Source organism: Cherax quadricarinatus, chromosome 43, assembly GCF_038502225.1.
Source record: "Cherax quadricarinatus isolate ZL_2023a chromosome 43, ASM3850222v1, whole genome shotgun sequence".
Taxonomy (NCBI): domain Eukaryota; kingdom Metazoa; phylum Arthropoda; class Malacostraca; order Decapoda; family Parastacidae; genus Cherax; species Cherax quadricarinatus.
Genome location: NC_091334.1, coordinates 4231264 through 4303352, shown reverse-complemented (window position 1 = coordinate 4303352; position 72089 = coordinate 4231264).

The window sequence follows — 72089 nt, the reverse complement described above, 5'->3', positions numbered from 1 at the left end:
ACCTAAGCTTGTCAATGGACCAGTACAAAACCTATTTTGATTCCAAAAGTCAGAGGAGAAGTTTTAAAGTAGGGGATGAAGTTCTTGTACTTTTGCCTATCAAGTCAAATAAATTATTAGTAGCATGGAAAGGTCCATATAAAGTATTAAAAATTTGTGGGAAAGTTGACTACCTCATAGAAGTCAAGGGGAAACCTAAGCTTTATCATATCAACATCCTTAAGAAATATTACCGAAGAAATTCGGTTAACTGCCTTAATAACTTTGACTTAGTTTTTCCACACGAACTTCATACGACAACTGAAGAATGTAAAGTGTGTGTAATTGACACCTCTAACTTAGACTATGATGAAGAACTACATGACTTGGTGACTCTTGACCACTCGGACGCAACCAACATTAATATTAATGAATCTTTGGATGACCATAAGAGACATGAACTACTTCAATGTGTAACTTTTCAGACGTCTTTACTGATATTCCAGGTGTTACCTCCACGGTAGTCCATAAGATTGACTTAGTGACGGACAATCCTATCAAAAGAAAATTATACCCAGTTCCAGTTCACCTTAGGGATGCATTTGACCGAGAGGTAGACAAATTATTAAAACTAAAGATCATTGAACCTTCAGTATCTTCATATTGTTCACCAGTAGTCATGGTTAAGGAGGAGGATAATTCATATAGACTTGCTGTTGACTTCAGAGGCCTTAATGCTATAAATCGGTGGGATGCTGAGCTTATGCCCTTAATAGATAGCGATCTACACAAATTTTATGACGCTTCCTTCTTTTCAGAGATTGATATTGCACAGGCATATCATCAAGTAATGTTAGATCCTTCTTCTAAGCAGTACACCGCTTTTCCTACCCACCAAGGACTGATGCAATATAGAACTATGCCCTTCGGTTTGGTAACTGCCTGTGCTACCTACGTGAGACTGATGAGAAAGGTCTTGGGTAATATGCCAAATGTTTCAGTTTATTTTTATAACATTTACGTAACGACATCCACGTGGGGCGAACATATCCAAACATTAACATCAGTTTTGCGTAGGTTACGCTCACATGGCCTCACTGCCAAGCTGAAGAAATGCTTCCTTGGGTATAACAAGATTAGATATCTTGGACTGATACTTTCTAATAACTCTCTGCAGCCTCTCCCCAGTAAGATCAAAGCTTTATTAGAATTTAAATTCCCCAAAACCAAGAAGCTCATGCCTAGCTTTCTTGGTTCTGTAAATTTTTATGCACGGTTTATCCCGAACCTTACTGATCTTACAGGCATCTTATCTGACTTCCTTAAAAAGTCTGAAGGAACCTTTAGAACTTTCCGACGTAGCTCGGGAAAAGTTTAATGAGATTAAAGGTATCTTTTCGAAAGACCCTATACTTAAGATTCCAGATATTAATAAAACATTTTGTTTAAGAACTGATGCCTCCAATACTGGCTTAGGTGCGGTGCTACTACAATACCATGATGGTACTCCCTTCCCTGTATGCTTCCTAAGCCAGAAACTCCTTCCCACAGAAATGAGATACTCCACAATAGAAAAGGAATATTTAGCCCTTGTGTGGGGTATCTCCAAACTTAAATTTTATTTGCTGGGAAAAGAATTCATTTTAGAAACGGACCACAAACCTTTGATATACCTAGAAACTTTTAAGGGAACCAACAGTCGCCTCTTGAGATGGACAGTGGCACTCCAGGCTTTTAAATTCCATATTGTGTATATCAATGGTTCATCCAATTATTTCTCTGACTGGTTAAGTCGTGACAGTCAGTAGAAGATTTCTTGCCTTATGCGACTTCCATATGTTAGAACTTTTTCCTCGTTATTCTTCTTATACTCCTTGACTATAAGTCTTGGTATGGGGAAGTGTGAGGGAAAAGTTCAATAGATAGGAGTAGAGAGGGAGTATATAGTAACAATAGTTTCATTGCCTGCTACTTGTTAAGGTAGGGTAAGTCAAGCTCCAGCTATTCCCGCCTTTTTTCCCCTCCCCGAAAGTGATAGTTTCACCGCCGGCTGCTTGTTAAGGTAGGGTCAGTCTAGCTCCCGCTATCCCTTCCCCTCCTTCTTCCCCCCCCCTTGAAAGGTGACGTGTGGGGCTCCGGTCCAAACAGTAATCACTAGACTCACAGCTCCCAGCACTACTGTAAGTACATGTCTGCCTTGTATTCTAGTGGATTTATTGGTTGAAAGCTTCACTTTTGACCAATAATAAACTTAGTCCTTTCAGTCTTGCTCTAAGTTGACTGTTGTAATAATCACATCTTTTAGGTATTGTACTTATCATGGAGAGTGATTTCTTAAGCAGTGGGTAACCTGTCTATCTTTCCAGCTTGGATGACAGAGAGGGCCACCTGCCAATCAACGAGCAGAACTGATGGAGATGGACTAACGTCCTGAGACTTCACCTTTTTGGATTTAATTACCTGTGCACCTGTATGAAGTAGCAGGATATAACCCCTCATCATTGCTGTGGAAAAAACCTGCTTTCCTATCATCTAGACTGAGTATTCACGGATAGACTCTGTGAAGAACGAGCCGGTAGGTTGTCATCAACACCTGCGACCCTCCCCCCCCCCATCATCGGCAACGGCTACGATTTCAACACTCAGTGTCACCAACACCAGACACCCCTATATATATTAGCGTTGAATTCAGTTATCATTTATATTTTTCATTTTTCATTTTCTTTAATGTATGATTAATATTTCATATTTAAGTGTTTTATATTTTATATTTTCTATAAAATAAAGTGTTTATGTTTGTCTGTTATTATTTCTTTTTCTATTCATTAATTTTCCTGAGGAGGAGCCAGCCTTGGTAATGCTGTCTGAAGTTGTTACAGGGCTGAGTAAGCCTTCACACACACATTGGCTTCAACGTGCCGGTTCTCTGAACCATTCATCTACAATCCTGTCAGACACTGCAACTTCTTGGGATCTTAATACTTGGGAATTCTTCGCTTGCCTAACCCTTGGGCACGACCTACTTCCACATTGGACAAATGTGACACCACCTACGACTGCTGTACCTCTCCTGCCATACGGTTTATAACCTGCTTCTCCGCTCATATGCCGTATTCTATTCAAGATTGATGGACTGACCACATCGACTCGAGGTTGAGGGACTGATTACCCCATTCTCCTCCTGTTCTTTAAGTTTCTCCTTTGTATGGACTGATGAAGCCACTGTGTTGCCAAACGTTTCCTCAATAAAGATACCCAAGTGTTGCACATGTGTCTAATTTATCAACGTGTCGGTTCTCTGAACCATTCATCTACAAGGAAAAAGATCTTGGGGTGAGTATAATACCGAGCACATCTTCTGAGGCGCACATCGACCAGATAACTGCTGCAGTATATGGGCGCCTGACAAACCTGAAAACAGCGTTCCGATACCTCAGTATGAAATTCCTCAAGACTCTGTACACCGTGTACGTCAGGCCCATACTGGACTATGCAGCACCAGTTTGGAACCCACACCTGGTCAAACACGTCAAAAAATTAGAGAAAGTGCAAAGGTTTGCAACAAGACTAATTCCAGAGCTAAGGAGAATGTCCTACGAAGAAAGGTTAAGGGAAATTGGCTTGACGACACTGGAGGCCAGGGGTTAGGGGAGACATGATAGCAACATACAAAATACTTCGAGGAACTGACAAGGTGGACAGGCACAGGATGTTCCAGAGATGGGACACAGCAACAAGGGGGTCACAAATGGAAGCTGAAGACTCAGATGAGTCAAGGGGATGTTAGGAAGTATTTCTTCAGTCATAGAGTTGTCAGGAAGTGGAACAGTCTGGCAAGTGACGTAGTGGAGGCAGGAACCATACATAGTTTTAAGACGAGGTATGATAAAGCTCAAGGAGCAGAGAGAGAGAACCTAGTGGCGATAAGTGAAGAGACAGGGCCAGGAGCTATGAATCAACCCATGCAACAACACACACCAGTTTGGAACCCACACCTAGCCAAGCACTTAAAGAAACTAGAGAAAGTGCAAAAGTTTGCAACAAGATTAGTCCCAGGGATAAGGGGTATGTCCTACGAGGAGAGGTTAAGGGAAATTGACCTGACGACACTGGAGGACAGGAGAGATAGGGAGGACATGATAACGACATACAAAATACTGAGAGGAATTGACAAGGTGGACAAAGACAGGATGTTCCAGAGACTGGACACAGCAACAAGGGGACATAGTTGGAAGTTGAAGACACAGATGAATCACAGGGATGTTAGGAAGTATTTCTTCAGCCACAGAGTAGTCAGGAAGTTGAATAGTTTGGGAAGCGATGTAGTGGAAGCAGGATCCATACATAGCTTTAAGCAGAGCTATGATAAAGCTCACGGTTCAGGGAGAGTAACCTAGTAGCGACCAGTGAAGAGGCGGGGGCCAGGAGCTCGGACTCGACCCCTGCAACCTCAACTAGGTGAGTACACACATACACACGCGCGCGCGCGTATGAATCCCTCAAGGTAGACAGACATTTTAATGCCTGTTAAACCACTATCAAGCCAAGACGGTCCAGAACCAGCACGGCTTAGAACCAGCATGGTCCAGAACCAGCAAGGATGGACTAGAACCAGCGCGATCCAGCACCAGCCACTACGGTGCAGAACTAGCACGAACCCGAACCAGAGAGAAGCGACCAATCATAGGCAACCAAAGTGTTGGTTACCTGTGATTGGTCGATTACAAACGACCCCCGGCGCTAAAGGGCTGGCTGTTGTGTTGAACAGGTGCTTGTGTTGATAGTCCGGGGGAACGACGTTAGGTCCAATTAGGCAGCTTTACTGGCGGTGTTTAATAGCCGGAGGGAGGGGCAGGAAAATGATGATTGGTAGTTGGTGTAGCCTGTGAGTGCACTCAGGGTGCACACGGAAAGCGAGAGAGTGCACTCAGCAGTGCTCGACGTGCACAGCCCTTCCTCCCCTTTCATCCCCCGATCCCAGACTTTTCCGCAGTTTCGCTTAATGTTTAGAATTAGCAGAACAGGAGAAATATTCACAAGCACTATTCTCAGGTCCATTGAGACTCGAACCTACGAACCATGGAACAAGGTACTCAGTGCTCTACCACCGTACCACACTGGACCAATACCTTGGCATCCAGCTAATGCTAGACATTTTGGTCAGAGGTATGCATGCAGGGGATGAGACGAAAAGCTGAATGCAATCTGCCTGAAGGCTGGCTACCTTGGACCAAAACGTCTAGCGTTAGCTGGGCGCCAAGGTATTGGGCTAGTGTGGTACGGTGGTAGAGCACTGCGTACCTTGATCCAAGGTTCGTAGGTTCGAGTCTCCTTCGACCTCAGATAAGTGTTTCTGAATATATATACAATATATATATATATATATATATATATATATATATATATATATATATATATATATATATATATATATATATCGTGCCGAATAGGCAGAACTTGCGATCTTGGCTTAAATAGCAACGCTCATCTTGCCATATAGGACAAGCGAAAAATTGTGTATGCAATAATTTCTCCAAAATCATTCTGAACCTAAAGAAAAAAAATATATTTCACTGTGTTTGTTTATTATTAAATTATTGTAAACAAATCTAAAATATTTTTAGTTGGGTTAGGCTAAAATAAATTGCGCTTGTTATAATAAGGTTAGGTAAGTTTTCTAAGTTCCTTTTGGTGCAAAATTATAAATTTTTACATTAACATTAATGAAAAAAATATATCTTTAAACGTATAAGAGAAAATCTTAGAAAGGACTTAATTTTAAATGAGTTCTTGCTAAATGATCAGTTTTACATATTCGGCACGACATTATATATATATATATATATATATATATATATATATATATATATATATATATATATATATATATATATATATATATATATATATATATATATATATATATATATATATATATATATATATATATATATATATATATATATAATTGTACCGAATAGTTAAAACTGGTCAATTAGCAAGAACTTTTTTAAAATTAAGTCCTTTCTAAGATTTTCTCTTATAGGTTTAAAGATATATTTTTTTTCATTTATGATTTTGTACCAAAAGTACCCTAGGAAACTTATCTAACCTATTATAACAAGCACAATATAATTTAGCCTAATCCAATTAAATATATTTTAGATAAGTTTACAATAATTTAATAATAAAAAACTCAATGAAATATATTTTTTTTCGTTAGGTTCAGAATGATTTTTGCGAAATTATTGCATACACAAATTATCGCTTGCCTTATTCGGCAACAAGAGCTTTGCGTCTTAAGCCAAAATCGTAAGTTTTATATATATATATATATATATATATATATATATATATATATATATATATATATATATATATATATATATATATATATATATATATATATTATATATTATATATTATATATATATATATTATATATATATTATATATATTATATATTTAAAATTAAGTCCTTTCTAAAATTTTCTCTTATAGGTTTAAAGGTATATTTTTTTCATTAATGTTAATGTAAAAAAATTTAATTTTGCAACAAAAGAATCTTAGAAAACCTACCTAACCTTATTATAACAAGAGCAATTTATTTTAGCCTAATCCTACTAAATATGTTTTAAATACGTTTACAATAATTTAATACTAAACAAACACAATGAAATATATTTTTTTCGTTATGTTTAGAATGATTTTTGAGAAATTATTGCATACACAAATTTTCGCTTGTCCTATATGGCAAGATGAGCGTTGCTATTTAAGCCAAGATCGCAAGTTCTGCCTATTCGGCACGACATTATATATATATATATATATATATATATATATATATATATATATATATATATATATATATATATATATATATATATATATATATATATATATATATTATATATACACACACCACACATTGCCCTCAGACATGACATCACTTCCTACAGCCTTCTCCTCACTGCAACATTGATCACCCATGCTTCACACCCATACAAGAGTGTTGGTATAACTATATTCTCATACATTCCCCTCTTTGCTTCCACAGACAAAGTTCTTTGTCTCCACAGACTCCTAAGTACTTCACTCACCCTTTTTTCCTCATCATTTCTGTGATTCACCTCATCTTTCATAGTCCCATTTGCTGGCACGTCCACTCCTAAATATCTGAATACATTCACCTCCTCCATATTCTCTCCCTCCAATCTTATATCCAGTCTTTCGTCACCTAATATTTTTGTTATCATCACCTTACTCTTTCTTATAATCAATTTTAATTTTCTTCTTTTACATACCCTACCAAATTTATCCACCAACCTCTGCAACCTCTCTTCAGAATCTCCCAAAAACACAGTGTCATCAGCAAATATACAACAAGGGAAGGTGGCAGTAGGCCTACTGAAGCAGTGACGTCACAACAGTTGTATGCCATTATACATATAAAGTGTAACACCGAATGTGAAGTGTATTCTGTAATAAGTGAAAAGTGAAATCACTTGAGGAACGCGGGATGCATGAGCATATATGGTTATAAACATCACGGGTGAAGGATTTACAAAAAGTGATAGAAGGCCTATGTACGACGACTACGTCATCAGCATCTGGGAATTTGTCATCACACCGCTGCCAGCGCAAGTATTGCTCACCTGTTGAGGTTGCATGTTGCAAGGTTGAGTCTGGTCCTGCATCACTGTTAGATACTGGTCACTCACTCCTGCAAGCCATTACCAGAATTCGAGTAGAAATAGCATAGAGGAGAGTGCAAGGAGTAAAGCGGTAGTGAGGGATAACGTCACACAATTAAGCTGAGACAAGCTAAAGTTTACAACCTAGCTACTTTCTGAATTTTATAAGTAGAATCGATAAGTGTTACAAGTATTGGTAAGCTTAGAATTACTAGTATCTACCGGTATTTATTAGCAGTATGAATACTTAGAAGTGAGGGCACACACACACACACACACACACACACACACACACACACACACACACACACACACACGAGACGAGGATCAGGCAGGACTATAAAGAGATCTGGACAGGCTACAAGCCTGGTCCAGCAACTGGCTCCTTGAATTTAACCCTGCCAAATGCAAAGTCATGAAGATTGGGGAAGGGCAAAGAAGACCGCAGACACAATATAGTTTAGATGGCCAAAGACTGCAAACCTCACTCAAGGAAAAAGATCTGGGGGTGAGTATAACACCGAGCATATATCCTGAGGCGCACATCAATCAGATAACTGCTGCAGCATACGGGCGCCTGGCAAACCTACGGATAGCGTTCCGATACCTCAGTAAGGATTCGTTTAAGACTCTGTACACCATCTACGTCAGGCCCATACTGGAGTATGCAGCACCAGTTTGGAATCCACACCTAGTCAAGCATGTCAAGAAATTAGAGAAAGTGCAAAGGTTTGCAACAAGACTAGTCCCAGAGCTACGGGGATTGTCCTATGAAGAAAGGTTGAGGGAAATCGGCCTGACGACACTGGAGGCCAGGAGGGTCAGGGGAGACATGATACCGACATATAAAATACTGCGCGGAATAGACGAAGTGGACAAAGACAGGATGTTCCAGAGATGGGACACAGACACAAGAGGTCACAATTGGAAGTTGAAGACTCAGATGAATCAAAGGGATGTTAGGAAGTATTTCTTCAGTCATAGAGTAGTCAGGCCATGGAATAGTCTAGAAAGTGATGTGGTGGAGGCAGGAACCATACATAGTTTTAAGGCGAGGTATGATAGAGCTCATGGGGCAGGGAGAGAGAGGACCTAGTAGCAATCAGCGAAGAGGCGGGGCCAGGAGCTGTGACTCGACCCCTGCAACCACAAATAGGTGAGTACAAATAGGTGAGTACACACACACACCCACACACACACACACACACACACACACACACACACATACACACATACACACATACACACATATATACACACACATACACACACACACACACATATACACACACACACACATACACACATACACGCACACACACACACACATATACACACACACACACACACGACACACACACACACACATACACAGGATTTCACACCGTCCTGTGAACTGGCCATCTGAACCTCGCTCCTCTCTCTCTCCCTCTCTTCCTATCCTAATCTCTCTCTCTAGCTATCTCACTCTCTACCTATATATCTCTCTCTACCTATCTCTCTCTCTTCCCTCTCTACCCTCTAACATCTCTTCCCTTTAACACCTCCCCCCCTCTAACATCTCTCCCCCTCTAACATCTCTCCCCACAGATTATCTCTCCCCTCTCCCTATTCCCATCTCTCTCCCCTCCTCCCCTCTCTCTCCCCCTAGCCTCTCTTTCCCCTCTCGCTCTTCCATCTCCCACCTCATTCCCCCTTCTCCCCCTCTGTCTCCCCCTCTCTTTGCCTTCTCTCTCTCTCTTTCTCTCTCTCTCTCTCTCTCTCTCTCTTCCATCTCTTCCCCATTTTTCCCTTCTCACTCTCCCCCCTTCTCCCCTTCCCTTCTCTCTCTTTCCCCCTCTCACACTCTCCCCCTTTCCCTTCTCACTCTTCCCCTCTCTCTCTCCTTCTACCTTTCCCTTCTCTCTTCTCTCACAAAAAAAAATGGTGGGGACTCGCAGGAACCAAGGATTAGATGAGAGTGGTTCTGGTAGGGAGGAGTGGATGGAGGAGCAGTGGAAAAGGATGGAACAAGAGTGGGAGAGAAAATTAGGAGAGCTTTCTGAAAAAATGGAGAAAGAGCTCTCTGTGAAATTGGAAAAGAGGTTGGAGAAGGAGACAAAGAATTGGGAGGCACAAGTCGAAACTGCAGTAGCCAAGATAAGGGTTCTAGAAGTTGAGATAAATAGGCTGAAGCGAGTTACAGGTGCAGTGACCAGAGAAGACACAGCATATGAAGCTGCGAGGCCGAACAGGAAGGAATAATGAATTATGCTAAGGTCATATCAACCTTCCAAAAAGAGCCAAGGAGTGAAAGGGAAGAACAGCTGGTTGCAGACGGAGAGGGTGATAGGTCGAATGCTGAGGCACAATCATGCTATCAAGAGCCACTGGAAAAATCAAGGGAGAAACTGACCACATACAGGCAGGATCCAGAGTCACAGAGGGTGAGGCAATGGGAGGAGGAAAGGGCAAAATCAGTGTTTATCCATGGGCTTCAGGAGAGAGAGGAAAGGACACACACTGAAAGGCAGCAGAAAGAAAGTAAGGAGATTGAGAAAATCATCACGGAAATAGGTGAAGAGATGGACGAGATTGTAAATTTTCAGAGAATAGGGGGGTACTCGAAGGGGAGAAACCGACCAATCAAGCTGATTCTCAGGACGGAAACAGTGCGGAACAGGATCCTCCAAGAGAAACCACGATTGAAATACTCGGAAGAGTACAAGAGGGTGTTCCTAGACAGAGACAGAACACAATCAGAACGACAGCAGCTGAGGGAGAGGACAAAAAAGCGAAAGGAGCTAGGAAAAGAGACAAGGATGGAACCAGCAGAGGTCAGTCAGAGCAGAACAGAACAGCAAGGGCAAGCACACACACAACTATTCTCAGAACCATACAACCTATCACACCATCCCTACACACACTACAATACATACCCACAGCCTCCACCCAACACCGAGCTATAGAATCCCACAGTATGCCACCAGGTCTCCCACCCTCACAGGCCCCACAAACCACAGTGTTGGAAAGGAAAGTGAAGGTATGGTACACAAACGCTGATGGTATAACAAATAAGTGGGAGGAGTGGCATGAAAGAGTCAAAGAGGCATCACCGGACATCATAGCTCTCACAGAAACCAAGCTTACAGGTATGATAACAGATGCCATCTTTCTAATGGGATACCAAATCCTGAGGAAAGACAGAGGAAACAGGGGGGGTGGAGGAGTGGCATTGCTGATCAAAAATCGCTGGAATTTTGATGAGCTGGAGAGAGAAGACAGCGGAGAAGAAAGTGATTACATAGCGGGAACGCTTCACTCAGGAGGTCCCAAGGTGGTAATAGCAGTGATGTATAACCCACCACAGAACAGCGATGGTTGACACACTGGCTAGAGTGGCCAGAAGAGCTCATGCATGCAGGGCAAAGCTCCTTATCATGGGTGACTTTAACCACAAGGAGATCGATTGGGAGAACTTGGACCCGCATGGGGGCCAAGATACATGGAGGGCTAAGATGATGGAGGTGGTACTGGAAAACTTCATGTACCAACACGTAAGGGACACTACAAGAGAGAGAGAGGAGAGGATGAACCAGCAAGGCTAGACTTAGTATTCACCTTGAGTAGTGCAGATATCGAGGACATCACATATGAAAGACCCCTTGGGGCCACTGACCATGTGGTTTTAAGCTTCGAATGCACAGTAGAGCTACAAGTGGAGGGAGAAGCAGGAAGGCCAGGACGAATGAAGCCAAACTACAAGAAAGGGGACTACACAGGAATGAGGAACTTCCTGAACGGGGTTCAGTGGGACAGAGAACTGGCAGGGAAGCCAGTTAATGAGATGATGGAATATGTAGCAACAAAATGCAAGGAGGCTGAGGAGAGGTTTGTACCCAAGGGTAACAGGAATAATGAAAAAGCGAGGATGAGCCCATGGTTTACCCAAAGGTGCAGGGAGGCAAAAACCAAGTGTGCTAGGGAATGGAAGAAATATAGAAGGCAAAGGACCCAGGAGAATAAGGAGAGCAGTCGTAGAGCCAGAAACGAATATGCACAGATAAGAAGGGAGACCCAAAGACAATATGAAAATGACATAGCAGCGAAAGCCAAATCTGACCCGAAACTGTTGTACAGCCACATCAGGAGGAAAACAACAGTCAAGGACCAGGTAATCAGGCTAAGGAAGGAAGGAGGAGAGACAACAAGAAATGACCGTGAAGTATGTGAGGAACTCAACAAGAGATTCAAAGAAGTGTTCACAGAGGAGACTGAAGGGGCTCCAGAAAGACGGAGAGGTGGGGCACACCACCAAGTGCTGGACACAGTGCACACAACCGAGGAAGAAGTGAAGAGGCTTCTGAGTGAGCTAGATACCTCAAAGGCAATGGGGCAAGATAACATCTCCCCATGGGTATTGAGAGAGGGAGCAGAGGCGCTATGTGTACCCCTAACAACAATATTCAATACATCTATCGAAACAGGGAGATTGCCTGAGGCATGGAAGACAGCAAATGTAGTCCCAATCTTTAAAAAAGGAGACAGACATGAAGCATTAAACTACAGACCAGTGTCACTGACATGTATAGTATGCAAAATCATGAAGATAATCAGGAGAAGAGTGGTGGAACACCTAGAAAGGAATGATCTCATCAACAGCAGCCAACATGGTTTCAGGGACGGGAAATCCTGTGTCACAAACCTACTGGAGTTCTATGACATGGTGACAGCAGTAAGACAAGAGAGGGAGAGGTGGGTGGATTGCATATTCTTGGACTGCAAGAAGGCGTTTGACACAGTTCCACACAAGAGATTGGTGCAAAAACTGGAGGACCAAGCAGGGATAACAGGGAAGGCACTACAATGGATCAGGGAATACTTGTCAGGAAGACAGCAGCGAGTCATGGTACGTGGCGAGGTGTCAGAGTGGGCACCTGTGACCAGCGGGGTCCCACAGGGGTCAGTCCTAGGACCAGTGCTGTTTCTGGTATTTGTTAACGACATGACGGAAGGAATAGACTCTGAGGTGTCCCTGTTTGCAGATGACGTGAAGTTGATGAGAAGAATTCACTCGATCGAAGACCAGGCAGAACTACAAAGGGATCTGGACAGGCTGCAGACCTGGTCCAGCAACTGGCTCCTGGAGTTCAATCCCACCAAGTGCAAAGTCATGAAGATTGGGGAAGGGCAAAGAAGACCGCAGACGGAGTACAGTCTAGGGGACCAGAGACTACAAACCTCACTCATGGAAAAAGATCTAGGGGTGAGTATAACACCAGGCACATCTCCTGAAGCGCACATCAATCAAATAACTGCTGCAGCATATGGGCGCCTAGCAAACCTCAGAACAGCATTCCGACATCTTAATAAGGAATCGTTCAGGACCCTGTACACCGTGTACGTTAGGCCCATATTGGAGTATGCGGCAGCAGTTTGGAACCCAAGCACGTAAAGAAACTAGAGAAAGTGCAAAGGTTTGCAACAAGACTAGTCCCAGAGCTAAGAGGTATGTCCTACGAGGAGAGGTTAAGGGAAATCAACCTGACGACACTGGAGGACAGGAGAGATAGGGGGGACATGATAACGACATACAAAATACTGAGAGGAATTGACAAGGTGGACAAAGACAGGATGTTCCAGAGATTGGACACAGTAACAAGGGGACACAGTTGGAAGTTGAAGACACAGATGAATCACAGGGATGTTAGGAAGTATTTCTTCAGCCACAGAGTAGTCAGTAAGTGGAATAGTTTGGGAAGCGATGTAGTGGAGGCAGGATCCATACATAGCTTTAAGCAGAGGTATGATAAAGCTCACGGTTCAGGGTCACCTAGTAGCGATCAGTGAAGAGGCGGGGCCAGGAGCTCGGACTCGAGCCCCGCAACCTCAACTAGGTGAGTACAACTAGGTGAGTACACACACACATACACACACACACACACACACACACACACACACACACACAGTGGGAGGAGGAAAGGGCGAGGTCAGTTTTTGTGTACGGGCTCCAAGAAGCCAAGGGGGACAACTTTGAAGAAATAAAACAGGAGAAGAAAAAAATGATTGAAGGCATCATGAAAACAATAGGTGAGGGCGATATGACCCAGGTGACAAATTTTCAGAGAACTGGGTGGTTTGCGAGTGGAAGGATACGGCCTGTCAGAGTAACTTTCAAGGAAGAATCAGTTCGAACCAGGATTCTGCAAGAGAAAGCAAGACTGAGGGACAAACAGGGGTACCAGAGAGTATACCTCGACCGCGACAGAACACAAGAAGAAAGGACTACACTGAAAGAGAGGGTACAGAGACGCAAGGAGGAACGAGAGGCAATGACGAAAATGAGCAGGACCCAGACACAGGAGGAAGGGAGAACACACCCCACAGAACCTCCCACCAAAAGACTCCAACCGCGACATTCCCAACGCAACTGAGCAACCTATACTACAACCCACTCACTGTTCCCTCTGCCACCAACCCCCATATCAAAAACCTCACCCCAACAGCTGTCCCTTATGAGCATTCTGACCCCACCCCCATCATCACAAACCCCACCAACACCACAGCCCCATATAGGCCCCCACCAAGGCTCTCGCTCCCCCAACCCCAATATTCTTGCATGACCACAATGATAGAAAAGAAACTGAAAGTTTGGTACACAAACGTGGATGGAATAATGAATAAACATGAGGACTGGAACGAAAGAATCAGCGAAAAATCCCCAGACATCATAGCAGTCACAGAAACAAAACTCGCTGAGACAATAACAGACACAATCTTCCCAACGGGATATCAGATCCTGAGGAAAGATAGAAGGAGTAGAGGGGGAGGAGGGGTTGCACTGCTCATAAAACACCGATGGCGATTTGAGGAAATGGAAGGCATGGACATGATTGGAGAAAGAGACTACATTGTAGGTACAATTCAGTCCGGAGAACATAAAGTAGTCATTGGAGTGATGTATAACCCCACCACAGAACTGCAGGAGGCCAAGAGAGAAGTACGAAGAAAACAACAGGGTGATGGTGGACACACTGGCCGAGGTGGCAAGAAGAGCTCACTCGAGCAGAGCAAAGTTACTGGTAATGGGCGATTTCAACCACAGGGAGATCGACTGGGAAAACCTGGAGCCACATGTGGGTCCCGAAACATGGAGAGCCAAGATGATGGATGTGGTACTTGAAAACCTCATGCATCAACATGTCAGGGACACAACCAGAGAGAGAGGGGAGGATGAGCCAGCAAGACTGGATCTTGTGTTCACCCTGAGCAGTTCAGACATTGAAGACATCACTTACGAGAGGCCCCTTGGAGCTAGCGATCACGTGGTTCTGAGTTTTGATTATATAGTAGAGTTACAAGTGGAGAAGGTAACAGGAACTGAAGGGGACAGGCCAAACTATAAAAGGGGGGACTACACAGGTATGAGAAACTTCCTGCAGGAGGTTCAGTGGGACAGAGAAATGGTAGGAAAATCAGTAAACGACATGATGGAATATGTGGCAACAAAGTGCAAGGAGGCCGAGGAAAGTTTTGTTCCCAAGGGAAACAGAAATAATAGGAAGACCAAAACGAGTCCTTGGTTTACCCGAAAGTGTAGGGAGGCAAAAACTAAGTGCAACAGAGAATGGAAAAGGTACAGGAGGCATAGGACCCAGGAAAACAAGGAGATTAGTAGAAGAGCCAGAAACGAGTATGCACAGATAAGGAGGGAGGCCCAGCGACAGTATGAAAACGACATAGCATCGAAAGTCAAATCTGACCCGAAACTGCTGTATAGCCACATTAGGAGGAAGACAACAGTCAAGGACCAGTTGATAAGGCTGAGGAAAGAAGGTGGAGAACTCACAAGAAATGATCAAGAGGTATGTGAGGAGCTCAACACGAGATTTAAGGAAGTATTTACAGTAGAGACAGGAAGGACTCTGGGGGGACAGACCAGATGGGGACACCAGCAAGGAATACACCAACAAGTGTTGGACGACATACATACAGATGAGGAGGTGGTGAAGAAACTGCTAAGGGACATCAATACCTCAAAGGCAATGGGACCGGACATCTCCCCGTGGGTCCTTAGAGAGGGAGCAGATATGTTGTGCGTGCCACTTACCACAATCTTCAACACGTCCCTGGAAACTGGGCAACTACCTGAGGTATGGAAGACGGCAAATGTAGTTCCCATTTTTAAAAAAGGAGACAGAAAAGAGGCACTAAACTATAGACCTGTGTCATTGACGTGTATAGTATGCAAAATTATGGAGAAGATTATCAGGAGGAGAGTGGTCGAACACCTGGAACTGAACAAGAGTATAAATGCCAACCAGCACGGATTCACGGAAGGTAAATCCTGTGTCACAAACCTTCTGGAGTTTTATGATAAAATAACAGAAGACACGAGAGAGAGGGGTGGGTTGATTGCATCTTCTTGGACTGCAAGAAGGCCTTTGACACAGTTCCTCACAAGAGATTAGTGCAGAAGCTAGAGCATCAGGCGCATATAACAGGAAGGGCACTGCAATGGATCAGAGAATACCTGACAGGGAGGCAACAACGAGTCATGGTACGTAATGATGTATCACAGTGGGCACCTGTGACGAGCGGGGTCCCACAGGGGTCGGTCCTAGGACCAGTGCTATTTTTGGTATATGTGAACGACATGATGGAAGGGTTAGACTCAGAAGTGTCCCTGTTTGCAGATGATGTGAAGTTAATGAGGAGAATTAAATCTGATGAGGACCAGGCAGGACTTCAAAGAGACCTGGACAGACTGGACACCTGGTCCAGCAAATGGCTTCTCGAATTTAATCTTGCCAAATGCAAAGTCATGAAGATAGGGGAAGGGCACAGAAGACCACAGACAGAGTATAGGCTAGGTGGCCAAAGACTGCAAACCTCACTCAAGGAGAAAGATCTTGGGGTGAGTATAACACCGAGCATGTCTCCGGAAGCACACATCAATCAGATAACTGCTGCAGCATATGGGCGCCTGGCAAACCTGAGAACAGCATTCCGACACCTTAGTAAGGAATCGTTCAAGACACTGTACACCGTGTATGTCAGGCCCATACTGGAGTATGCAGCACCTGTTTGGAACCCGCACTTGATAAAGCACGTCAAGAAACTAGAGAAAGTACAAAGGTTTTCCACAAGGTTAGTTCCAGAGCTAAGGGGAATGTCCTATGAAGAAAGATTAAGGGAAATCGGCCTGACGACACTGGAGGACAGGAGGGTCAGGGGAGACATGATAACGACATATAAAATACTGCGTGGAATAGACAAGGTGGACAAAGACAGGATGTTCCAGGGAGGGGACACAGAAACAAGAGGCCACAATTGGAAGTTGAAGACACAAATGAGTCAGAGATATTAGGAAGTATTTCTTCAGTCATAGAGTTGTAAGGCAGTGGAATAGCCTAGAAAATGACGTAGTGGAGGCAGGAACCATACACAGTTTTAAGACGAGGTTTGATAAAGCTCATGGAGCGGGGAGAGAGAGGGCCCAGTAGCAACCGGTGAAGAGGCAGGGCCAGGAGCTAAGACTCGACCCCTGCAACCACAAATAGGTGAGTACACATACAGACGTGGGTGCACAAGGCTCCGAGAACCTTAGTGTTTTTAAGGCGTGCAGTCACCGCTAGCAGTAATCAGTGGTAGTGAGAACGTCGGTGAACAATCCTACGAGTGATAACTAAAGTTTAGTTAAAAAATGTCGAGAGGATGCCTGAAATCATTAATATTTCAAAGTGCTAAATCGTTGGGGGTCTACTAGGCACTGTTGCCACACAGATTCAAACATACAAAGATCAAAGTGAGTGTGGAAGCGGGTGTTCAAGAATTACCAGCGTTTGGTTAACAAGTGAAATGTGGGGCACCATACAGTGAGAGTGAAAAAGTTAATAAGCAAAAGGAGAAAGGAAAAATAAAATATACAACAAGGGAAGGTGGCAGTAGTAGGCCTGCTGAAGCAGTGACGTCACAACAGTTGTATGCCATTATACATATAAAGTGCAACACCGAATGTGAAGTGTATTCTGTCGTAAGTGAAAAGTGAAATCACTTGAGGAACGCGGGATGCATGAGCATATATGGTTATAAACATCATGGGTGAAGGATTTACAAAATAGTGATAGAAAGCCTATGTACAACGACTATGTCATCAGCATCTGGGAATTTTTCATCACACCGCTGCCAGCGCAAGTATTGCTCACCTGTTGAGGTTGCATGTTGCAGGGCTCTAAGTTCTGGTCTTGCATCACTGTTAGATACTGGTCACTCACTCCTGCAAGCTATTACCAGAATTAGAGTAGAAATAGCATAGACAAGAGTGCAAAGAGTAAAGCTGTAGCGAGGGATAACGTCAGACACTTAAGCCGAGACAAGCTAAATTTTACAACCTAGCTACTTTCTGTATTTTATAAGTAGAATCGATAAGTGTTAGAAGTATTGGTAAGCTTAGAATTACTGGTATTTACCGGTATTTATTAGCAGTATGAATACTTAGAAGTGGGGGCACACATACACACACACACACACATATACACACACACACAAGCACTTGTAAGCTGTAGTACACATGCAAACACACACACACACACACACACACACACACACACACACACACACACACACACACACACACAGGATTTCACACCTTCCTGTGAATTGACCATCTAAACCTCACTCCTCTCTCTCTCTCCCTCTCTCACTACCTGTCTCCCTCTCTACCTATCTCTCTACCTATCTCTCTCTACCTATCTCACTCTTTACTTTTATCTCTCTCTCTCCACCTATCACTCTCTTCCTATCTCTCTCTCTCTCCCCTCTCCCATCTCCCCCATCTCTCCCCTCTAACATCTCTAACCCCCCCCTCTAACATCTCTCCCCTCTCATTATCTCTCCCCTCTCTTCCCATCTCTCTCCCCTCCTCAACTCTCTCTCTCCCTATCCTCTCTCTCTTCCATCTCCCCCCTCTTTCCCCCTTCTCCCCCTCTCTCTCCCTCTCTCTCTCTTTGCCCTCTCTCTCTCTTCCCCCCCTTTTCCCTTCTCACTCTCCCCCTCTCTCCTTCGACCTGTCCCTTCTCTCCCTTTCTCTCTCTCTCTCTTCCCCATTTTCCCTTCTCACTCTCCCCCTCTCCTACCCTTCCCTTCTCTCTCTTTCCCCTTCTCTCTCTCTCTCCCCCCTTTCACTTCTTACTCTCCCACTCTCTTCTTCTACCTTTCCCTTCTCTCTCTCTCTCACTAAAAAAAACAAAAAAACAAATAAAAAAAAAAATGGTGGGGACTCGCAGGAACCAGGGATCAGATGAGAATGGTTCTGGTAGGGAGGAGTGGATGGAGGAGCAGTGGAAAAGGATGGAACAAGAGTGGGAGATAAAATTAGGAGAGCTTTCTGATAAAATGGAGAAAGACCTCTCTGTGAAATTGGAAAAGAGGTTGGAGAAGGAGACAAAGAATTGGGAGGCACAAGTCGAAAATGCAGTAGCCAGGATAAGGGTTCTAGAAGTTGAGATAAATAGGCTGAAGCGAGTTACAGGGGCAGTGACCAGAGAAGACACAGCATATGAAGCTGAGAGGCCGAACGGGAAGGAAGGAGATATGAATTATGCTAAGGTCATATCAGCCTGCCAAGAAGGTCCAAGGAGTGAAAGGGAAGAACAGCTGGGTGCAGATGGAGAGGGTGATAGGTCGAATGCTGAGGCACAACCATGCTATCAAGAGCCACTGGAAAAATCAAGGGGGAGAAACCGAACGATTAAGCTGATTCTCAGGATGGAAACAGTGCAGAACAGGATCCTCCAAGAGAAACCACTGTTGAAATACTTGGAAGAGTACAAGAGGGTGTTCCTAGACAGAGAAAGAACAAAAGCAGAACGACAGCAGCTGAGGGAGAGGCAAAAAAGCGAAAGGAGCTAGGAAAAGAGACAAGGATGGAACCAGCAGAGGTCAGTCAGAGCAGAACAGAGCAGCAAGGGCAAGCACACTCACAACTATCCTCAGAACCCCACAACCTATCACACCATCCCAACACACACTACAATCCATACCCATAGCTTCCACCAAACACCGAGCTATAGAATCCCAGAGTATGCTACCAGGTCTCCCACCCTCAGAGGCCCCCCAAACCACAGTGTTGGAAAGGAAACTGAAGGTATGGTACATAAACGTTGATGGAATAACAAATAAGTGGGAGGAGTGGCACGAAAGAGTCAAAGAGGCATCACCGGACATCATAGCTCTCACAGAAACCAAGCTTACAGGTATGATAACAGATGCCATCTTTCCAATGGGATACCAGATCCTGAGGAAAGACAGAGGGAACAGGGGGGTGGAGGAGTGGCATTGCTGATCAAAAACCGATGGAATTTTGATGAGCTGGAGAGAGGAGACAGCGGAGAAGAAAGTGATTACATAGCAGGAACATTTCACTCTGGAGGTCCCAAGGTGGTAATAGCAGTGAGGTATAACCCACCACAGAACAGCAGGAGGCCAAGGCAAGAGTACGACGAGAGCAATAGAGCGATGGTTGACACACTTGCTGCAGTGGCCAGAAGAGCTCATGCATGCAGGGCAAAGCTCCTGATCATGGGTGACTTTAACCACAAGGAGATCGATTGGGAGAACTTGGAGCCACATGGGGGCCAAGATACATGGAGGGCTTAGATGATGGAGGTGGCACTGGAAAACTTCATGTACCAACACGTAAGGGACACTACAAGAGAGAGGAGAGGATGAACCAGCAAGACTGAACTTAGTATTCACCTTGAGTAGTGCAGATATCGAGGACATCACATATGAAAGGCCCCTTGGGTCCAGCGATCATGTGGTTTTAAGTTTCGAATACACAGAGTTACAAGTGGAAGGAGAAGCAGGAAGGCCAGGACGAATGAAGCCAAACTACAAGAAAGGGGACTATACACAGCAATGAGGAACTTCCTGAACGGGGTTCAGTGGGACAGAGAACTGGCAGGGAAGCCAGTTATTGAGATGATGGAATATGTAGCAACAATATGCAAGGAGGCTGAGGAGAGGTTTGTACCCAAGGGTAACAGGAATAATGAAAAAGCCAGGATGAGCCCTTGGTTCACCCAAAGGTGCAAGGAGGCAAAAACCAAGTGTGCTAGGGAATGGAAGAAATATAGAAGGCAAAGGACCCAGGAGAATAAGGAGAGCAGTCGTAGAGCCAGAAACGAATATGCACAGATAAGAAGGGAGGCCCAAAGACAATATGAAAACGACATAGCAGCGAAAGCCAAATCTGACCCAAAACTGTTATACAGCCACATCAGGAGGAAGACAACAGTCAAGGACCAGGTAATCAGGCTAAGGAAGGAAGGAGGAGAGAACAAAAAATGACCGTGAAGTATGTGAGGAACTCAACAAGAGATTCAAAGTGTTCACAGAGGAGACAGAAGGGGCTCCAGAAAGACGGAGAGGTGGGGCACACCACCAAGTGCTGGACACAGTACACACAACCGAGGAAGAAGTGAAGAGGCTTCTGAGTGAGCTAGATACCTCAAAGGCAATGGGGCCAGATAACATCTCTCCATGGATCCTGAGAGAGGGAGCAGAGGCGCTATGTGTACCCCTAACAACCATATTCAATACATCTATCGAAACAGGGAGATTGCCTGAGGCATGGAAGACAGCAAATGTACTCCCAATCTTAAAAACAGTAGACAGACATGAAGCACTAAACTACAGACCAGTGTCACTGACATGTACAGTATGCAAAATCATGGAGAAGATTATCAGGAGAAGAGTGGTGGAACACCTAGAAAGGAATGATCTCATCAACAGCAGCCAACATGGCTTCAGGGACGGGAAATCCTGTCACAAACCTACTGGAGTTCTATGACATTGTGACAGCAGTAAGACAAGAGGGGTGGGTGCATTGCATATTCTTGGACTGCAAGAAGGCGTTTGACACAGTTCCACACAAGAGATTGGTGCAAAAACTGGAGGACCAAGCAGGGATAACAGGGAAGGCACTACAATGGATCAGGGAATACTTGTCAAGAAGACAGCAGCGAGTCATGGTACGTGGCGAGGTGTCAGAGTGGGCACCTGTGACCAGCGGGGTCCCACAGGGGTCAGTCCTAGGACCAGTGCTGTTTCTGGTACTTGTGAACGACATGACGGAAGGAATAGACTCTGAGGTGTCCCTGTTTGCAGATGACGTGAAGCTGATGAGAAGAATTCACTCGATCGAAGACCAGGCAGAACTACAAAGGGATCTGGACAGGCTGCAGACCTGGTTCAGCAATTGGCTCCTGGAGTTCAATCCCACCAAGTGCAAAGTCATGAAGATTGGGGAAGGGCAAAGAAGACCGCAGACGGAGTACAGTCTAGGGGACCAGAGACACAAACCTCACTCAAGGAAAAAGATCTTGGGGTGAGTATGACACCAGGCACATCTCCTGAAGCACACATCAGTCAAATAACTGCTGCTGCATATGGGCGCCTAGCAAACCTCAGAACAGCATTCCAACATCTTAATAAGGAATCGTTCAGGACCCTGTACACCGTGTACGTTAGGCCCATATTGGAGTATGCAGCACCAGTTTGGAACCCACACCTAGCCAAGCACGTAAAGAAACTAGAGAAAGTGCAAAGGTTTGCAACAAGACTATTCTCAGAGCTAAGAGGTATGCTCTACGAGGAGAGGTTAAGGGAAATCAACCTGACGACACTGGAGGACAGGAGAGATAGGGGGGACATGATAACGACATACAAAATACTGAGAGGAATTGACAAGGTGGACAAAGACAGGATGTTCCAGAGACTGGACACAGCAACACGGGGACACAGTTGGAAGTTGAAGACACAGATGAATCACAGGGATGTTAGGAAGTATTTCTTCAGCCACAGGGTAGTCAGGAAGTGGAATAGTTTGGGAAGCGATGTAGTGGAAGCAGGATCCATACATAGCTTTAAGCAGAGGTATGATAAAGCTCACGGTTCAGGGAGAGTGACCTAGTAGCGATCAGTGAAGAGGCGGGGTCAGGAGCTCGGACTCGACACCTGCAACCTCAAATAGGTGAGTACAACTAGGTGAGTACACACGCACACACACACGCACGCACACACACACACACACACACACACACACACACACGACCTCTATGTTTGTAATACAAATATTATAAATCACAATCGGACGTTAGCACTCGCATGCATGTTAATAAGTGAGGTTAATTACCTCGTTTGGAAAGAAGGTAATTAACGTCCAAAATATAATTTATTGAATATATATATATATATATATATATATATATATATATATATATATATATATATATATATATATATATATATATATATATATATATATATATATATTATACAGTGGTCCCTCGTTGTTCGTAATTAATCCGTTCATGGAGCCGTTACTATAAACGAAATTTACGATTTACGAATCAGTTTTCCCCATAAGAAATAATGTAAATACAATTAATCCGTTCCTGACACCCAGAAGTATTAAAACAAAAAATTTTTTTACATGAAATATAGATGTAGTACATAAACAATACAATGGGAAATGATGAATGAAACATTAACAGCATAACACTTACCTTTATTGGAGATTCTTCTTAGTGTATGGGAGACTGGAGGAGGAGAGAGATTGGATTGTTTACAGTTTGGAAGGGGAATCCCCTTCCATCAACACCTCAGGTACCATTTGCTTTTCTGGGGTTGCTTCTCTTCTCTGTTTCTTAATGCCACTAGGACCACCTTGAGAGTCACTGGAGTCCTGTCTCAAAATAACTGTGGAGAGAGCTCTGTTTCTGGCGTCTCTTTAACACTTCCCTAAAATGGCCCAAGACTTTGTCACTGTACATGTTGCCAACCTGGCTTGCAACAACCTTGTTAGGGTGATGTTTCTCCATAAAGCTTTCCATCTTACCCCACATAGTAAAAATCTCTTTAATTTCTGAAGAAGGCACCTTCTTCCATCTCTCTTCCTCCTCCTCTGCAGCAAGATTCTGAGCTGCGATGTGTTGCTCTTCCTGCTGAAGCTCTTGCAGCTCCTCAGTGGTGAGCTCTTCATTGTGGTCTTCCACCAATTCTTCCACATCCTCCAAACTCACATCCAACCCCATGGAACTCCCCAGTGCCACAATTGATTTTACAACAGACATAGGCTCATTAGGGCCACTCCCAACTTCTTCAAAATCCCTCTTGTCGACACAATCTGGCCACAATTTTCTCCAGGCAGAGTTCAAAGTCCTGGTAGTCACTCCCTCCCAAGCCATACCTATAAGGGTTATGCAGTGGAGGATACTGAAGTGTTCTCTCCAAAATTCCCTTAGGGTCAAGTGAGTGTCTGTGGTCACAGTCAAGCACCTGTGAAACATTGCTTTTGTGTAGAGTTTTTTAAAGTTTGCAATAACCTGCTGGTCCATGGGTTGGAGGAGAGGAGTGGTATTCGGGGGCAAGAACTTTACTGTGATGAACCCAAACTCCTCGAAAATTAGGTCATCCAAGTTTGGAGGATGAGCAGGTGCATTGTCCATTACTAGCAGGCACTTGAGATCCAATTTCTTTTCCAGGAGATACTCCTTCACACTAGGGCCAAACACTTCATTGAACCACTCGACGAAAATTTCCCTCGTGACCCATGCCTTACTATTAGATTTCCAAAACACACACAATTTACTCTTCATAACATTGTTTTTCCTGAACACTCTGGGATTTTCAGAATGGTACACTAGTAATGGCTTCACTTTGAAATCCCCACTAGCATTAGCACAGAACATTAGCGTCAGCCTGTCTTTCATAGGCTGGTGTCCTGGCATTGCCTTTTCTTCTTGTGTAATGAAGGTCCTCTTTGGCATTTTCTTCCAAAAGAGGCCTGTTTCGTCACAATTGAACACTTGTTCAGGTTTCAGTTCTTCAGTCTCTATGTACTCCTGGAATTCATGCACATATTTTTCAGCCGCCTTGTGGTCCGAACTGGCAGCCTCACCATGCCTTACCACACTATGTATGCCAGTACGGTTCTTAAATCTCTCAAACCAGCCTTTGCTGGCCTTAAATTCACTCACTTCACCACTATTTGCAGGCAATTTCTTTACCAAATCTTCATGCAACTGCCTAGCCTTTTCACAAATAAACGAAGTCATAAGAGTATCTCCTGCTAATTGTTTCTCATTTATCCATACCAATAATAACTTCTCAACCTCTTCCAGTACTGGTGATCTCATTTTTGTCAGCATAGTTACTCCCTTTGCAACAGCAGCATCCTTTATTTCATTTTTCTTGGCCACTATGGAACATAAGGTTGTGTAGGGTTTCTTATACATCCTGGACAGTTTGGCCACACTTGTACCACTTTCATATTGTTCAATGATGGTTTTCTTAAATTCAATCGTATTTCTCACCTTCTTTACCACAGGCTTGGCACTAGGAGCTTTCTTTGGAGCCATGGTAGCTTATTTAGTACTTGCAAGCACTAAAATAAATGGAATATTATGAAATATTTCGCTGGAGCACGTGAGGGGACCTTCGCTCACTGGTAAACAATGCCAGACTGGCTGCCGCCCCGGCTCACACCGTGGGTACGCGTCCCGGACGAACTACGACTCGCGAGTCAACCTATGAAAAGCGAGTCCATGTTTATACGAAAATACCTCTATGATTGGCGAATTTTACGATTGCCGGGAACTACGAAAAGCTGGGGACCACTGTATGTATATATATAATTATATATATATATATATATATATATACGTATATATATATATTTTTTTTTATCACACTGGACGATTCCCACCAAGGCAGGGTGGCCACCAAGGCAGGATGGCCACCAAGGCAGGATGGCCACCAAGGCAGGATGGCCACCAAAGCAGGATGGCCACCAAAGCAGGATGGCCACCAAGGCAGGGTAGCCACCAAGGCAGGGTGGCCACCAAGGCAGGGTGGCCACCAAAGCAGGGTGGCCCGAAAAAGAAAAATTTTCACCATCATTCACTCCATCACTGTCTTGCCAGAAGGGTGCTTTACACTACAGTTTTTAAACTGCAACATTAACACCCCTCCTTCAGAGTGCAGGCACTGTACTTCCCAACTCCAGGACTCAAGTCCGGCCTACCGGTTTCCCTGAATCCCTTCATAAATGTTACTTTGCTCACACTCCAACAGCACGTCAAGTATTAAAAACCATTTGTCTCCATTCACTCCTATCAAACACGCTCACGCATGCCTGCTGGAAGTCCAAGCCCCTCGCACACAAAACCTCCTTTACTCCCTCCCTCCAACCTTTCCTAGGCCGACCCCTACCCCACCTTCCTTCCACTACAGACTGATGCACTCTTGAAGTCACTCAGTTTCGCTCCATTCTCTCTACATGTCCGAACCACCTTAACCCTTCCTCAGCCCTCTGGACAACAGTTTTGGTAATCCCGCACCTCCTCCTAACTTCCAAACTACGAATTCTCTGCATTATATTCACACCACACATTGCCCTCAGACTTGACATCTCCACTGCCTCCAGCCTCCTCCTCGCTGCAACATTCATCACCCATGCTTCACACCCATATAAGAGTGTTGGTAAAACTGTACTCTCATACATTCCCCTCTTTGCCTCCAAGGGCAAAGTTCTTTGTCTCCACAGACTCCTAAGTGCACCACTCACCCTTTTCCCCTCATCAATTCTATGATTCACCTCATCTTTCATAGACCCATCTGCTGACACGTCCACTCCCAAATATCTGAATGCATTCACCTCCTCCACTCTCTCTCCCTCCAATCTGATATCCAATCTTTCATCACCTAATCTTTTTGTTATCCTCATAACCTTACTCTTTCCTGTATTCACTTTTAATTTTCTTCTTTTGCACACCCTACCAAATTCATCCACCAACCTCTGCAACTTCTCTTCAGAATCACCCAAGAGCACAGTGTCATCAGCAAAGAGCAACTGTGACAACTCCCACTTTATGTGTGATTTTTTATCTTTTAACTCCACGCCTCTTGCCAAGACCCTCGCATTTACTTCTCTTACAACCCCATCTATAAATATATATATATATATATATATATATATATATATATATATCTATATATATATATATATATATATATATATATATATATTATATATATAAGCGCTAGTCTCCTTGCTTCTTCTTCAGAATCTCCACGACTACGGTGCTCTTCGCACCAACTCCAAGGTTGAGGGACTGATTACCTCATCTTCTGTACATTGTTCTACTGTCTTCAAGTTATGTCCTGGAATTTGAATTGATAAAGCCACTGGATGGCGAAACGTCTACAATAAAGATACCTAGATGTTGCACATGTGTCTTAAGTTCATCTTGTCGGTATTGTATACCATTCTTGTACAAGACGCTATTTGTTGGGACAATGACTGATGCTCCTGGTAGTTTGGATCTCACTGCGTCAATCACTTACTGATTGACTGAGATGATTTCACATTTGGATGGATTCAGGATGAGACCCATTTCCTGCCCCCGTGTCATCACCTGTGTAAGATCATCTAGAATATATATATATATATAGTTCTTGACCTGTTTTCCAAATCTCTCTCTCTCCCTCCCATTTTTTCCTTCCGTCTCTCCTAATTCTTTATATTTATCCCATCCTCAAAAAATCGAAGTGTGTGTGTGTGTGTGTGTGTGTGTGTGTGTGTGTGTGTGTGTGTGTGTGTGTGACCTCGTTACATTACGTAACTACCATTAACGATCACCTCATCAACCAAGAAAATTAACCTTTTTCTTACATAGGAAAGAAAAAGTCTATCCATCTCTCCTCCTTATCTCAGATTGAAGGAAGTGTTGAAAATTCGAATGCAGAGTTTTTTCCTTCCCAACCCCCCCCCTCCATTGAAGGTTTCAGAAACCACCTCTGGAGGGTTACAATAGCCAATCAGGAATCGGTGAAATTGTTGACATTGTCTCTAGCGAATACGAGAGCCTCGTCGTCATTTTCAGTGACCAATCAGAGAACTCTAACTTCTTACTGAAGGAGTGTAGTTCTGGACCTGGTAGATGTGAAACAGTGTAGTTCTGGATCTGGTAGATGTGAAACAGTGTAGTTCTGGATCTGGTAGGTGTGAAACAGTGTAGTTCTGGACCTGGTAGATGTGAAACAGTGTAGTTCTGGACCTGGTAGATGTGAAACAGTGTAGTTCTGGATCTGGTAGGTGTGAAACAGTGTAGTTCTGGATCTGGTAGGTGTGAAACAGTGTAGTTCTGGATCTGGTAGATGTGAAGCAGTGTAGTTCTGGATCTGGTAGATGTGAAACAGTTTAGTTCTGGATCTGGTAGATGTGAAACAGTTTAGTTCTGGATCTGGTAGATGTGAAACAGTTTAGTTCTGGATCTGGTAGATGTGAAACAGTTTAGTTCTGGATCTGGTAGATGTGAAGGAGTGTAGTTCTGGATCTGGTAGATGTGAAACAGTGTAGTTCTGTACCTGGTAGATGGGAAGGACTGGATCAGAGAATACCTGACGGGAAGACATCAGCGAGTCATAATACGTGACGAGGTGTCAGAGATGGTGCCTGTGACGAGCGGGGTTCCACAGGAGTTAGTCCAAGGACCGGTGATGTTTCTTATATATGTGCATAACATGATGAAAGGAATAGACTCAGAAGTGTTCCTGTTAACAGAAGATGTGAAGTTAATGAGAATTCAGTCGGAGGAGGAACAGGCAGGACTACAAAGGGATCTGGACAGGCTTCAGGCCTGGTTCAGAAACTGGATCCTGGAGTTCAATCCCACCAAGTGCAAAGTCATGAAGATTGGGGAAGGGTATAGAAGACCGCAGATAGAGTACAGTCTAGGGGGCCAAAAACTACAAACCTCACTCAAGGAAAAAGATCTTGGGGTAGAATATCAAGCACATCTGTGGCGCACATCAACCAAATAACTACTGCAGCATATGGGCGCCTAGCAAATCTGAGAACAGCATTCCGACATCTCAGTAAGGAATCGTTCAGGACCTTGTACACCGTGTAGGTCAGACCCATACTGAAGTATGCAGCACCAGTTTGGAACCTACACCTGGCCAAGCAATTCAAGAAACTAGATAAAGTGCAATAGTTTGCAACAAGACTAGTCCCGGAGCTATAGGGCATGTCCTACGAGGAGAGGTTAAGGGAAATCGACCTGACGACATTAGAGGACAGGCTATAGAGGGGGGGATATGATAACGAAATATGAAATACTGAGAGGAAACCATACCCACGGCCGGGATTGAACCCGCGGTCATAGAGTCTCAAAACTCCAGCCCGTCGCGTTAGCCACTAGACCAGCTAGCCACAATAAGATTCATCCAACTAGGTATATTTCTACACTTGCATTTGTGATCACAGTGGTGCCTGTGCTAACCTTCCTATGGTGTAGAAATATACCTAGTTGGATGAATCTTATTGTGGCTAGCTGGTCTAGTGGCTAACGCGACGGGCTGGAGTTTTGAGACTATGACCGCGGGTTCAATCCCGGCCGGGGGTATGGTTTGTTTGCAATCGTGTCATTACGATTTCTTGAGTACTGAGACGAATCGACAAGGTGGATAGAGACAGGATGTTCCAGAGATGGGACACAGCAACAAGGTGTCACAGTTGGATGTTGAATACTCAGATAAGTCACAGGGATGTTAGGAAGTATTTCTTCAGTCACAGTTGTCACGAAGTTGAATAATCTGGAAAGTGATGTAGTGGAGGCAGGATCCATACATAGCTTCAAGAAGAGGTATGATAAAGCTCATGGAACAGGTATGGAGTGATTCATTATCGGCCAGATAAGAGGCGGGTCCAGGAGCTATGAATCGACCCCTGCAACCACAATTAGGTGAGCACACACACAAACAGCACAGCAGCAGTAACAACAACAGTAGCAGTAACAACAACAGTAGCAGTAACAACAGCAGTAGCAGTAACAACAACAGTAGCAGTAACAACAGCAGTAGCAGTAACAACAGCAGTAGCAGTAACAACAGCAGTAGCAGTAACAACAGCAGTAGCAGTAACAACAACAGTAGCAGTAACAACAGCAGTAGCAGTAACAACAACAGTAGCAGTAACAACAACAGTAGCAGTAACAACAACAGTAGCAGTAACAACAACAGTAGCAGTAACAACAGTAGCAGTAACAACAGCAGCAGTAACAACAACAGCAGCAGTAACAACAACAGCAGCAGTAACAACAACAGTAGCAGTAACAACAACAGCAGCAGTAACAACAACAGTAGCAGTAACAACAGTAGCAGCAGTAACAACAACAGTAGCAGTAACAACAGCAGCAGTAACAACAACAGCAGCAGTAACAACAACAGTAGCAGTAACAACAACAGTAGCAGTAACAACAGCAGCAGTAACAACAGTAACAGTAGCAGTAACAACAGTAGCAGTAACAACAGTAGCAGTAACAACAGTAGCAGTAACAACAGCAGCAGTAACAACAGTAACAGTAGCAGTAACAACAGTAGCAGTAACAACAGCAGCAGTAACAACAGTAACAACAGTAGCAGTAACAACAGTAGCAGTAACAACAACAGCAGCAGTAACAGTAACAGTAGCAGTAACAACAGTAGCAGTAACAACAACAGTAGCAGTAACAACAACAGCAGCAGTAACAACAACAGTAGCAGTAACAACAACAGCAGCAGTAACAACAACAGTAGCAGTAACAACAACAGCAGCAGTAACAACAGCAGCAGTAACAACAGCAGCAGCAGTAACAACAGTAGCAGTAACAACAACAGCAGCAGTAACAACAGTAACAGTAGCAGTAACAACAGTAGCAGTAACAACAACAGTAGCAGTAACAACAACAGCAGCAGTAACAACAACAGCAGCAGTAACAACAGCAGTAACAACAGTAGCAGTAACAACAGTAGCAGTAACAACAGCAGCAGTAACAACAGTAACAACAGTAGCAGTAACAACAGTAGCAGTAACAACAGTAGCAGTAACAACAGCAGCAGTAACAACAGTAACAACAGTAGCAGTAACAACAGTAGCAGTAACAGTAGCAGTAACAACAGCAGCAGTAACAGCAGCAGTAACAACAGCAGCAGTAACAAAAGTAGCAGTAACAACAACAGCAGCAGTAACAACAGCAGCAGTAACAGCAGCAGTAACAACAGCAGCAACAGTAACAGTAGCAGTAACAACAACAGTAGCAGTAACAACAGTACCAACAGCAGCAGTAACAACAACATTAGCAGTAACAACAACAGTAGCAGTAACAACAACAGTAACAACAGCAGCAGTAACAACAGCAGCAGCAGTAACAACAGCAGTAACAACAGTAACAACAACAGTAGCAGTAACAACAGTAGCAGTAACAACAGCAGCAGTAACAACAGCAGTAACAACAGTAACAACAGTAGCAGTAACAACAGTAGCAGTAACAACAGCAGCAGTAACAGCAGCAGTAACAACAGCAGCAACAGTAACAGTAGCAGTAACAACAACAGTAGCAGTAACAACAGTACCAACAGCAGCAGTAACAACAACATTAGCAGTAACAACAACAGTAGCAGTAACAACAACAGTAACAACAGCAGCAGTAACAACAGCAGCAGCAGTAACAACAGCAGCAGTAACAGCAGCAGCAGTAACAGCAGCAGCAGTAACAACAGTAGCAGCAACAACAACAGTAGCAGTAACAACAGCAGTAACAACAGCAGCAGTAACAACAGTAGCAGTAACAGTAGCAGTAACAACAGTAATAACAGCAGCAGTAACAACATCACCAGTAACAACAGTAGCAGTAACAACAACAGTAGCAGTAACAACAACAGTAGCAGTAACAACAGTAGCAGTAACAACAACAGCAGCAGTAACATCACCAGTAACAACAGTAGCAGTAACAACAACAGTAGCAGTAACAGTAACAACAGCAGCAGCAGTAACAGCAGCAGCAGTAACAGCAGCATCAGCAGTAACAGCAGCAGCAGTAACAGCAGCAGCAGTAACAGCAGCATCAGCAGTAACAGCAGCAGCAGTAACAGCAGCAGCAGCAGCAGTAACAACAGCAGCAGCAGTAACAGTAGCAGCAGCAGTAACAACATCACCAGTAACAACAGCAGCAGCAGTAACAGCAGCAGCAGTAACAGCAGCATCAGCAGCAGTAACATCACCAGTAACAACAGCAGCAGCAGTAACCGCAGCAGCAGCAGTAACAACAGCAGCAGCAGTAACAGCAGCAGCAGTAACAGCAGCAGCAGTAACAACATCACCAGTAACAACAGCAGCAGCAGTAACAGCAGCAGCAGTAACAACAGCAGCAGCAGTAACAGCAGCAGCAGTAACAGCAGCAGCAGTAACCGCAGCAGCAGCAGTAACAACAGCAGCAGCAGTAACAGCAGCAGCAGTAACAGCAGCAGCAGTAACAACATCACCAGTAACAACAGCAGCAGCAGTAACAACAGCAGCAGCAGTAACAGCAGCAGCAGTAACAGCAGCAGCAGTAACAACAGCAGCAGCAGTAACAGCAGCAGCAGTAACAACATCACCAGTAACAACAGCAGCAGCAGTAACAACAGCAGCAGCAGTAACAACAGCAGCAGCAGTAACAACAGCAGCAGCAGTAACAACAGCAGCAGCAGTAACAACAGCAGCAGCAGTAACAGCAGCAGCAGTAACAGCAGCAGCAGTAACAACATCACCAGTAACAACAGCAGCAGCAGTAACAGCAGCAGCAGTAACAGCAGCAGCAGTAACAACATCACCAGTAACAACAGCAGCAGCAGTAACAACAGCAGCAGCAGTAACAACAGCAGCAGCAGTAACAACAGCAGCAGCAGTAACAACAGCAGCAGCAGTAACAACAGCAGCAGCAGTAACAACAGCAGCAGCAGTAACAACAGCAGCAGCAGTAACAACAGCAGCAGCAGTAACAACAGCAGCAGCAGTAACAGCAGCAGCAGTAACAGCAGCAGCAGTAACAACATCACCAGTAACAACAGCAGCAGCAGTAACAGCAGCAGCAGTAACAGCAGCAGCAGTAACAACATCACCAGTAACAACAGCAGCAGCAGTAACAGCAGCAGCAGTAACAGCAGCAGCAGTAACAACATCACCAGTAACAACAGCAGCAGCAGTAACAACAGCAGCAGCAGTAACAGCAGCAGCAGTAACAGCAGCAGCAGTAACAACATCACCAGTAACAACAGCAGCAGCAGTAACAACATCACCAGTAACAACAGCAGCAGCAGTAACAACATCACCAGTAACAACAGCAGCAGCAGTAACAGTAGCAGCAGCAGTAACAACAACAGCAGCAGCAGTAACAACAACAGTAGCAGTAACAACAGCAGTAACAACAACAGTAGCAGTAACAACAGCAGTAACAACAACAGTAGCAGTAACAACAGCAGTAACAACAACAGTAGCAGTAACAACAGCAGTAACAACAGCAGCAGAGGGAGACGACACGAGACAAATAATAACAGTATCAAAGGAACACAACAAACAACAGTAACAACAACAGAAGCGACAACAATAACAGCACCAACAGCAAGAAGAGAATTTTTTTTGAAAATCTCTCTCTCTCTCTCTCTCTCTCTCTCTCTCTCAAGATATTAAGAGAGAGAGAGAGAGAGAAAGTTACAAGGAAACAGGAGATAAAGAAACTTTCTTTTATTCTGTCTTTAAACTTCAAGTTTTAATTGAAAGCAGAATTAAAACTTCCTTCACTTGTTTATCTCTAAAGATTCTGTGGGAATTTTTGGTGTCAGGTTTCAAAACGCCGTTTAATTCTTTTTTTTTTTTTTTTTACTTCGAGTTACGTTGGGAAAGTTAATGTTTCTCTTTGATATCTGATTTTTAACTTTTAATTTGAGAAAAAAGATAGTGGGAAATTTTTAATTGGGATTCTTGTTTGAATGTGGGATTTGTTACTGTTGCTGATTGTGGTGGTGTCAGGCTGTTGGTGCTAGCAGCAAGCAGCACCATAGCTTGGCTGATCAGCACGTGACTTGAGGACACTATCAAATTCCCTCTTGAAGAAATGTATTGGGGGGTAGGGAAGTGAAGAGTCTTGGTCCCCTTACACTTATTGACTTATCATTGGAGGTAAATTGCACCGACAGCCAAGCCTCTGGCTTTCCTGTATAGTGATTTCAGTGTGCAGGATGGTGGCCAGTCCCTCTAGCAGTGTCCAGGTGTAAATTATGATGTATCTTTCTCGCCTACGATCCAGGGAGTACAGATCTGGGGACCTCAATTGCTCGCAGTAATTAAGGTACTTGGCTGAATGACTATGAATAGTGAAGGTTCTCTGAACACTGTCCACACTTTAGCCTGCCTTGAAGGAGGTTGTTAGTGTACAGCAATATTCCAGTCCAGAGGAAACAAGTGACTTAAAGACGATCATGACTGGCTGGGCAGCCTTGCTCTTAATGGTCCAGTTATCCGACCAGCCATCTTCCTAACTGCTCTCATAACAATAGTGTTGTGATCTTTGAAGGTGAGATCTGACAAGATCACTCTAAACTCCCCCTCTCTCTCTCTCTCTCTCTCACTCTCTCTCACTCTCTCTCACTCTCTCTCTCTCTCTCTCTTTCTCCTTCACATTCTCCTTCCCATCTCTCCCTCCTCTTCCATCACAAACTCCAACCTCCATTACTAACTCCTCCATATCTATCCCTCCCCTTGTTCCATCATTACCTTCATCCCTCCCCCCTCCCCCTCCCCTCCCCCCCCCCTCCCTCCCTTGCTCCCTCACGGTAATTAAACATTACTCATCAGTCACCACATCCATTTAGCAATGATCACCTTACTCAAGTTGTATATCCATCTATCAGCAAATAATAATAATATTAATAATAATAATTATTATAATAATAAAAATAATAACAATAATAATAATGATTATTATATTTCATTATTACTATTGTAATTATTGATTAAATAATAATAGAAATATTAGTAAAAATAATAATAATAATAATAATAATAATAATCGACAACAATGAAGATAATCAACTACAATGTAATTATTACTAAGAAAAATTGCTTAATTATATTAATAGACATTAGCAATAAATCTGCTGAGATCAGATGAACAGTGAACCTCCATCCCAGGGTACAGTGAACCTCCATCCCAGGGTACAGTGAACCTCCATCCCAGGGTACAGTGAACCTCCATCCCAGGGTACAGTGAACCTCCATCCCAGGGTACAGTGAACCTCCATCCCAGGGTACAGTGAACCTCCATCCCAGGGTACAGTGAACCTTCATCCCAGGGTACAGTGAACCTCCATCCCAGGGTACAGTGAACCTCCATCCCAGGGTACAGTGAACCTCCATCCCAGGGTACAGTGAACCTCCATCCCAGGGTACAGTGAACCCTCATCCCAGGGTACAGTGAACCTCCATCCCAGGGTACTGTGAACCTCCATCCCAGGGTACTGTGAACCTTCATCCCAGGGTACAGTGAACCTCCATCCCAGGGTACAGTGAACCTCCATCCCAGGGTACAGTGAACCTCCATCCCAGGGTACAGTGAACCTCCATCCCAGGGTACAGTGAACCTCCATCCCAGGGTACAGTGAACCTCCATCCCAGGGTACAGTGAACCACCATCCCAGGGTACAGTGAACCTCCATCCCAGGGTACAGTGAACCTCCATCCCACGGTACAGTGAACCACCGTCCCAGGGTACAGTGAACCTCCATCCCAGGGTACAGTGAACCTCCATCCCAGGGTACAGTGAACCTCCATCCCAGGGTACAGTGAACCTCCATCCCAGGGTACAGTGAACCTCCATCCCAGGGTACAGTGAACCTCCATCCCAGGGTACAGTGAACCTCCATCCCAGGGTACAGTGAACCTCCATCCCAGGGTACAGTGAACCTCCATCCCAGGGTACAGTGAACCTCCATCCCAGGGTACAGTGAACCTCCATCCCAGGGTACAGTGAACCTCCATCCCAGGGTACAGTGAACCTCCATCCCAGGGTACAGTGAACCTACATCCCAGGGTACAGTGAACCTCCATCCCAGGGTACAGTGAACCTCCATCCCAGGGTACAGTGAACCTCCATCCCAGGGTACAGTGAACCTCCATCCCAGGGTACAGTGAACCTCCATCCCACGGTACAGTGAACCTCCATCCCACGGTACAGTGAACCTCCATCCCAGGGTACAGTGAACCTCCATCCCAGGGTACAGTGAACCTCCATCCAAGGGTACAGTGAACCTCCATCCAAGGGTACAGTGAACCTCCATCCCAGGGTACAGTGAACCTCCATCCCAGGGTACAGTGAACCTCCATCCAAGGGTACAGTGAACCTCCATCCAAGGGTACAGTGAACCTCCATCCAAGGGTACAGTGAACCTCCACCCCAGGGTACAGTGAACCTCCATCCCAGGTACAGTGAACCTCCATCCCAGGGTACAGTGAACCTCCATCCCAGGGTACAGTGAACCTCCATCCCAGGGTACTGCGAACCTCCATCCCAGGGTACAGTGAACCTCCGTCCCAGGGTACAGTGAACCTCCGTCCCAGGGTAGAGTGAACATCCATCCCAAAGTACAGTGAACCTCCATCCCAGGGTACAGTGAACCTCCATCCCAGGGTACAGTGAACCTCCATCCCAGGGTACAGTGAACCTCCATCCCAGGGTACAGTGAACCTCCATCCCAGGGTACAGTGAACCTCCATCCCAGGGTACAGTGAACCTCCATCCCAGGGTACAGTGAACCTCCATCCCAGGGTACAGTGAACCTCCATCCCAGGGTACAGTGAACCTCCATCCCAGGGTACAGTGAACCTCCATCCCAGGGTACAGTGAACCTCCATCCCAGGGTACAGTGAACCTCCATCCCAGGGTAGAGTGAACCTCCATCCCAGGGTACTGTGAACCTCCATCCCAGGGTACTGTGAACCTCCATCCCAGGGTACAGTGAACCTCCATCCCAGGGTACAGTGAACCTCCATCCCAGGGTACAGTGAACCTCCATCCCAGGGTACAGTGAACCTCCATCCCAGGGTACAGTGAACCTCCATCCCAGGGTACAGTGAAACTCCATCCAAGGGTACAGTGAACCTCCATCCAAGGGTACAGTGAACCTCCATCCAAGGGTACAGTGAACCTCCATCCAAGGGTACAGTGAACCTCCATCCAAGGGTACAGTGAACCTCCATCCAAGGGTACAGTGAACCTCCATCCAAGGGTACAGTGAACCTCCATCCCAGGGTACAGTGAACCTCCATCCCAGGGTACAGTGAACCTCCATCCCAGGGTACAGTGAACCTCCATCCCAGGGTACAGTGAACCTCCATCCCAGGGTACTGCGAACCTCCATCCCAGGGTACTGCGAACCTCCATCCCAGGGTACAGTGAACCTCCGTCCCAGGGTACAGTGAACCTCCGTCCCAGGGTAGAGTGAACATCCATCCCAAAGTACAGTGAACCTCCATCCCAGGGTACAGTGAACCTCCATCCCAGTGTACAGTGAACCTCCATCCCAGGGTACTGCGAACCTCCATCCCAGAGTACAGTGAACCTCCATCCCAGGGTACAGTGAACCTCCATCCCAGGGCACAGTGAACCTCCATCCCAGGGTACAGTGAACCTCCATCCCAGGGTACAGTGAACCTCCATCCCAGGGTACAGTGAACTTCCATCCCAGGGTACAGTGAACCTCCATCCCAGGGTACTGTGAACCTCCATCCCAGGGTACTGTGAACCTCCATCCCAGGGTACTGTGAACCTCCATCCCAGGGTACTGTGAACCCACATCCCAGGGAACTGTGAACCTTCATCCAAGAGTACTGTGACCCTATATACCAGGGTACTGTGAACCTTCATCCCAGGGTACAGTGAACCTCCATCCCAGGGTACAGTGAACCTCCATCCCAGGGTACAGTGAACCTCCATCCCAGGGTACAGTGAACCTCCATCCCAGGGTACAGTGAACCTTCATCCCAGGGTACAGTGAACCTCCATCCCAGGGTACTGTGAACCTCCATCCCAGGGTACTGTGAACCTTCATCCCAGGGTACAGTGAACCTCCATCCCTGGGTACAGTGAACCTCCATCCCAGGGTACAGTGAACCTCCATCCCAGGGTACAGTGAACCTCCATCCCTGGGTACAGTGAACCTCCATCCCTGGGTACAGTGAACCTCCATCCCAGGGTACAGTGAACCTCCATCCCAGGGTACAGTGAACCTCCATCCCAGGGTACAGTGAACCTCCATCCCTGGGTACAGTGAACCTCCATCCCTGGGTACAGTGAACCTCCATCCCAGGGTACTGTGAACCTCCATCCCTGGGTACTGTGAACCTCCATCCCTGGGTACAGTGAACCTTAATCCCTGGGTACAGTGAACCTCCATCCCTGGGTACAGTGAACCTCCATCCCAGGGTAGAGTGAACCTCCATCCCAGGGTACAGTGAACCTCCATCCCTGGGTACAGTGAACCTCCATCCCAGGGTACAGTGAACCTCCATCCCAGGGTACAGTGAACCTCCATCCCTGGGTACAGTGAACCTCCATCCCAGGGTACAGTGAACCTACATCCCTGGGTACAGTGAACCTCCATCCCTGGGTACAGTGAACCTCCATGCCTGGGTACAGTGAACCTCCATCCCAGGGTACAGTGAACCTCCATCCCAGGGTACAGTGAACCTCCATCCCAGGGTACAGTGAACCTCCATCCCAGGGTACAGTGAACCTCCATCCCAGGGTACAGTGAACCTCCATCCAAGGGTACAGTGAACCTCCATCCCAGGGTACAGTGAACCTCCATCCCAGGGTACAGTGAACCTCCATCCAAGGGTACAGTGAACCTCCATCCAAGGGTACAGTGAACCTCCATCCAAGGGTACAGTGAACCTCCATCCAAGGGTACAGTGAACCTCCATCCCAGGGTACAGTGAACCTCCATCCCAGGGTACAGTGAACCTCCACCCCAGGGTACAGTGAACCTCCATCCCAGGTACAGTGAACCTCCATCCCAGGGTACAGTGAACCTCCATCCCAGGGTACAGTGAACCTCCATCCCAGGGTACTGCGAACCTCCATCCCAGGGTACAGTGAACCTCCGTCCCAGGGTACAGTGAACCTCCGTCCCAGGGTAGAGTGAACATCCATCCCAAAGTACAGTGAACCTCCATCCCAGGGTACAGTGAACCTCCATCCCAGGGTACAGTGAACCTCCATCCCAGGGTACAGTGAACCTCCATCCCAGAGTACAGTGAACCTCCATCCCAGGGTACAGTGAACCTCCATCCCAGGGTACAGTGAACCTCCATCCCAGGGTACAGTGAACCTCCATCCCAGGGTACAGTGAACCTCCATCCCTGGGTACAGTGAACCTCCATCCCAGGGTACAGTGAACCTCCATCCCAGGGTACAGTGAACCTCCATCCCTGGGTACAGTGAACCTCCATCCCTGGGTACAGTGAACCTCCATCCCAGGGTACAGTGAACCTCCATCCCAGGGTACAGTGAACCTCCATCCCAGGGTACAGTGAACCTCCATCCCTGGGTACAGTGAACCTCCATCCCTGGGTACAGTGAACCTCCATCCCAGGGTACTGTGAACCTCCATCCCTGGGTACTGTGAACCTCCATCCCTGGGTACAGTGAACCTTAATCCCTGGGTACAGTGAACCTCCATCCCTGGGTACAGTGAACCTCCATCCCAGGGTACAGTGAACCTCCATCCCAGGGTACAGTGAACCTCCATCCCTGGGTACAGTGAACCTCCATCCCAGGGTACAGTGAACCTCCATCCCAGGGTACAGTGAACCTCCATCCCTGGGTACAGTGAACCTCCATCCCAGGGTACAGTGAACCTACATCCCTGGGTACAGTGAACCTCCATGCCTGGGTACAGTGAACCTCCATCCCAGGGTACAGTGAACCTCCATCCCAGGGTACAGTGAACCTCCATCCCAGGGTACAGTGAACCTCCATCCCAGGGTACAGTGAACCTCCATCCCAGGGTACAGTGAACCTCCATCCAAGGGTACAGTGAACCTCCATCCAAGGGAACAGTGAACCTCCATCCAAGGGTACAGTGAACCTCCATCCAAGGATACAGTGAACGTCCATCCAAGGGTACAGTGAACCTCCATCCAAGGGTACAGTGAACCTCCATCCAAGGGTACAGTGAACCTCCATCCCAGTGTACAGTGAACCTCCATCCCAGGGTACAGTGAACCTCCACCCCAGGGTACAGTGAACCTCCATCCCAGGTACAGTGAACCTCCATCCCAGGGTACAGTGAACCTCCATCCCAGGGTACAGTGAACCTCCATCCCAGGGTACTGCGAACCTCCATCCCAGGGTACAGTGAACCTCCGTCCCAGGGTACAGTGAACCTCCGTCCCAGGGTAGAGTGAACATCCATCCCAAAGTACAGTGAACCTCCATCCCAGGGTACAGTGAACCTCCATCCCAGGGTACAGTGAACCTCCATCCCAGGGTACTGCGAACCTCCATCCCAGAGTACAGTGAACCTCCATCCCAGGGTACAGTGAACCTCCATCCCAGGGTACAGTGAACCTCCATCCCAGGGTACAGTGAACCTCCATCCCAGGGTACAGTGAACCTCCATCCCAGGGTACAGTGAACCTCCATCCCAGGGTACAGTGAACCTCCATCCCAGGGTACAGTGAACCTCCATCCCAGGGTAGAGTGAACCTCCATCCCAGGGTAGAGTGAACCTCCATCCCAGGGTACTGTGAACCTCCATCCCAGGGTACTGTGAACCTCCATCCCAGGGTACTGTGAACCTCCATCCCAGGGTACTGTGAACCTCCATCCCAGGGTACAGTGAACCTCCATCCCAGGGTACAGTGAACCTCCATCCCAGGGTACAGTGAACCTCCATCCCACGGTACAGTGAACCTCCATCCCAGGGTACAGTGAACCTCCATCCCAGGGTACAGTGAAACTCCATCCAAGGGTACAGTGAACCTCCATCCAAGGGTACAGTGAACCTCCATCCAAGGGTACAGTGAACCTCCATCCAAGGGTACAGTGAACCTCCATCCAAGGGTACAGTGAACCTCCATCCAAGGGTACAGTGAACCTCCATCCAAGGGTACAGTGAACCTCCATCCAAGGGTACAGTGAACCTCCATCCCAGGTACAGTGAACCTCCATCCCAGGGTACAGTGAACCTCCATCCCAGGGTACAGTGAACCTCCATCCCAGGGTACTGCGAACCTCCATCCCAGGGTACTGCGAACCTCCATCCCAGGGTACAGTGAACCTCCGTCCCAGGGTACAGTTAACCTCCGTCCCAGGGTAGAGTGAACCTCCATCCCAAAGTACAGTGAACTTCCATCCCAGGGTACAGTGAACCTCCATCCTAAGGTACAGTGATCCTCCATCCCTGGGTACTGCGAACCTCCATCCCAGAGTACTGTGAACCTTCATCTCAGGGTACTGTGAACCTCCATCCCAGGGAACAGTGAACTTCCATCCAAGGGTACTGTGAACCTCCATCCCAGGGTACAGTGAACCTCCATCCCAGAGTACTGTGAACCTCCATCCCAGGGTACAGTGAACCTCCATCCCAGGGTAGAGTGAACCTCCATCCCAGGGTAGAGTGAACCTCCATCCCAGGGTACTGTGAACCTCCATCCCAGGGTACTGTGAACCTCCATCCCAGGGTACTGTGAACCTCCATCCCAGGGTACTGTGAACCTCCATCCCAGGGTACAGTGAACCTCCATCCCAGGGTACAGTGAACCTCCATCCCAGGGTACAGTGAACCTCCATCCCAGGGTACAGTGAACCTCCGTCCCGGGGTACAGTGAACCTCCGTCCCAGGGTACAGTGAACCTCCATCCTAAGGTACAGTGAACCTCCATCCTAAGGTACAGTGAACCTCCATCCTAAGGTACAGTGAACCTCCATCCCAGGGTACAGTGAACCTCCATCCCAGGGTACAGTGAACCTCCATCCCAGGGTACAGTGAACCTCCATCCCAGGGTACAGTGAACCTCCATCCCAGGGTACAGTGAACCTCCATCCCAGGGTACAGTGAACCTCCATCCCAGGGTACAGAGAACCTCCATCCCAGGGTACAGTGAACCTCCATCCCAGGGTACAGTGAACCTCCATCCCAGGGTACAGTGAACCTCCATCCCAGGGTACAGTGAACCTCCATCCCAGGGTACAGTGAACCTCCATCCCAGGGTACAGTGAACCTCCATTACAGGGTACAGTGAACCTCCATTACAGGGTACAGTGAACCTCCATTACAGGGTACAGTGAACCTCCATCCCAGAGTACAGTGAACCTCCATCCCAGGGTACAGTGAACCTCCATCCCAGGGAACAGTGAACTTCCATCCCAGGGTACAGTGAACTTCCATCCCAGGGTACAGTGAACCTCCATCCCACGGTACAGTGAACCTCCATCCCAGGGTACAGTGAACCTCCATCTCAGGGTACAGTGAACCTCCATCCCAGGGTACAGTGAACCTATATCACAGGGTACAGTGAACCTCCATCCCAGGGTACAGTGAACCTCCATCCCAGGGTACAGTGAACCTCCATCCCAGGGTACAGTGAACCTCCATCCCAGGGTACAGTGAACCTCCATCCCAGGGTACAGTGAACCTCCATCCAAGGGTACAGTGAACTTCCATCCCAGGGTACAGTGAACTTCCATCCCAGGGTACTGTGAACCTCCATCCCAGGGTACTGTGAACCTCCATCCCAGGGTACAGTGAACCTCCATCCCAGGGTACAGTGAACTTCCATCCCAGTTTACTGTGAACTTCCATCCCAGGGTACTGTGAACCTCCATCCCAGGGTACAGTGAACCTCCATCCCAGGGTACTGTGAACCTCCATCCCAGGGTACTGTGAACCTCCATCCCAGGGTACAGTGAACCTCCATCCCAGGGTACAGTGAACCTCCATCCAAGGGTACAGTGAACCTCCATCCAAGGGTACTGTGAACCTCCATCCCAAGGTACAATGAACCTCCATCCCACGGTACAATGAACCTCCATCCCAGGGTACAGTGAACCTCCATCCCAGGGTACAGTGAACCTCCATCCCAAGGTACAGTGAACCTCCATCCCAGGGTACAGTGAACCTCCATCCCAGGGTACAGTGAACCTCCATCCCAGGGTACAGTGAACCTCCATCCCAGGGTACAGTGAACCTCCATCCCAGGGTACAGTGAACCTCCATCCCAGGGTACAGTGAACCTCCATCCCAGGGTAGAGTGAACCTCCATCCCAGGGTAGAGTGAACCTCCATCCCAGGGTAGAGTGAACCTCCATCCCAGGGTACTTTGAACCTCCATCCCAGGGTACTGTGAACCTCCATCCCAGGGTACAGTGAACCTCCATCCCAGGGTACAGTGAACCTCCATCCCAGGGTACAGTGAACCTCCATCCCAGGGTACAGTGAACCTCCATCCCAGGGTACAGTGAACCTCCATCCCAGGGTACAGTGAACCTCCATCCCAGGGTACAGTGAACCTATATCCCAGGGTACAGTGAACCTCCATCCCAGGGTACAGTGAACCTCCATCCCAGGGTACAGTGAACCTCCATCCCAGGGTACAGTGAACCTCCATCCCAGGGTACAGTGAACCTCCATCCCAGGGTACAGTGAACCTCCATCCCAGGGTACAGTGAACCTCCATCCCAGGGTACAGTGAACCTCCATCCCAGGGTACAGTGAACCTCCATCCCAGGGTACAGTGAACCTCCATCCCAGGGTACAGTGAACCTTCATCCCAGGGTACAGTGAACCTCCATCCCAGGGTACAGTGAACCTCCATCCCAGGGTACAGTGAACCTCCATCCCAGTGTACAGTGAACCTCCATCCCAGGGTACAGTGAACCTCCATCCCAGGGTACAGTGAACCTCCATCCCAGGGTACAGTGAACCTCCATTACAGGGTACAGTGAACCTCCATTACAGGGTACAGTGAACCTCCATTACAGGGTACAGTGAACCTCCATTACAGGGTACAGTGAACCTCCATCCCAGGGTACAGTGAACCTCCATCCCAGGGAACAGTGAACTTCCATCCCAGGGTACAGTGAACTTCCATCCCAGGGTACAGTGAACCTCCATGCCAGGGTACAGTGAACCTCCATGCCAGGGTACAGTGAACCTCCATCTCAGGGTACAGTGAACCTATATCACAGGGTACAGTGAACCTCCATCCCAGGGTACAGTGAACCTCCATCCCAGGGTACAGTGAACTTCCATCCCAGGGTACAGTGAACCTCCATCCCAAGGTACAGTGAACCTCCATCCCAGGGTACAGTGAACCTCCATCCAAGGGTACAGTGAACTTCCATCCCAGGGTACAGTGAACTTCCATCCCAGGGTACTGTGAACCTCCATCCCAGGGTACTGTGAACCTCCATCCCAGGGTACAGTGAACCTCCATCCCAGGGTACAGTGAACTTCCATCCCAGGGTACTGTGAACATCCATCCCAGGGTACTGTGAACCTCCATCCCAGGGTACAGTGTACCTCCATCCCAGGGTACAGTGAACCTCAATCCCAGGGTACAGTGAACCTCCATCCCAGGGTACAGTGAACCTCCATCCAAGGGTACAGTGAACCTCCATCCAAGGGTACAGTGAACCTCCATCCAACGGTACTGTGAACCTCCATCCCAAGGTACAATGAACCTCCATCCCAGGGTACAATGAACCTCCATCCCAGGGTACAGTGAACCTCCATCCCAGGGTACAGTGAACCTCCATCCCAGGGTACAGTGAACCTCCATCCCTGGGTACAGTGAACCTCAATCCCAGGGTACAGTGAACCTCAATCCAAGGGTACAGTGAACCTCAATCCAAGGGTACAGTGAACTTCCATCCCAGGGTACAATGAACCTCCATCCCAGGGTACAGTGAACCTCCATCCCAGGGTACAGCGAACCTCCATCCCAGGGTACAGTGAACCTCCGTCCCAGGGTACAATGAACCTCCATCACAGGGTACATTGAACCTCCATCCCAGGGTACATTGAACCTCCATCCCAGGGTACAGTGAACCTCCATCCCAGGGTACAGTGAACCTCCATCCCAGGGTACAGTGAACCTCCATCCCAGGGTACAGTGAACCTCCATCCCAGGGTACAGTGAACCTCCATCCCAGGGTGCAGTGAACCTCCATGCCAGGGTACTGTGAACCTCCATCCCAGGGTACAGTGAACCTCCATCCCAGGGTACAGTGAACCTCCATCCCAGGGTGCAGTGAACCTCCATCCCAGGGTACTGTGAACCTCCATACCAGGGTACAGTGAACCTCCTTCCCAGGGTACAGTGAACCTCCATCCCAGGGTACAGTGAACCTCCATCCCAGGGTACAGTGAACCTTCATCCCAGGGTACTGTGAACCTCCATCCCTGGGAACTGTGAACCTCCATCTCAGGGTACAGTGAACTTCCATCCCAGGGTACTGTGAACCTCCATCCCAGGGTACAATGAACTTCCATCCCAGGGTACAATGAACTTCCATCCCAGGGTACAGTGTACCTCCATCCCAGGGTACTGTGAACCTCCATCCCAGGGTACTGTGAACCTCCATCCCAGGGTACTGTGAACCTCCATCCCAGGGTACTGTGAACCTCCATCCCAGGGTACTGTGAACCTCCATCCCAGGGTACAGTGAACCTCCATCCCAGGGTGCAGTGAACCTCCATCCCAGGGTACTGTGAACTTCGATCCCAGGGTACAGTGAACCTCCATCCCAGGGTACAGTGAACCTCCACCCCAGGGTACAGAGAACTTCCATCCCAGGGTACAGTGAACCTCCATCCCAGGGTACTGTGAACCGCCATCCCAGGGTACAGTGAACCTCCATCCCAGGGTACAGTGAAGCTCCATCCCAGGGTACTGTGAACCTCCATCCCAGGGTACAGTGAACCTCCATCCTAGGGTACAGTGAACCTCTATCCCACGGAACAGTGAACCTCCATCCCAGGGTACAGTGAACCTCCATCCCAGGGTACAGTGAACCTCCATCCCAGGGTACAGTGAACCTCCATCCCACGGTACAGTGAACCTCCATACCAGGGTACTGTGAACCTCCATCCCAGGGTACTGTGAACCTCCATCCCAGGGTACTGTGAACCTCCATCCCAGGGTACTGTGAACTTCGATCCAAGGGTACAGTGAACCTCCATCCCAGGGTACTGTAAATTTCCATCCCAGGGTACAGTGAACCTCCATCCCAGGGTACAGTGAACCTCCATCCTAAGGTACAGTGAACCACCATCCTAAGGTACAGTGAACCTCTATCGCAGGGTACAGTGAACCTCCATCCTAAGGAACAGTGAACCTCCATCCTAAGGTACAGTGAACCTCCATCCTAAGGTACAGTGAACCTCCATCCTAAGGTACACTGAACCTCCATCCTAAGGTACAGTGAACCTCCATCCTAAGGTACAGTGAACCTCCATCCTAAGGTAAAGTGAACCTCCATCCTAAGGTACAGTGAACCTCCATCCCAGGGTACAGTGAACCTCCATCCCAGGGTACTGTGAACCTCCATCCCAGGGAACAGTGAAATTCCATCCCAGGGTACTGTGAACCTCCATCCCAGGGTTCAGCAAACTTCCATCCCAGGGTACTGTGAGCCTCCATCCCAGGGTACAGTGAACCTCCATCCTAAGGTACAGAGAACATCCATCCTAAGGTACAGTGAACCTCCATCCTAAGGTACAGTGAACCTCCATCCTAAGGTACAGTGAACCTCCATCCTAAGGTACAGTGAACCTCCATCCTAAGATACAGTGAACCTCCATCCTAAGGTACAGTGAACCTCCATCCTAAGGTACAGTGAACCTCCATCCCAGAGTACAGTGAACTTCCATACAAGCGTACTGTTAACCTCCATCCCAGGGTACTGTGAACCTCCATCCCAGGGTAGAGTGAACCTCCATCCCAGGGTACTGTGAACCTCCGTCCCAGGGTACAGTGAACTTCCATCCCAGGGTACTGTGAACCTCCATCCCAGGGTACTGTGAACCTCCATCCCAGGGTACTGAGAACTTCCATCCCAGGGTACTGTGAACCTCCATCCCACGGTACAGTGAACCTCCATCCCAGAGTACTGTGAACCTCCATCCCAGGGTACTGAGAACTTCCATCCCATGGTACTGTGAACCTCCATCCCAGGGTACTGTGAACCTCCATCCCAGGGTACTGTGAACCTCCATCCCAGAGTACTGTGAACTTCCATCCCAGTGTACAGTGAACCTCCATCCCAGGGTTCTGTGAACCATCCAAGGGTACAGTGAACTTCCATCCCAGGGTACAGTGAACCTCCATCCCAGGGTACAGTGAACCTCCATCCCAGGGTACAGTGAACTTCCATCCCAGGGTACAGTGAACCTCCATCCCAGGGAACAGTGAACTTCCATCCAAGGGTACTGTGAACCTCCATCCCAGGGTACAGTGAACCTCCCTCCCAGAGTACTGTGAACCTCCACCCCAGGGTACAGTGAACTTCCATCCCAGAGTACTGTGAACTTCCATCCCAGGATACTGTGAACCTCCATCGCAGGGTACAGTGAACTTCCATCCCAGGGTACTGTGAACTTCCATCCCAGGGTACTGTGAACCTCCATCCCAGGGTACTGTGAACCTCCATCCCAGGGTACTGTGAACCTCCATCCCAGGGTACAGTGAACCTCCATCCCAGGGTACAGTGAACCTCCATCCAAGGGTACAGTGAACCTCCATCCAAGGGTACTGTGAACCTCCATCCCAAGGTACAATGAACCTCCATCCCACGGTACAATGAACCTCCATCCCAGGGTACAGTGAACCTCCATCCCAGGGTACAGTGAACCTCCATCCCAAGGTACAGTGAACCTCCATCCCAGGGTACAGTGAACCTCCATCCCAGGGTACAGTGAACCTCCATCCCAGGGTACAGTGAACCTCCATCCCAGGGTACAGTGAACCTCCATCCCAGGGTACAGTGAACCTCCATCCCAGGGTACAGTGAACCTCCATCCCAGGGTAGAGTGAACCTCCATCCCAGGGTAGAGTGAACCTCCATCCCAGGGTACTGTGAACCTCCATCCCAGGGTACTTTGAACCTCCATACCAGGGTACTGTGAACCTCCATCCCAGGGTACAGTGAACCTCCATCCCAGGGTACAGTGAACCTCCATCCCAGGGTACAGTGAACCTCCATCCCAGGGTACAGTGAACCTCCATCCCAGGGTACAGTGAACCTTCATCCCAGGGTACAGTGAACCTCCATCCCAGGGTACAGTGAACCTCCATCCCAGGGTACAGTGAACCTATATCCCAGGGTACAGTGAACCTCCATCCCAGGGTACAGTGAACCTCCATCCCAGGGTACAGTGAACCTCCATCCCAGGGTACAGTGAACCTCCATCCCAGGGTACAGTGAACCTCCATCCCAGGGTACAGTGAACCTCCATCCCAGGGTACAGTGAACCTCCATCCCAGGGTACAGTGAACCTCCATCCCAGGGTACAGTGAACCTCCATCCCAGGGTACAGTGAACCTCCATCCCAGGGTACAGTGAACCTCCATCCCAGGGTACAGTGAACCTCCATCCCAGGGTACAGTGAACCTTCATCCCAGGGTACAGTGAACCTCCATCCCAGGGTACAGTGAACCTCCATCCCAGGGTACAGTGAACCTCCATCCAAGGGTACAGTGAACCTCCATCCCAGGGCACAGTGAACCTCCATCCCAGGGTACAGTGAACCTCCATCCCAGGGTACAGTGAACCTCCATCCCAGGGTACAGTGAACCTCCATTACAGGGTACAGTGAACCTCCATTACAGGGTACAGTGAACCTCCATTACAGGGTACAGTGAACCTCCATTACAGGGTACAGTGAACCTCCATCCCAGGGTACAGTGAACCTCCATCCCAGGGAACAGTGAACTTCCATCCCAGGGTACAGTGAACTTCCATCCCAGGGTACAGTGAACCTCCATCCCACGGTACAGTGAACCTCCATGCCAGGGTACAGTGAACCTCCATCTCAGGGTACAGTGAACCTCCATCCCAGGGTACAGTGAACCTATATCCCAGGGTACAGTGAACCTCCATCCCAGGGTACAGTGAACCTCCATCCCAGGGTACAGTGAACTTCCATCCCAGGGTACAGTGAACCTCCATCCCAGGGTACAGTGAACCTCCATCCCAGGGTACAGTGAACCTCCATCCAAGGGTACAGTGAACTTCCATCCCAGGGTACAGTGAACTTCCATACAAGCGTACTGTGAACCTCCATCCCAGGGTACTGTGAACCTCCATCCCAGGGTACTGCGAACCTCCATTCTAGGGTACAGTGAACTTCCATCCCAGGGTACTGTGAACCTCCATCCCAGGGTACTGTGAACCTCCATCCCAGGGTACAGTGTACCTCCATCCCAGGGTACTGTGAACCTCAATCCCAGGGTACAGTGAACCTCCATCCCAGGGTACAGTGAACCTCCATCCAAGGGTACAGTGAACCTCCATCCAAGGGTACAGTGAACCTCCATCCAAGGGTACTGTGAACCTCCATCCCAAGGTACAATGAACCTCCATCCCAGGGTACAATGAACCTCCATCCCAGGGTACAGTGAACCTCCATCCCAGGGTACAGTGAACCTCCATCCCAGGGTACAGTGAACCTCCATCCCTGGGTACAGTGAACCTCAATCCCAGGGTACAGTGAACCTCAATCCAAGGGTACAGTGAACCTCAATCCAAGGGTACAGTGAACTTCCATCCCAGGGTACAATGAACCTCCATCCCAGGGTACAGTGAACCTCCATCCCAGGGTACAGCGAACCTCCATCCCAGGGTACAGTGAACCTCCGTCCCAGGGTACAATGAACCTCCATCCCAGGGTACATTGAACCTCCATCCCAGGGTACATTGAACCTCCATCCCAGGGTACAGTGAACCTCCATCCCAGGGTACAGTGAACCTCCATCCCAGGGTACAGTGAACCTCCATCCCAGGGTACAGTGAACCTCCATCCCAGGGTACAGTGAACCTCCATCCCAGGGTGCAGTGAACCTCCATGCCAGGGTACTGTGAACCTCCATCCCAGGGTACAGTGAACCTCCATCCCAGGGTACAGTGAACCTCCATCCCAGGGTGCAGTGAACCTCCATCCCAGGGTACTGTGAACCTCCATACCAGGGTACAGTGAACCTCCATCCCAGGGTACTGTGAACCTCCATCCCAGTGTACAGTGAACCTCCATCCCAGGGTACAGTGAACCTCCATCCCAGGGTACAGTGAACCTTCATCCCAGGGTACTGTGAACCTCCATCCCAGGGAACTGTGAACCTCCATCTCAGGGTACAGTGAACTTCCATCCCAGGGTACTGTGAACCTCCATCCCAGGGTACAATGAACTTCCATCCCAGGGTACAATGAACTTCCATCCCAGGGTACAGTGTACCTCCATCCCAGGGTACTGTGAACCTCCATCCCAGGGTACTGTGAACCTCCATCCCAGGGTACTGTGAACCTCCATCCCAGGGTACTGTGAACCTCCATCCCAGGGTACTGTGAACCTCCATCCCAGGGTACAGTGAACCTCCATCCCAGGGTGCAGTGAACCTCCATCCCAGGGTACTGTGAACTTCGATCCCAGGGTACAGTGAACCTCCATCCCAGGGTACAGTGAACCTCCACCCCAGGGTACAGAGAACTTCCATCCCAGGGTACAGTGAACCTCCATCCCAGGGTACTGTGAACCGCCATCCCAGGGTACAGTGAACCTCCATCCCAGGGTACAGTGAAGCTCCATCCCAGGGTACTGTGAACCTCCATCCCAGGGTACAGTGAACCTCCATCCCAGGGTACTGTGAACCTCCATCCCAGGGTACAGTGAACCTCAATCCCAGGGAACAGTGAACCTCCATCCCAGGGTACAGTGAACCTCCATCCCAGGGTACAGTGAACCTCCATCCCAGGGTACAGTGAACCTCCATCCCAGGGTACAGTGAACCTCCATCCCAGGGTACTGTGAACCTCCATCCCAGGGTACTGTGAACCTCCATCCCAGGGTACTGTGAACCTCCATCCCAGGGTACTGTGAACTTCGATCCAAGGGTACAGTGAACCTCCATCCCAGGGTACTGTAAATTTCCATCCCAGGGTACAGTGAACCTCCATCCCAGGGTACAGTGAACCTCCATCCTAAGGTACAGTGAACCACCATCCTAAGGTACAGTGAACCTCTATCGCAGGGTACAGTGAACCTCCATCCTAAGGAACAGTGAACCTCCATCCTAAGGTACAGTGAACCTCCATCCTAAGGTACAGTGAACCTCCATCCTAAGGTACAGTGAACCTCCATCCTAAGGTACAGTGAACCTCCATCCTAAGGTACAGTGAACCTCCATCCTAAGGTACAGTGAACCTCCATCCTAAGGTACAGTGAACCTCCATCCCAGGGTACAGTGAACCTCCATCCCTGGGTACTGTGAACCTCCATCCCAGGGTACTGTGAACCTCCATCCCAGGGAACAGTGAAATTCCATCCCAGGGTACTGTGAACCTCCATCCCAGGGTTCAGCAAACTTCCATCCCAGGGTACTGTGAGCCTCCATCCCAGGGTACAGTGAACCTCCATCCTAAGGTACAGAGAACATCCATCCTAAGGTACAGTGAACCTCCATCCTAAGGTACAGTGAACCTCCATCCTAAGGTACAGTGAACCTCCAGCCTAAGGTACAGTGAACCTCCATCCTTAGGTACAGTGAACTTCCATCCTAAGGTACAGTGAACCTCCATCCTAAGGTACAGTGAACCTCCATCCCAGAGTACAGTGAACTTCAATCCAAGGGTACTGTGAACTTCCATCCCAGGGTACTGTTAACCTCCATCCCAGGGTACAGTGAACCTCCATCCCAGGGTAGAGTGAACCTCCATCCCAGGGTACTGTGAACCTCCGTCCCAGGGTACAGTGAACCTCCATCCCAGGGTACTGTGAACCTCCATCCCAGGGTACTGTGAACCTCCATCCCAGGGTACTGCGAACTTCCATCCCTGGGTACAGTGAACCTCCATCCCAGGGTACAGTGAACCTCCATCCCAGGGTACAGTGAACCTCCATCCCAGGGTACTGAGAACTTCCATCCCATGGTACTGTGAACCTCCATCCCAGGGTACTGTGAACCTCCATCCCAGGGTACTGTGAACCTCCTTCCCAGAGTACTGTGAACTTCCATCCCAGGGTACAGTGAACCTCCATCCCAGGGTTCTGTGAACCATCCAAGGGTACAGTGAACTTCCATCCCAGGGTACAGTGAACCTCCATCCCAGGGTACAGTGAACCTCCATCCCAGGGTACAGTGAACTTCCATCCCAGGGTACAGTGAACCTCCATCCCAGGGAACAGTGAACTTCCATCCAAGGGTACTGTGAACCTCCATCCCAGGGTACAGTGAACCTCCCTCCCAGAGTACTGTGAACCTCCACCCCAGGGTACAGTGAACTTCCATCCCAGAGTACTGTGAACTTCCATCCCAGGATACTGTGAACCTCCATCGCAGGGTACAGTGAACCTCCATCTCAGGGTACTGTGAACCTCCATCCCAGGGTACAGTGAACTTCCATCACAGGGTACAGTGAACCTCCATCCCAGGGTACAGAAAACCTTCATCCCATGGCACTGTGATCCTCCATCCCAGGGTACAGTGAACTTCCATCCCAGGGCACTGCAAACTTCCATCCCAGGGTACTGTGAACCTCCATCCCAGGGAACAGTGAACCTCCATCCCAGGGTACTGCGAACCTCCATCCTAGGGTACAGTCAACTTCTATCACAGGGTACAGTGAACCATCCCAGGGTACAGTGAACCTCCATCCCAGGGTACAGTGAACTTCCATCCCAGGGTACTGTGAACCTCCATCCCAGGTTACAGTGAACTTCCATCCCAGGGTACAGTGAACTTCCATCCCAGGGTACAGTGAACCTCCATCCCAGGGTACAGTGAACTTCAATCCCAGGGTGCAGCGAACCTCCATCCATGTCATGTGGGTTTTCGATACGTGGATGGGTAAAAATACTCACGTAGGCTGATAGTACGTATGATATATATCGGGAAATATGGGAAGCGCCAACAGCCGACCTGCCTCTCACTGCTGCCTATCTTCGACTGACTCTCAAAGTGCCTACGGGTGACGGGTGTTTGAAATCCTGCTATGGTCAGCAGCAATATGAATACAGTCAATGATTCACACAGATGGTTGGTAGTGAGTCATCTACTGGTACACTGGTTACTGGTAACTGGTTACTAGGAACTGGTACTACTACTGAGAGCTCGGCGACGCTAACGTATGTCGTCCCGACATACAACTAATACAAACTAGAGACGGCAGGTGTACGGCTTGGGCTGATTCTATACAATGTCAAAGTACACAACAATTGAACATTATAACATACATAAGTAGAATATTGGAATGGAAGCTTACGTAACTGAAACTGTAATGAAACTGTAACGCAATACAAGGTATGGTATAGCACAACTCATCGAATGAAACTCAGCGTTGGGATTACACAATAGAAGTGATAAAAAAAATTGAATGATCGATCTGTATTCATGTGATCTACGGATTCTGAGGAAGGAATATATACAAAGAAAGAAGTGTTTAACAGAAAGGCAGATTCGGTGCACTTAAATCTAGACTGTTAACTCTCAGAATTCGGAGAGAACGTGAACACGCACAAAAAATTCTTGAATACTGATAAGTTGATATTGTAATTATTCATCTATACAGGTTATTTACATTTAACCCCAACTCTGCTAGGGTGAGATTGATATATGCAGAATGGGTGTCATCTCTGGGAGGATCAAACTCTGTTGCACTGGCTAACTCATGCTGTATTTGAGGCAAATCTGAATTGGAAGTAACAAATGATACTTGAGGATTTCTCAATACCTGTCTTGTACGTAGGGAATAACGACATTCAGGTTGATCGTCTGACTGAGTATCAGAGGTAGAGAGTACAGGATCTAGGTGAGGCCTTACTAATGATGTATAAAGCTGCAGATGTTTGTTGCCTTGGAGGGAACATTGGAAATTAGTTAACAAATCTAGCGCAACTCTTTCCCACGGTTCGCTAGTGGTTGGATACACTTGCTAGTGTTGTTGGATACACTTGGATGAACGATGGATTAGGACTAGCTGTATTTCAGCTGTGGATTACCTTAAACTCTTCTGCTATGTTGCATAATTCTTGCATGACACACTGACATTTCTTAACATACTCAGAAATATCAGTTGCCATACGAGGCCAAAAGTATTTCAGTCTGGCTTGTTTTACTGAACGATCCATACCAGGGTGCGCAACACCTGGTACATCGTGAACTAGCTGTAAGGCTACATTCACTAGTGACTGTGGAATTACTAACTGGTAAACTCTTCTGCTAGGAGTACCCAACTCGGCTGTTCGATACAGTAATTCTTGGTTCATGACAAAGTCACTGATGGGTGCTGGTGGCTTCACAGTCAGAATAAGATCTTCCTGGAGCAGGAATCGAATCACACCAGACCACACGTGGAGCATTCTTTACATTCTCGGCACTAAATGGAGGGTCTGCAGTTACTATACTAACATGTCGCGATAAGGCATCTGCCACTACATTTGACTTGCCAGGTAAATGTTCAAAGGTGGGATTGAACTCTTGGATAGTCAAGGTCCATCTGGCTAACCTTCCAGTAGGTTGTTTGTTCTGGAATAAAGGTATCAGTGGAGCATGGTCTGTCAAGACACGAACAGAGTACTGATAAATAATACCTCGGAAGTGCTTTAAAGACCATACTATTGCTAAAGCTTCTTGCTCCGTTACTGTATAATTACGTTCAGCCTTTGTAAGGACTCGGCTAGCAAATGCAACTGTGTTGTACTTGCCATCAGTCTTCTGAGCTAGTACGGCACCTATGCCAATAGAACTAGCATCAGTAGTCAGATAGAAGGGCTCAGAAAATTCTGGAAATTTCAAAATTGGAGCAGATGTTAGTTTTTCTTTTAGAGTTTGGAATGCTCTTTCTTGACGGAAGGTCCAAACAAAAGGAGCATCTTTCTTAAGCAACTCAGTTAGAGGAGCAGCTATGGAAGAAAAATTGGCAATGAAAGATTTATAAAAACCTGCTAAGCCCACAAAGGATCTTACGGCATCAGCAGTTTTGGGAGTTGGAAAATTTAGTACTGCAGTTACTTTACTTTGGTCAGTCGTAACCCCTCTAGGAGTGACTACGTGACCAAGAAACTTAATTTCTGATCTGAAAAATTGGCATTTAGACAGTTTGATCTTTAAATTGGCTTCAAGCTTACCAAGTACTACATCAAGTTTTTTCAAGTGTGTATCCACGTCTTTAGACATGACGATTACGTCATCTAAGTACACCATAAGTGCATTACCTATGAGACCTCTAAAGATATTAGTCATGAGCCTTGAGAACGTGATAGGGGAGGATCGTAATCCAAACGCCATACGGAGGAAGTGATAATGACCTGTAGGAGTGGAGAATGCAGTTAGCTCTTGGCTGTCCTCGTGAAGAGGGACTTGCCAAAACCCTTGTAACAAGTCCAGGGTTGAAAAGACTTTGTTATCTCCGATGTTACGTAAAAGATCACCCAGTACAGGAAGTGGGAAGCGATCTGGGATAGTTTTTGCATTTAACTTCCTAAAGTCAATCACTGGGCGCCAAGTACCATCCTTCTTAGGTACTAGAATCAAGGGCGCATTCCAAGGTGAATTGCTAGGTGCAATAACTCCATCATCAAGCATTTGATTGATCAATTCTTCTGCGACAGCAACTTGTGAATGAGGCATTCTGTACACAGGTATATAGATAGGTCTAGTACCAAGTTCAAGTGGAATACGATGGGACAATAAGTTCGTTATACCCATCTTCTCACCTGGTAAGGCAATGGCTTTACGACGTTTGTTCAACAGAGTCAACAAACGCTTGACTTCATCTGGGAAGTCAGTGGGAGCTAAGTCTTTCTCCGTGAGGGTAAGCTACTAGCTGGAGGTGGCTGAGACGGTTCACCTCTGACCTGCCGGGACCCCACAAACAGTCTTCTAACGCCTGAAATACCCTTAAATCCACGCCCACACCGGTGCCACCATTTGTCATGTGGGTTTTCGATACGTGGATGGGTAAAAATACTCATGTAGGCTGGTAGTACGTATAATATATATCGGGAAGTATGGGAAACGCCAACAGCCGACCTGCCTCTCTCTGCTGCCTATCTTCCACTGACTCTCAAAGTGCCTACGGGTGACGGGTGTTTGAAATCCTGCTATGGTCAGCAGCAATATGAATACAGTCAATGATTCACACAGACAGTTGGTAGTGAGTCATCTACTGGTACACTGGTTACTGGTAACTGGTTACTAGGAACTGGTACTACTACTGAGATCCAAGGGTACAGTGAACCTCCATCCCAGGGTACAGTGAACCTCCATCCCAGGGTACAGTGAACCTCCTTCCCAGGGTACTGTGAACTTCAATCCCAGGGTACTGTGAACCTCCATCCCAAGGTACAGTGAACTTCCATCCCAGGGTACTGCGAACTTCCATCCCAGGGTACTGTGAACCTCCATCCCGGGGTACAGTGAACCTCCATCCCGGGGTACAATGAACTTCCATCCCAGGGTACAGTGAACCTCCATCACAGGGTACAGTGAACTTCCATTCCGGAGTACTGTGAACCTCCATCCCAAGGTACAGTGAACTTCCATCCCAGGGTACAGTGAACTTCCATCCCAGGGTACTGTGAATCTCCATCCCAGGGTACAGTGAACTTCCATCCCAGGGTGCAGCAACCCTCCATCCCAGGGTACAGTGAACCTCTATCCCAGGGTACAGTGAACCTCTATCCCAGGGTACAGTGAACCTCCATCCCAGGGTACAGTGAACCTCCATCCCAGGGTACAGTGAACCTCCATCCCAGGGTACAGTGAACCTCCATCCCAGGGTACAGTGAACTTCTATCCCAGGGTACTGTGAACCTCCATCCCAGGGTACTGTGAACCTCCATCCAAGGGTACTGTGAACCTCCATCCAAGGGTACTGTGAACCTCCATCCAAGGGTACTGTGAAACTCCATCCAAGGGTACTGTGAAACTCCATCCAAGGGTACTGTGAAACTCCATCCAAGGGTACTGTGAAACTCCATCCAAGGGTACTGTGAAACTCCATCCCCGGGTACTGTGAACCTCCATCCCCGGGTACTGTGAACCTCCATCCTAGGGTACTGTGAACCTCCATCCTAGGGTACTGTGAACCTCCATCCTAGGGTACTGTGAACCTCCATCCTAGGGTACTGTGAACCTCCATCCCAGGGTACTGTGAACCTCAATCCCAGAGTACTGTGAACCTCCATCCCAGGGTACTGTGAACCTATATCCCAGGGTACAGTGAACCTCCACATCAGGGTACTGTGAACCTCCATCCCAGGTACAGTGAACCTCCATCCCAGAGTTCTGTGTACCTCCATCCCAGGGTACTGTGAATCTACATCCCAGGGTACTGTGAACTTCCATCCCAGGGTACTGTGAACTTCCATCCCAGGGTACTGAGAACCTCCATCCCAGGGTACTCTGAACCTCCATCGCAGGGAACTGAGAACTTTGATCCCAGGTTACTGTGAACCTACATCCTAGGGTACTGTGGACCTCCATCTCAAGGTACTGTTAACCTACATCCCAGAGTACTGTAAATCTCTTTCTGGGTACTGTGGACCTCCATCTCAAGGTACTGTGAACCTCCATCCCAGGGTACTGTGAACGTACTGTGAACATCTCAAGGTACTGTGATGGGAACTGTGAACTGTGAACCTAGATACTCATATACCAGGGTACTGTACTATGAACCTCTACTATGAACCTAGATCTCAGGGTACTGTTAACTTCCAGCCCAGGATACTGAGACCTTCCATCCCAGGGCACTGTGAACCTCCTTCCGAGGGTACTGTGAACCTCCATCCCAGAGTACTGTGAACCTACATTCCAGGGCATTGTGAACCTAAATCTTACGGTACTGTGAACCTACATCCCACGGTACTGTGAACCTACATCCCAGCGTATCAAGAACCTTCCTCCCAGCGTACTGTGAACCTAAATCCCAGGGTACTGTGAACCTACAACCCAGCGTATTGTGAACCTCCATCCCACGGTACTGTGAACCTATATCCCAGGGTACTGGGAACCTAAATCCCAAGGAACTGTGAACCTACATCCCACGGAATTATGAACCTGCATCCCAGCGTATCATGAACCTCCCTCCCAGGGTACTGTGAACCTAAATCGCATGGTACTGTGAACCTACATCCCAGCGTATCGTGAACCTATATCCCACGGTACTTTGAACCTATATCCCAGGGTACTGTGAACCTATATCCCAGGGTACTGTGAATCTACTTCCCTGGGTACCGTGAATCTACAACACATGGTACTGTGGACTTACATCCCAGTGCACCATGAACCTACTTCCCAGGGTATTATGAACCTGCAACCCAGGGCACTGTGAACCTACATCCCTGGATACTGTGAACCTACATCGCAGGCTACTGTGAACCTTCATCCCAGGGTACTATGAACCTTCATCCCAGGGTGCTATGAACCTTCATCCCAGGGTACTATGAACCTTCATCCTAGGGTACCACGAACCTATATTCCAGGGTACTGTGACCCTATATCCCAGGGTACCGAGAACCTACATCCCAGGGTGTTATGAACCTACATACCAGGGTACCATGAACCTACATGCCAGGGTATGACCCTACATCCCAGGGTACCATGAACTTACATCCCAGGGTACCATGAACCTACATCCCAGGGTACCATGACCCTGCTTCCCAGGGTACCATGAACCTACATCCCAGGGTACCATGACCCTACATCCCTTGGTACCATGACCCTACATCCCAGGGTACCATGACCCTACATCCCAGGGTACCATGAACCTACATCCCAGGGTACCATGAACCTACATCCCAGGGTACCATGAACCAACATACCAGGGTACCATGAACCAACATACCTGGGTACCATGAACCTACATCCCAGGGTGCCATGAACCTACATCCCAGGGTACCATGAACCTGCATACCAGGGTACCAAGAACCTACATCCCAGGGTACCATGACCTTACATCCCAGGGTACCATGAACCTACATCCCAGGGTACCATGACTACATCCCAGGGTACCATGAACCTACATCCTAGGGTACCATGACCCTACATCCCAGGGTACCATGACCCTACATCCCAGGGTACCATGAACCAACATCCCAGGGTACCATGAACCTACATCCCAGGGTGCCATGAACCTATATCCCAAGGTACCAAGAACCTACATACCAGGGTACCATGAACCTACATCCCAGGGTGCCATGAACCTACATCCCAGGGTACCATGAACCTGCATACCAGGGTACCAAGAACCTACATCCCAGGGTACCATGAACCTACATCCCAGGGTGCCATGAACCTATATCCCAAGGTACCAAGAACCTACATACCAGGGTACCATGAACCTACATCCCAGGGTGCCATGAACCTACATCCCAGGGTACCATGAACCTACATCCCAGGGTACCATGAACCTACATCCCAGGGTACCATGAACCTACATCCTAGGGTACCATGACCCTACATCCCAGAGTATCATGACCCTACATCCCACGGTACCATGAACCAACATCCCAGGTTACCATGAACCTACATCCCAGGGTGCCATGAACCTATATCCCAAGGCACCAAGAACCTACATACCAGGGTACCATGAACCTACATCCCAAGGTACCATGACCCTACATCCCAGGGTACCATGAACCTACATCCCAGGATACCATGACCCTACATACTAGGGTACCATGAACCTACATCCCAGGGTACTATGAACCTACATCCCAGGGTACCATGAACCTACATACCAGGGTACCATGGACCTACATCCCAGGGTACCATGACCCTACATCCCAGGGTACCTTGAACGTACATCCCAGGGTACCATGACCCTACATCCCAGGGTACCATGAACCTACATCCCAGTGTACCATGTCCCTACATCCCAGGGTACCATGTCCCTACATCCCAGGGTACCATGAACCTACATCCCAGGGAACCATAAACCTTCATCCCAGGGTACCATGAACCTACATCCCAGGGAACCATAAACCTTCATCCCAGGGTACCATGAACCTACATCCCAGTGTACCATGTCCCTACATCCCAGGGTACCATGAACCTACATACCAGAGTACCATGAACCTACATCCCAGGGTACCATGACCCTACCTCTCAGGGTACCATGAACCTACATCCCAGGGCACCATGAACCTACATCCCAGGGTACCATGACCCTACCTCTCAGGGTACCATGAACCTACATCCCAGGGTACCATGAACCTACATCCCATGGTACCATGAACCTACATCCCAGCGTACCATGACCCTACATCCCAGTGTACCATGAACCTACATAACAGGCTACCATGACCCTGCATCCCAGGGTACCATGAACCTACATCCCAGAGTACCATGAACCTACATCCCAGGGTACCATGACCCTACATCCCAGGGTACCATGAACCTACATCCCAGGGTACCATGAACCTAAATCCCAGGGTACCATGACCCTACCTCTCAGGGTACCATGAACCTATATCCCATGGTACCATGAACCTACATCCCATGGTACCATGAACCTACATCCCAGCGTACCATGACCCTACATCCCAGTGTACCATGAACCTACATCCCAGGGTACCATGAACCTACTTTCCAGGGTACCATGACCCTACATCCCAGTGTACCATGAACCTACATCCCAGGGTACCATGACCCTACACCCCAGTGTACCATGAACCTACATCCCAGGGTACCATGACCCTACATCCCAGGGTACCATGAACCTGCATCCCAGGGGACCATGAACCTACATCCCAGGGTGCCATGAGCCTACATCCCAGGGTGCCATGAACCTACGTCCCAGGGTGCCATGAACCTACATTCCAGGGTGCCATGAACCTACATCTCAGGGTGCCATGAACCTACATCCCAGGGTACCATGAACCTACATCCCAGGGTGCCATGAACCTACTTCCCAGGGTACAGTGAACCTACATCCCAGGGTACCATGAAGGATCCGAAGCATCCCGGGGCTGGTGCTCAAAGCCAGCACTCAGATATCTAGTATACAAGCACAACATTTCGCTCAGTATAGAGTTCCAGCAAATGAGAGAAACCTCTATGCACTTTCTCCAGTTCCACATGTTAACGTTCGTTGAGCTAAATGCATCGTTTACCCGGGGACGTGATCTCGTACAACAACATGAAGAAATGAGATTCATTGAGGGAATCATTGTGAACGTCCGTGCCACAAGTGTTACCAAGGAGGCACGTAGCCCCTTGGAGACGGGAGGAGGGGATACAACTATCTCAAAAAGGGTCTAGGTCGGTCGGTCGGTCGGTCGGTCGGTCGGTCGGTCGGTCGGTCGGTCGGTCGGTCGGTCTCTCTCTCTCTCTGCTGGTGACACACATCTACAGAAACCCCACATAGTTTCCCGCCAGGTCTCCCGCTTCCCCAGCCCCAATGTTCTCCCCAGACCACAGTTTCAGAAAAGAAGTTGAAGGTTTGGTATACGAGTGTATATGGAATAACAAATTAATGTGAGAAGTAGCACGATAGAATCTAGGAGACGACGTCCCTAGACATCATAGCACTTACAGAAACAAAACTAACTGGGATGATAATAGACGCAATCTTCCCACCCAGATATCAGATCCTGAGGAAAGATAGAAGGAGCAGACGGATACGCTAGCTGAGAGCTCACAAGGGTAGAGCAAAGCTACTAGTAATGCGCGATTTCAATCATAAGGAGATTGACTGGGAAAACCCGGAGCCATATATCAGTCCCGAAACATGGAGAGCCAAGTTGATAGATGTGGTACTGGAAAACCTCATACATCAACATGTTAGAGACACTACCAGAGAGAGAGGTGAGGATGAACCAGCCAGCAAGAGTGGACCTTGATTCACCCTGAGTACTTCGTACATCGAGGACATTACATATGAAAGGCCCCTCAGAGCTAGTGATCACGTGGTTCTGAGCTTGGAATACATAGTAGAGTTACAAGTGAAAAGGGTAACAGAAGTAGGATGAGAGAAGCCAAACTACGAATGGGGGGACTACACAGGCATGAGGAACTTCCTGCAAGAGGATCAGGGAGGAAAGAGAATTGGTAGGAAAATCAGCAAACGAAATGATGGACTATATGACAACAAAATTCAATGAGGCAGAGGAAAGGTTTGTTCACATGGGCAACAGAAATAATGGGAAGTCCAGAACGAGTCCTTGGTTTACCCCCAAAGGTGTAGGGAGGCAAAAACTTAGTTTGGAATGGAAAATGTACAGAAAACAAAGGACCCAGGAAAATAAAAAGAATAGTCGAAGAGCCAAAAACGAGTATGCACAGATAAGGAGGGAGGCCCAGCGACAGTTCGAAAACAACATAGCATCCAAAGTCAAGTCTGACCTGAATCTGTTGTATAGTCACATCAGACGGAAAGTCAAGGACAAGGTAATCAGACTGAGGAAGGAAGATGGGGAGCTCACAAGAAACGATCATGAAGTATGTGAAGAGCTCAACATGAGATTTAAGGAGAAATATACAGAGGAGACAGAAATGGATCTGGGAAGACAGAACAGGAGGGCACACCAACAAGGAATATACCAACAAGTGCTGGATGAGATACACACAACCGAGGAGGAGATGAAGAAGCTGCTAAACGAACTTGAAACTTCTAAGGCGGTGGGACCGGACATCTCTCTGTGGATCGTTAGAGACAGAACAGAGAAGCTGTGTATGCCACTAACAACAATTTTCAACATATCCATTGCGAGTGGGCAAATACCTGAGGTATGGAAGACGGCAAACGTATTCCCCATTTTTAAGAAAAGAGACAGATACGAGGCATTAAACTACAGACCAGTGTTACTGACGTGTATTGTATGCAAAGTCATGGAGAAAATTATCAGGAGAGTAGAGGAACACCAGATCAGAATAAGCTTATAAACGACAACCAGCATGGATTCTGAGAAGGAAAATCCTGTATCACAAACCTACTGGAGTTTTATTACAAGGTAACTGCAGTAAGACACGAGACAGAGAGGTGGGTAGACTGCATTTTCTTGGACTGTAAGGCCTTCGACACAGTCCCTCACAGGAGATTAGTGCAAAAGCTAGAGGATCAGGCACGCATAACAGGAAGGCCATTGCAAGAGACAAGAGAATACCTGACAGGGAGGTAACAACGAGTTGCCTCCCTGTCAGGTATATGTGAATGTCCCTTTTTGCAGATGATGTGAAGCTAATGAGGAGAATCAAAGCGGATGAGCATCAGGCAGGACTACAAAGAGACCTGGACAGGCTGTAAGCCTGGTCCAACAACTGGCTCCTCGAATTTAACCCAGCCAAATGTAAAGTCATGAAGATCGGGGAAGGGCAAAGGCGGCGGCAGAGTATGGGCTATGTGACCATAGACTATAAACCTTACTCAAGGAAAAGTATCTTGGGGTGAGTATAATACCGAGCACATCTCCTTAGGTGCACATCAACCAGATAACTGTTGTAACATATGGGCGTCTGGTGAACCTCAGAATAGCGTTCCGATACCTCATTAAGGAATGGTTGAAGACTCTATACACCAGTTTGGAACCCACACCTGGTCAAGCACGTCAAGAAATTCGAGAAAGTGGAAATGTTTGCAACAACACTAATTCCAGAGCACAGGGTAATGCCCTACTAAGAAAGGTTATGGAAAATCGGGCTGACGACATTGGAGGACAGAAGGGTCAGGAAAGACATGATAACAACATACAAAATACTGCGAGGAATTGACAAGGTGGACAGAGACAGATGTTCCAGAGATGGGACACAGAAACAGGGGGTCACAATTGGAAAATGAAGACTGAGATGAGTCACAGGGATGTTAGAAAGTATTTCTTTAGTCAGTGAGTTATCAGGAAGTGGAATAATCTGGCTAGCGACGTAGTGGAGCCAGAAACCATACATACATAGTTATAAGACGAGTTATGATAAAGCTCACGGAACAGGGAGACAGAGGTGCCCTAGTAGCGACCAGTGAAGTGGGGCCAGGAGCTATGACTCGACCCCTGCAAACCACAAATAGATGAGTACCTTCCAAACATATACATTTTTGCATATACATACATTATATATATATATATATATATATATATATATATATATATATATATATATATATATATATATATATATATAGGCGAATTTCTATGTCTTTAGATATATTTTTTCATTTATAAAATTAATGGTTCTGTACCAAAAGAACCTTAGGAAACTTACCTAACCTTATTATACCAAGAACAATTTAATTTAGCCTAATCCAACTAAATATATTTTAGGTAAGTTTAAATAATTTAATAATAAACAAACACAATGAAATATATTTTTTCGTTAGGTTCAAAATGGTTTTTGCGAAATTACTGCATACACAAATTTTCACTTGCCCTATTCGGCAAGAAGAGCGTTGCTATTTAAGCCAAAATCGTAAGTTTTACCTATTTGTCACGACGTTATATATCTGACAATACCTTGCGAAAGTAATTATTTTCCATTTAAGTGATTTATCAATAATGTCTGCAATCCTTGCACAATTAATGTAAATTTTATATGAACTCGTAATTTTTGTCTGCATGTTGGTGATGCAAGGCGTTATTTGTTACCATTGTTGTTGTTGCAATTATTTCTTTTTTACCAGCAGCAGCAGCAGCAGCAGCAGCAGCAGCAGCAGCAGCAGCAGCAGCAGCATTAGCAATAGTATTAATAACAGTAGCAGTAATAATAGTAGTAGTAGTTGCAGTAGTAGAAGAGGGAGGGAGATAAGAGTGTGATAGATGTCGGTTGTGTACTCACCAATTTGTGTTTACGTGAGTCGTGTCCTGGTTCTCGACTGATATCATTGTTTCTTCTGACCCTGTGTTTGTGTGTTTATTATGAACGTGGGTAAGAATGGCCACTGAGACCTTTTCGTAATGGGACTATGAAGCAAACAAAACTCAGCAGTAGACTGTAAATAATGTACATCTTAGTATTACGGATTGCGAAAAACATTTAGGAGTTCTGGTTAGCAGTAATCTAAAACCAAGACAACAGTGCATTAGCGTTCGCAATAAAGCTAACAGAATCCTTGGCTTCATATCAAGAAGTATAAATAATAGGAGTCCTCAGGTTGTTCAACTCTATCCTTCTTCAACTATATCCTTGGTTAGGCCTCATTTAGATTATGCTGCTCAGTTCTGGTCACCGTGTTACAGAATGGATATAAATGCTCTGGAAAACGTACAGAGGAGGATGATAAAGATGATCCCATGTATCAAATCTTCCCTATGAGGATAGACTGAAGACCCTGAATCTGCACTCTCTCGAAAGGCGTAGAATTAGGGGGGATATGATCGAGGTGTATAAATGGAAAACAGGAATAAATAAAGGGGATGTAAATAGCGTGCTGAAAATATCTAGCCTAGACACGACTCGCAGCAGTGGTTTTAAGATGGAAAAATTCAGATTCAGGAAGGATAGAGGAAAGCACTGGGTTGGTAACAAAGTTGTGGATGAGTGGAACAAACTCCCGAGTACAGTTATAGAGGCTAAAACGTTGTGTAGTTTTAGAAATAGGTTAGATAAACACACGAGTGGGTGTGGGTGGGTGTGAGTTGGACCTGATTAGCTTGTGCTACTAGGTCAGTCGCCATGTTCCTTCCTTAAGTGAATGTGACCTGACCTGACTAGGTTGGGGCATTGGCTTAAGCCGGTAGGAGACTTGGACCTGCCTCGCATGGGCCAGTAGGCCTGCTGCAATGTTCCTTCTTTCTTATGTTCTTATGTAATGTATATTTGCCTTCACCCACTGTATACAGGAATGTACACTGTGTACAATATGTACAGATGGAATAATAAGTGTACACCACGGTGACAGATGGCAAAGCAGAAGCCAGAGAGAGTGCACCGTGCTCAACCAGCAGGTAGGCAAGTCTGCCAATGCTTCCCGCAAGTGAACCATCTTACTTCATCTTTGGCGGGCTTCCCTGTGATTGGTCAATGAACCAAGGTACTGACTTAAGGACGGGTACCCTATTGATCGTTAAACCCATAGCACCCGGTTCGCTGGTTGGGAGGCAGCCTATATGGGAATGTGACATACGGTGAATAAATTGTAGCATCCTCTTTGCATGCCACAGTAATAATGTGTATGTGTGTGTGTTCTTACCTAATTCACCTAATTATGGTTGCAGGGGTCGAGACTCAGCTCCTGTGTGTGTGTACTCACCTATTTGTGGTTGTAGGGGTCGAGAGTCAGCTCCTGGCCCCGCCTCTTCACTGATTGCTACTGGGTCCTCCCTCTCCCTGCTCCATGAGCTTTATCATACCTCGTCTTAAAATTATGTATGGTTCCTGCCTCCACTACATCGCTTGTGTGTGTGGGGGAGTGTGTACTCACCTATTTGTGGTTGCAGGGGTCGATTCAAAGCTCCTGGCCCAGCCTCATCACTGATCGCTACTAGGTCATCTCTATCCCTGCTCAACGAGCTTTAACAAACCTCGTCTTAAAACTATGTATAGTTCCTGTCTCCACTGCGTCACTTGCCATACTATTCCACTTCCTGACAACTCTGACTAAAGAAATACTTCCTAACATCCCTTTGACTCGTCTGAATCTTCAACTTCCAATTGTTTCTGTGTCCCATCTCTATAACATTTTGTCTCTGTCCACCTTGTCTATTCCTCGCAGTATTTTGTATGACGTTATCATGTCTCCCCTATTCCTCCTGTCCTCCGGTGTCGTCAGGCCGATTTCCCTTAAGCCTTATGCGTAGGACATTTACCTGGGCTTTGGAACTAGTCTTGTTGCAAACCCGAGAACTTTCTCGAATTTCCTGACTTGCTTGACTAGGTGTGGGTTCCAAACTGGTGCTGCATACTCCACTATGGGGCTGACGTAGACGTCTTGAACGATTCCTTATTGAGGTACCGGAACGCTATTCTGAGGTTTGCCATTCACCCATGTGCTGCAGCCGTTATTTGGTTGATGTGCTCTTCAGGAGATGTGCCTGTTGTTATACTCACCCCAAAATCTTTTTCCTTGAGTGAGGTTTGTAGTCTCTGGCCCCCTAGACTGTATTCCGTCTGCGGTCTTCTTTCCCCTTCCCCAATCTTCATGACTTTGCACTTGGTGGGATTGAACTCCAGGAGCCAATTGCTGGACCAGGTCTGCAGCCTGTCCAGATCCCTTTGTAGTTCTGCCTGGTTGTCGATCGAGTGAATTCTTCTCATCAACTTCACGTCATCTGCAAACAGGGACACCTCAGAGTCTATTCCTACCGTCATTTCGTTCACAAATACCAGAAACAGCACTGGTCCTAGGACTGACCCCTGTGGGACCCCGCTGGTCACAGGTGCCCACTCTGATACCTCGCCACGTACCATGACTCGCTGCTGTTTTCCTGACAAGTATTCCCTGATCCATTGTAGTGCCTTCCCTGTTATCCCTGCTTGGTCCTCCAGTTTTTGCACCAATCTGTTGTGTGGAACTGTGTCAAATGCCTTCTTGCAGTCCAAGAAGATGCAATCCACCCACCCCTCTCTCTCTTGTCTTGCTGCTGTCACCATGTCATAGAACTCCAGTAGGTGTGTGTGTGTGTGTGTGTGTGTGTGTGTGAGAAAGGGAGTGAGAACTATACTCAGCGAGAGGTCGATGAGAGCAATGAGGTAGAGAAGGCTGGGGGGAGATGGGGGGGTACAGGGAGATGGACGACGTGGGAGAAGAGGAGAGAAGAGAAAAAGAGTAAAGAGTGAAGAAAGGGAAGAGAAGCTGTGGCTTTTGTGCCTTTGTACAGCGACTGAAGCTTTGGTGTAGGTGGGAGGGAGGCTACCTTGTTTGATCTAACTCACTCACTCTCTCTCTCTCTCTCTCTTTTTTTTCTCTCTCTCTCTCTCACTGTGTCTCTCTCTGTCTCTGTCTTTAGTAAATTACTTTCTTATAATCCAACAGTCTCCTCTTACCACACTAAAATCCATTCCGTCTGTTGTCAGTTTACACTGGCTTTACTGTATTACCTACAAGATGTCAGTGTACACACTGACTTTACTGTATTTCCTGCAAGATGTCAGTGTACAGTCTGACTTCACTGGAATGCCTGAAAGATGTCAGTGTACAGACTGACTTCAGTGTACACACTGGTCTGTTGTTTATCTATGATATTACCTAGAAAACCACAGTGCTACAGAGGCTAGTTTCCCAGTGTGTGTGTGTGTCTCTCTCTGCTGGCTGTTGTGTGCGTGCGTTTGTCACACACATACACTTATGCGAATTATTATTATAATAAAAAAAAAGCAGTAAACCACAAGGGCTATACAGCGCTGCAGGGCAGGAAGGAAGCGAGGGCATCAGGTGGCAAAAGGGAGATGGATGAGTAGTAGGTTACGGAGAACAGCGGGGCAGTGGATGGTGACAGGGTAGACGGCAGCAAGAGATTAAGGTAGAAAGGGCTGAGGGGAGCGCAAAAGGTATCATCATCAGAGTTTGTGGAGTAAATCAGTCGTTGTCAAGAAGTCAATGAGAGAGCCAGGATTAAAGGAGGGTCCATCAGCACGAAGGGGAGGTAAAGAGAGAGTAGTAGAGCGGAGAGGACGTTGGAGGTAAATTCTGCATGCTCGTTGATAGAGAGGGCAGTCTAACAGAATGTGACTAACCGATACTGGAACTTGACACTTCTCTCAGAGAGGAACAGGGTGCCTCTCCATGAGATACCCATGAGTAAGACGAGTGTGGCCAATGTGAAGACAGGAGAGAGTGGTCTCACAACCTCAACACTGATGACAAGAAGATGGCCAGTAACCTATATTCGGTTTAATAGACTGAAGTTTGTTACCGAGCAGGTTAGACGAACGTTGTTGCCAATGGGTGTGAAGGTGGGTAGCTATTACAGCATAGTAGTCCATGAATGGAACACCTCTATGAAACTGGGAGGTCATGTACTGCTGACCACGCAGCAGTGTCTGTCTGTTCATTGCCCTGTACGTCAACATGACCAGGGACCCAACAAAAAACAATATCTTCATGCTTGGTAGAGATGCGGCGTAGCCAAAGTTGGATACGGGTTGATCGTTTCTGAGAAGAACTAGAAGGTGGTGAAGTATCATCATCAGGCAATTGTCGTTGGCGTTTAGAAGTGGGACCGAAGTTGGTCCGACGTGAAACAGGCTGGCGATTCGAAAATTGCCACATTTTAGAGGTAGAGGCCGGAAGCATAGTCAAAGGAGAGTGGCGGTCAGACAAATCGAAAGAGTCAGTCGAAGCCCCGGTACCTGAAGTGGGTGAGGAAACAGAACCAGCAAGAGGTACAGGGGTATCAGGGGTGTCCGAAGAGTGGTCGAAAAATGAGGGAGGGTCAGAATGGGGTGCGGTATCAAGAAGAGGCCCGGGGGTAGGAAGTTCATGGATTGGGATCCCCATGGTTAGGTTACTTTTTCTCTTTTTGTTTTTAAGAAAAAAATGAAAATAAAAAAAAAGAATAAAAAAAAGGGGGGAGTGAGAAGGAATAGTTCCTAGGAGGAATGAAAGGGCCGGAAATCACCCTCAGCACCCAAGAGGACCTCAGAACCGCAAGTAGTGCAAATGCAGCATGGAACCCATGCCATACCCTACCCTTCATGCCAGTAAACCAGCAATCCAGGATAGCAACCTCACATCTGCCGAGCTACCTCAATGGACAAAAGAGAGGGCGGCCGCATATACGCCACAAAGCATACCTCCTTCGGCCACCACCCCCGGAATCCGAAAGGTGGTTTCCAGAGATATACTCGTTGCCCGAAAGACACTCAAAGCCACCCCTCAGAATTCCGGAGAGGGATCGGGACATCCCAAGGCGATCCAGATTCCATGGCAAACTACGCACCTCCAAGAACCTCAATGGAATGGGATGGACCCCAGTGCCCTTCCTCCTACCTAGGAAGCAGCATGCCTGTGGGAAGAATCCTACAGGCCAAAAGAAGGAAGGGAGGAGGAGGAGGAAAGGGAAAAGGGAGGGTAGGGAGGATGGGATAGGGAAGGGGGGATTGGGTGGCAATTAGGTTCGGTCTGAGGAAGAAGACCGACAGGTCTAATTCCTCAGACCAAGAGCCTCTTCACCACGACAAGGAGCCCCCCTTGAAGAGGCACTTATGTAGAGCAAGAGTGCATGTGTGTGGCGTCCGTCACATTCATTTGTGAATCATCACCTTCGTGAATGGTTCCCTCACGTTCATGAGTGGTTCCCTCACCTTCGTGTGAGGTTTCCCCTCACCTTCGTCAGTGTTTCCCCTGATCTTCGTGTGTCCAACACAGGTTGTTCTTCAACAACTCCTCACTCACAATACAGTCCACCAGTCGCTCGTGTTGTGAGTTTCTTTCTACTTATTTGAAAACAATTCCATCAATGAAAGCAAAATCTTGAGACTGAGGGCAGCAGCATCGTCCAGTAGCGGTCATTCTCGTGTCCACAAACAAAACAGTAAGTTATATAATGCAATGGTTTAAATCTTTCAAGCAAGAGCTTCTCCACCTCCACTCCAAGAAACTGGTGTTGGTTTATAATTCGTTTTCTGGAGTTTATCTGGAGAGAGTTCCGGGGGTCAACGCCCCCGCGGCCCGGTCTGTGACCAGGCCTCCTTAGGTCAGTGTCCTAGGATGCGACCCACACCAGTCGACTAACACCCAGGTACCCATTTTACTGATGGGGAACATAGACAACAGGTGGAAAGAAACACGTCCAATGTTTCTACTCTGGCTGGGAATCGAACCCAGGCCCTCACCGTGTGAAGCGAGAGCGTTAACCACCAGGCCACCAGAGGAGGAACTACTGTTATAAACGTTTTAGTGTTAAGCTGATGTTTCGCAATTCTCCAGACTATATAGCAGAACTCTTCTCCAGGCTGAGTGACTGACCACCTCAAGACTATGTCTTCTAGGGTGATGGACTGATGACATCGTCTTCACATATCTGCTACTGTTGCCTATGTATTCGACTGAACATGCCTAGTGTGCAGTCGAAACGTTTCCAAAATAAAGATACCCATTATTATTATAATCAAAGAAAGCGCTAAACCGACAAGGGTCATACAGCGCTGCGGGGCAGAAAATAGTGTTTGGGCTATAAACAGCTAGGTGGAGAGGGGATCAGAGGTGAGGGGAGAAAAGGGCTGGAAGGGACGCTAAGGGCTGTGTGTCAAAGTTCGTACAGTAAAACAGTTGCTGACAAAAAGTCAAAAAGTGATTGTAAGTCAAAGGCTGGACCGTCTGTACGAAGGGAAGATAAGGTAAGAGTGGTAGGGCGGTGGCGGCGTTGTTGGAGGTAAATCCTGCGTGCTCGCTGGCTGGTAAACAGGGCATTCTACAAGAAAGTGAAGAACCAAAATAGGGACCCGACAAACCTCACAGAGGAATGAGGTGTTGCTCTATGAGATACCCATGGGTAAGGTGGGTATGGTTGGTGTGGAGACGGGAAAGCGCAGTCTCCCGAGTACGGCAACAGTGGTAAGATGGCCACAAACCTAAAAGTGGTTTAATAGAGTGCAATTTGTTATGGTGCATGTCCGACCACCGTTGTTGTCAACGGCCACGAAGACGGCAGAGATGACTGGAAAATCTCTAAATGGAATACCTCTATAGGAAACCGAAAGATCATGCACCACTGACCGTGCAGCAGCATCCGTTTGTTTATTGTCCTGCACATTAACGTGTCCGGGACCCAACAGAAAACGACGTCTTTGTTTTAACCAGCCACACGGCGCAACCATAGTTGAATACGAAGAACTAATGGATGAGAGGAATCAAATTGTAAAATGGCTTGTAAAGCTCTGAGGGAATCTGAAATGATCACAAACGTCGAAGGAGACATGTAATACGGAGAAGCGCTGTGAGGATGGCATACAACTCGGCAGTAAAAGTACTAGCCGAGTCTAACAAATTACCTCGGACAATATCGTCAGGGAACACCGCCGCAAACTCAACAACGTCAGAAGATTTAGAACCATCTACATAAACAGCGATGGCATGAGCATGCAACCGGAAATGATCGAGAAAAAGAGAGCGAGAAGCAGCCGTAGGCAGGAGAGCTTTGGCGCACGGCAGTAGGGGAGAACAGACACGAACCATCGGAACTTCCCAAGGGTGAAGGGAAAAGGCAGACACTAAATGAACATACAAGGGAGGTAACTGGAGAGAACACCAAAGTGAAGACAAAGAGAAAACGGTCGGAGTAAGCAAGGACGCCGAACAAATAATGGGCTTCTACTAACGTCAGAAACCAACGTATATGTAGAAGGGACACGAAGGTCATTAGAGCGGACAAAATAATGAAGACAATGAGCATCACGACAATCAGCTAAGGAAGGAACATTCACCT